At 42.5% G+C, this 72,089-nt stretch overlaps 2 protein-coding genes across 2 annotated transcripts; both read right to left on the reverse strand.

Annotated features, from left to right (window-relative positions):
• Positions 1-5,567: 5,567 nt before the first annotated feature.
• Positions 5,568-46,331, reverse strand: LOC147888706 (putative aldehyde oxidase 2). Its single transcript, XM_087392346.1, has 10 exons — positions 46,139-46,331; positions 44,235-46,058; positions 43,736-43,995; positions 43,256-43,465; positions 42,892-43,110; positions 41,817-42,785; positions 16,063-16,158; positions 15,890-15,988; positions 13,633-13,822; positions 5,568-6,130 (listed from the first exon to the last, which is right to left on the reverse strand). Exons 1-10 carry the CDS (start codon positions 46,329-46,331, stop codon positions 5,916-5,918), a joined length of 4,275 nt encoding a protein of 1,424 aa, XP_087248472.1. The 3' UTR covers positions 5,568-5,915.
• Positions 46,332-47,793: 1,462 nt separating this feature from the next.
• On the reverse strand, positions 47,794-49,507 carry LOC147888707 (uncharacterized). The gene is made up of 4 exons (XM_087392348.1): positions 49,210-49,507; positions 48,568-49,116; positions 48,006-48,466; positions 47,794-47,914 (listed from the first exon to the last, which is right to left on the reverse strand). Exons 2-4 carry the CDS (start codon positions 48,697-48,699, stop codon positions 47,794-47,796), a joined length of 714 nt encoding a protein of 237 aa, XP_087248474.1. The 5' UTR covers positions 48,700-49,116; positions 49,210-49,507.
• Between the last annotated feature and the right edge of the window lie 22,582 nt (positions 49,508-72,089).

Consider the following 72,089-nt stretch of genomic DNA (forward strand, 5'->3'; position numbering starts at 1 on the left):
TCAGAGCATAAGTCATGAGGCAACCAAGTAAAAAGTTATAAGATCAAACTGGAGGAGGATCAAACACAACATCCTCCAGTTTCAGATTGTTGCTTTGTAAAAATTGATGCAATGAAGAAACTGCACCGTCAATAAAAACCACCTATTTTTTGCCCTTGTGATTCTTCTTAATCTAAGCGGGGAGCCTGAATTTTTGAATCACAGGGTCCAAAACCTGTTGCAACATAGGATGAAAAGGCTCCAGAGAAAAAGAAACATCTGCATCCTGAACAGAAAGAGACTCTGGCATAGTCTTCATAGGCATAAGAACTAGATCAATATCTGTACTTTTTGAAGGAGCATTTGACGAAAGAGCTACATCAGATATGTCATGACTCATCATGTCAGCTTCAGTCGGGGTATCAACCAGAGAGAGCATGTGCAACATCCTATAAGATCCCCTCTGCAAGGGGCACATCCATATCCTAAGGAGAAGGAGGCTAATGGTGCTCACGAAGGACGCAATCCTAAGCTTCTTTAGCAAGAGAAAGATTGGCCTGTGATTTATCTACCTTAATCCACTAGTGCTTCAGAGCAGTAGAAGAAGGCTTCTCCAATGAAGCCATAGCAGAACCCGGAGGAAAAGGAATAGTAACCTTGACAGCTGAAGAAGGAGCAGGAGTGGTCCTAGATGCAAAAGGACAATTACATGCAAAATGACCAACCTGGCGGTACTGATAACATGCTGTAGGAAAAGAGGCAGAATGCAACCTGATGTGCATCGGATGAGAAAACCCAAATCAAGATCCAAAGTAGAGGGCACAGGCTGCATCATATCCTATAAAATACAAAGTCGAACATCTCGGGTAGCCTACAAAAACTCCTATCTCGAAACATAAAGAGGCCTCCCTAAAAGCGCTGCAAGAGTAGGAAGATGCTGAAGAAGAGGCACGGGCAACACTTTGAGGGTAATCCAAACCGGACAGTGAGTCAGAAGAGAGGTTGACAGATCAAAAAGCAGATCCCAAGGCATCACATAAGCGAAAAAACCAACCCCATGAATACTAGCACAAGTAACAAGGCTCTCCACCACATCAAACGAAGAGCAGTGGGCATAATAAAAACATTTTCCCAGAAAGACAAAAGAGGAGATGCAATCCTGACCCACTGTAACTTCAACCCAACGACGAAGTTGAGTTGTAGATAAAACCCTACCCATAAAATGGAGACAGAACCCAAACTTCTGAGCCTGTCGAAGACCGAAAACCAGAAGGACAAGATCCAAAGAACAAACCGAAGGGGAAGCCAATGGAGGAATATCTATGCAAGAAGCAGAACACAACTGACGAAGAAGGCCCAGCTGGAGTGAAGGACCATCCGTAACATCGAGCTTCGCAGATTTGACAAAATGCGAGGGAACCAAACTACCGCGCTTCCTCCGAATAAAGACACATGCAAGAGGAGGAGAGGTAGAAGGAGGAACTGATGCAGAGAACACAAAAGATCCATGAAGGACAAATTGATGTAATGGGACCATACCAAGATCTATGGTTGTGAGTGATCATGTGAGTGAGTGTGTGAACACGTGTGTGTGTGTGTAGGTGTGCTTGAGTTAGGTGTGACTGATGATGTGTCAGTCAGTAGGTGTGATTAAGGGAATATAGGAGTGTGGTGTGTGATTGAGAGATTCTAGGAGACATTGGTAGGCTTCCTGATTGAGATGATTGTGGATCTAGATTCCACCTACTCATTGCCAGTTGCCTATATGTACTCCATTCTATGAATGAATCAATTGCTCATTGCCTTCATACTCGGGCCATTGTCTCTACCTCTTGTCTACCTCCATCATGCTTCCATGCTTGCACCAACATGTGGTATCAGAGCCTTTCCACCCTCCTTGAGCCTCCACCCACATCCTAGTGCCACCTCCTCATCATCTTCTTCAACCTTCTTCCATGTCTATCCCATTTTCCTCAATTCTGCCCAAATCTTGCAACATCGATTTCTCCACATCCGACCGTTAACTTTCAAAATCCTTCCGACTCCAGCTTTCACACACTAAGGCACACCTTTCCACTGTTGGGATCAACAAAATTATACTCTGAGCCACCGTGCCGCCCTATTCTTTGATCACTGAAATTCCTCAAATTTTCGCCTCTATAGTCACAATTTCGACCTACCCTATTAGCTGCACTTGGACAACACTTAGGTCTAGCTACTGCCAAAATTTAAGCTCAATGTTACCATAGACGAGGGAGATATCACTATTTCTTTGGCCAACTTTCCTGATGTAATGCCAGATTACTGTGCACACTATTTCACCCATCCTTTGTGTTGCTAGTAGGCCTCAGTAAGGGCTTTCATTTCCACCCAAAAGCCCCTTGGGTGCTGCTCAGGATAGGTCAAATTTGATCCTCCAATCTCTATTTGCTCAATTTGGGGATTTCTCTCAAATCTCCTTCATGGCTGAAGCATTGCAAGTGGTTAGATGCTCAAAAGTTTCAATATTTTAATGGTTTTTCTTGGCATTGATGGGTGTTGGTCATACGAGTAGATGGATGAAGTATTTAATGCTCCAAAGTTGGTCTATCACTATGCAAATCATGTTTTTCAAGACATATGCTTGGATGAAAGGTTATATTGGTCACAAGAATGCATCATTCATGATGTTTCAGACTGGTTCAGTGATGTATGCAACCCCTTTGCTTTTCTATGTGGATGATATGCTCTATGCATACTACAAAAGTTTGACGTTAATTATGTATGGTTTATGTTTCATACACTATGCTATGCAACATTGAAGCATATGATGGATACTCTTCATAAGTTCTCTACCTTGGCTTTGCCTAAAATGCATGTAATGGTGAAAGGTTATATGCTTCACTTGAGTAGTGATTTGATGAGCATAGATCTGAAGATCAAGGAAGACATTATGTGCCTCAATGGTGATATACTAGCTATACTAGCTAGTGATTCTTTTATGAAGAAGAAGGATGCAAGCAAGATCAAAGGGCAAAGGAGTTAACTACAAGAAGGGCTACACCAAGAACCTCTCCAATGACAATGTACCTCACACTATGATAGCTTGGAAGAGAAGGAGGAAAATAACAAGATATGCCATCAAAGGAGAAAATTTCCCGACATCTTCAATTAGAATTTTTTTTTGTGGTCAATAAGGGTTCTCTGCTTTGGGATGTCCCCCTCAAATGATTATTAGTCTTATGTTTTACCTTGTTAGACCTATGGAAACTTCCCATGCATAGTCATTGTCCAATCTTCCAAATTGTAAACCAAGAGACCAAAGTCAGAGTGAGATCATGTTGAGGTGAGAATGCCCAAATGAGTCTACTGCTGATGCAACTAGAGTGAGTACCAGGTTGTGGATCATGTGTGTTGTCACTAAAGGTGGGCAAGCCATGAGGTTTCCCATGGACTACTACAAGGGTTGAGGTCATCAATTTATGGAGGGAATGAAGGACAAATTGATGTAATGGATCATACCAAGGTGTATGGTTGTGAGTAATCATGTCAATGTCAGTACGAGTTGTACAACCCCAGGCTGTACGAACAGGTTAGGAAAAAGCAATTGGATGGTGAAGGTAAGTACAAAAGATACGACTAAAGCAACCTATGTGAACAGAGCAGAAAAGAACAGAGGTACAGACGCGAGGATATCAAGCTGTACGAACAATAGGAAGAAGAGCAAAGGTACAAACGAAAGAGAGAGGAAGCAGCAACAAAAACCTCCATCTCCACTCTCTCTCACACATACTTTATTTTTTTGTGAAATCTTTGATCGATTATATTATATGAGTAGCAATCTCAAAATAAGGTGCTACAATTATATCAAATGAAAATTTTAGTATATGCCAAAAAGACCTCATGATCTATGCAATGAGTCTACAAGCAATCAAAGAAAGATTGCTGCAAAGAACACCTGAAAAAGACAAACAGAGAGAGTAAAATCACAAAAGACTTTACAATTCCTATATGTCCATAAAGTCCATAGTGCCCAATAGCAAACCCAAACGAAGAAACGATAAAACTCCGGTTTGGATGGATGAAAGCCAAAAGAACTTCCCAAACGGAACAGATAGGAATCTCGCTCGCAGGCGCTGTCAAAGCAAATCAAAAAACTCATGAGCACGTACAATGTAAAAACAAGTGAGGAACAGTCTCCGAAGAAGTATAACATATGTAACAAAGTACATGAGCAATGTGTTGATGAGCTAATAGCTGTCCAGATGAAAACACTCCCAAAAAAACTCGGCAAAAGAAAACATGTTACTGAAGCGGTACTTATAGGCCCAAAGTTACTATAATCTTTTCCTCCACTACTTGACTGGGCGATGCATTCGCCAAACAAAATCACCGAAACCCAAGGTTGAGGCAAAAGGATTTTATACAATGCAAGTACAATAATTTGAGATAGTCTCAAAGGACGAGAAGAGAACCCTGAAGAAGTCAAAGTCCAATCTTCCAACCAGTCCTAGAGTTCCAAAGGAGGAATCGAAATAAAGGACGAAAGGATAGAAATAATTTATCGCCACAAAGGACAATAATGAGAGCCCAATCCATATGTAGTGGCTACTAGAGAAAAGGGAAGCACAGTACCAACATCATCTATAACATCAACAACCGAGGTGATGCCTTTAACCGAGACAAAGTAGGAACGTCGAGGTTCCTGTAAAGCCAAGGGAGACTGAAAGACTTTCAACCAGTGAATGCTTTCAGCTCTCAAAGAATTCCCAAGTAAAGATTACCATCCATTCCATTCCAGATGAAAAAGAACATGCTTCCAATCAAGAAGCAAGCGAAAGACAAAAGGGCATCTAGGCAAAGTGCCATCAATGCAACCAAATAAGAAATCCCAATGATCAAGTTGCCAATGACCAAACGCAAAAATACTGATATGAGTGACCTCACACACACATAAAAAACCCTACACACCTCACACACACACACACACTCTCTCTCTCTCTCACACTTAACACTTCTTTTTTTTTTGTGAAACCACTGAAATTATAATAAGAAAAACTTTTTACAATGACAATAGCCTAGAAAACAGAGTATTCTGAAAAATCAAAAGCAGTGGGAATCTCTCTCTCTCTCACACACACACACACACACTTTTTCAATGAAAACCATGATTGTTTATATTACAAGAAAAGCCACATCAAAGCGAGGAGCTAAAAATTACATCAGCTGAAATCTCTGTATATGCTAAATATACATCGTGATCGATGTAGCGAGTCTACAAGCAATCAAAAAAAGATTGCTACAGAGAACGCTTGAAGAAAGCAAATAAAGAAAATGCTGGATCACCAAAGACTTTAAGTTTCCTGTTTATTCACAAAGTCCGAAGTGCCCAATAACGAACCCAAACAAAGAAAAGATAAAACTCCTGAGTGCGTGGATGAAAACCAAAGAGCCAAAAGAATTTCCCAAAAGCAAGAGTCGGGAATCTCCCTCTCTCTCACACACACACACACAAGCATGCGCTTCCAGCACGCAAACAGAGGCACATCCACATGCACTGCACGAGCACATAGAGAGAGAGAGAGAGAGAGAGAGAGAGAGAGAGTCTCATTACAATAAAGTGCATACAATTCAAATTCCACTGCATTTAAAACAGCTCATATTCTGATCTGCTCGAAATGTCCTTCAGAATCAGTAAAATGGGCTTTGCTTATTTACAGATGTTTTCCTCTGTGTCTGAATCAAAGTGTTGAGGGGTACTACCATGTTGCTGCAGTGATGCATAAAATCTAGTACTCCCGTGCACAGCCTGTGCAACACAGAGTTGTGTTGCTGACACGAAGAACCAATTCGTAACATAGGGGCTGCTTCGGGCACAATCCAAGTATGACATGCGACATACATGACCAATATTTTCGAATAGAGTAGATTGAAACCCTTTTAACGAACAATGATACTCAAGCATTGGTTAACTGGTACTTCAGATACTGTTCTACACTGTCCAGGCCACAGAGATTCTTCACCTTCTCCATTGTGGCTGGTGTATCTAGCCTCAAGTACCTCCCTGTAGCGTATCTCTCACCAGTAAAAGGATCTTCCCATGTTGCTTCTATTGCACGTTTTATGGCAGAATGGACTGAACCAGCAAGGAGTAGAGGAGGTTCTCCAGAGGCTACAACATGAAGCAGAGTATTAGAACCAGTGTGCCACAACCTTAACAAAGACGACTAAGAACTTCCCAATTTAGTCCAAAAATAAAAGTCCTTGAAAATTTACAAGAGGTATCTTATGATGAGCATGCAAAGCCTGTAAGAGTTATTGCGAGGAACCTGAGAGTGGTGTAGCTAGCAGTTAATAGTTAGTTAATTGTGTTTGTAGTTAATTAGTTAGTCTATACCTCGCCCTGAGCATGCATTGGCCATCTTAGAACGTTGTGAGTATTTTGAGGTTCTCACCGACCTTCATGGAGCTCCTGCACCATAGACCACTTCTCCAGATACCTTGACGGGCATGGTGGTTCTTCAAAGCTTGGAAGAGCTATGGCAGTGGCAGACTATGGTGACTGGTCACCATGCTTTCAACAGTAATGTGTGTTGTATTTTCTTTAAAGACCATGTAGATGAGAGACAATGCTGAAGACCTTTTGTACATGAGCAACAACAGAGTATTAAGCATGAACTCAAATACTCTATATGTCTCATGCTCAACAACTGTTCTTTTGCATTTGCTTTTTATACATCAATGCTGATATCTGAGTGAGTATATCAACATTTGTGTCATGTATTGGTATAATTCTTGAGAAGTTTTGCTCCACAATTGGTATCAGGGTAAATTGGGTTCTACATCTGCTTGCCTTTGATTGTGTATGAGGCACACTATGGAATCTTCAACAGAGATTTTGGTAAAGAAAATTCAATGGCCATGAATACCCAAGATGGGCTTGTAGTACTCTCATGTCACATCACAATAGAAGCCAAGTAAAATTACACACAAAGAAGAGGAAGCATACTTGACGGGTCAGTGCGGGGATCTCAAGAGTTTCTCCACAAGTTAAAGTATAACCTTTAAAGATCGGGAGAAGAAGCATCCTTGCTTCGCATGTGCTCCATTAATCTGAAAGACACCTGACTACCACATTCTTACAAAGACATTAACTTTCAGTCTCTGTAGAACATAGACGCATAGCACTGCCCGCTCCGCTTCCTCCCTTGCTAGGCTGTCCCCCCCTTCCTGCCTCTCTTCCCCTCCCATGCCCCTCTCTTCCCCACTCCTCCCTCTTCCAGCTCACCCCTTTTCTCCTCTGTCCCCCTCCCCTCCCAGGCTGTGTCAGGCAGGATCTCAGCCCGTTTGTGAGCCCACACCAGTTTGTTTTTGGTCTGGTCTTTTTCCTATACTGCCCCCGCCTTCTCACAAGGGACTGGTCTTGTTCTTATACCACCCTCGCCATCTCACAAGGGGCTCTTGCCTTCTGCCCCTTGGTTTCACTTCCTCGAACCCCTCTTAGGGTTTTCTGGCAGCGAGATGGGCATTCAAAGCCTTTTTTAGGGCTGCAGCAGCTCCTATTTTCACCTGTTTTAGGGCCCTCGTCTGAGATTTTGGTCATTCTGCCATCCCACTCAACCACAAACAGCTTTTGCAAGGAAGCAACTTTTCTTCCTTTCCTCTTTCTTTCTCCCCCTTCGTTTTTCCTTTTGCCTCTTCTTTCTCTTGCTAGGAGATGATGGTTTTGTTAAATAAAGGGGTAAGGATTCAGAAGGTGACCTTTCGAGGGCTCAGATAGCAGCACCTTGAACATTCTCAACCAACCGGATCTCCCTCTCGCTAGGGGACAAACAACATGTACATAAAGTTATTCTCTCCCTTTGTTACGTCAACCATAATTACGGAAGCCCCTTGGCTTGCTTATGGTAAGGTGGGAAACCAGAGGGATCGATAGTGCTTGTAAAGATAGGGCCTTGAGAGCTTGGGTCTAGGGTCACCCTAGGCCTAGGCATTTTCGAAAGAGGTGCAAAGAATTGCTCGAGGGGGCTGAATGGAAGGAGTCCATTAGCGGACACATGGCACCAAGAGGGGAGGACACTTGGCAAGCACTAGGCTAGGGGGAGAGCTCTAGAGAGAATTCTTCAGGGTGCTAGAGAGAGGTAGATATATCTCTATGCAGTCGGGGAGATTCATCATCAGGAACTCGTGACTGGGTGGTAAACAGCCAAGAGATCCCTCTTGTTTAGGAATTTACACATTGGTATCAAAGTGGGTGAAAAGAAGGCTGAGAACTTGTTGATTACGAATGGAAGCTGCTGGTGAAAATAGTCGTTACCTTCTACTCCATCGACAATAACAAAGACACGCCCACTGATGAAGCTGTTCAAAGCGTCGTTTCTGTTGGCTGAAAGGATCGTCTAAACTAATAGCGTGTATTAACCCTCTGAAAATCGTTACAATCAACGGCATATCGGATTCTTAAACCGGGCGACGATTGCAAATTTGATGACCTTTGTAACTGGCAAGTGAGCACCCTGTTGACAAGATCGACTTCCACACAACATTTTATGAAGGCTGCGACCTCATCTGCAACTTGACGTACAAAGATAAATCAGTCGCGTCGTGCAACATGATCTTTGTATAGAAGCAGACCTCGCATGGTTTGCAAGGAGACAAACGCTTTCAAAGGAAAGCAAAGAAGAGGCCATTGATGACCACTTTGCAACCGTGCTCATAGCATGCATCAAAGAGGGATTAGGAGCTATAGTCAGCTCTTAAAAAAAAGCAAAGCGATGCTTTGTAGCAACCGCGACTCGACCTGCACAGAAAAAGATGAACTCCGCGTCACGACAACTCACAGACAATAGAAGATAGATTGCCATGTCATTTAAAGGTTTAAAATGTTTCTTGAGTGTTTCCTTCATGCTTTATGTCCTCTCTTTTTTTCCTTCATCAACACATCATCACTCTTGACATAGCCCACTGGATACAAAGGTTGAGGAGACCACGCCCTCCGCCACAACGAGAGACAACTTGACACACGCAAATCCGAGATGTCTTTGCAGCCCACCGGAGAGCCACCACGGTGTTGGGTTTCGGCTTCTAAGTTTCAATCTTTTTCCAGCTCCAGTTTTGTTTGAGCTCTTAAGCTCTTTAGCCTAGCGTAGCATAGCAGCCAGCAAGCATCCTAGCGTGCCCTTTGCTCCAGCCTATTGAGGCTTGTATCCTTCTCATTGGTGAACTTTGTCCCATAGGCCCGTGAGGACTCCCGCAAACGTTAATACATCTTTCTTTCTTTCTTTCTTTCTCTGTTCAATAAGGCTTCCCCTTAGCCCCCATTTTGTTTCTTTTCGTGGCAAAGATTGGTGAATAATTTTCTTTGGGCAGACTTGGACAGCACACGAAACACTCGGGTTAAGGTAATAGGGAAGACAGTGGATCTTCACCAAGAAGAGGGAGGGTTGGGTATCATCGATCCAGAGATGTAGAGTAGAGCCATATTAGGGAAGCTTATTGTCAAGGGTCTAGCTCCAAGCTCTAACCTTGGAAGCTCTTGCTCTGGCAAGGGCTCATAAGAAACACTCCATACATAGAAGGACAGTGACAACAATCTCACAAATGGATCTTAAAGGCGTCCTCTCTTACAAAGGGTTTCCATTAATGTGGAGCTTCATGAGAATGTGCCAGCATCTCTCAGGTAGCCTCATCCAAGCCACCCCCTAGGGCAAAGATGAGTTCGAGAGACAGCCCCTAATTTGGCACCCAAACTTTCGAGACCAAGAGGCTCATATGCTTGGGCAACGTAGGCACATTAGGTGGGCACAGAGGGACAACCCGGTGGTGCAATCCCTAGGTGCATGGAGTCACCTTTCCAATAAGCCTAAGGAGAGGCTAAGCACACGGCAACTCTAGTGAAGGAAGGAAAGACCCCTGCTGCGCAAGGTATAGTGGGATCCAAGAGAGTGATTCTAGCCATCCAGGATAGGGAACTTGGAGCAAGTGTGGAGGTGATCTTCTTCTCCCACACGACCCACATTGGAAGACAGCTTCAACTGTCTTCAACTGGATGCATCGGCATGTGACATTGGCTAGAGTAATATGTGTGTCATCATGCATGAGGTCCTTGGTTAGTTTTGGACCCACCTTTGACTAGCCTCTACCCGAGGAACATCTATTTCTTCTAGTTGGTAGCTCATGGAGGGCTACTAATGGGACCATGGCTAGAGCAGATGAGAGTAATAGACTTGTCACTACTATGAGGTAGGGGACCTCATCGTTGCATTTGCATTGTTGGTAGTTCATGGAGGTGCTCTTCTTCTCCCACCACCGCCCACATCGGAACACCACATCAGCTAGATGCAACGGCATGGAATCCCTCACGGGAGTGACATTGGCTAGAGTGATAGGTGTGGCATCATGCATGAGGTCCTTACCAAGTTTTGGACCCACCTCTGGAAGGTCTATTTCTTCTAGTTGGTAGCTCATGGAGGGCTACTAATAGAACCATGGCTAGAGTAGATATATCAAGATGAAACCACGAACATTCCCAAACTCATCCTCTAAAATTACCACACATCGTGCAGTTTCAATCTCATGATAGTCACTCATAAGATTGAAAACCATAAACTCCATCATGCATGGAAGTGACTAGCTACTATGACATCCCCACTGACATCATCAGCGCCCAATAGTGGGTGTAAACCATAGTATCAACATATGCTCTCACACACACAAATCCACACACCCACACATACTTGAGCGTCCAAGGTCTTCGTACACAGTTTCTGTTAGCACTCTAGAGTGTTGGGTGTATGTGACCCTCAGAGATCTTTTGTAGAAAGCTGAAATATTCCTTGTGCTTCGATTTGCTCGTAGAGGTAGGTGATGTGGCAGCTCTCCACGCTTACAACAGCTCAATGTGCATATGATTGGGTGGTTTACGTGCTGCATGGTGGTGCTGGGCGGGGACCAATCAAGGTTGCAACATGGGGCAGTGCAAGATTCAGTGGCGGTTCGCGGTTCTTCTACAAAGATCGATGGCGAGGTAGTTTTCCTTCTCTTTGCTGAAACTCTCTCAATGAGAGTTGTTAATATCTGGTATTCATCTATGTATGGAGCAGCTGCTCTTAGGGTCCTTAGAGAGTCTTTTGAGTCATCACGATTGATGTAACTGCCAACAAACTCGGTAGCGTTGAGGCAATCCAGTCTAGTCATGTGTCGTCTTCTTCATACGTTCAATATGACGTCTTTTGTGATATCAACAAAGTTGCAATTCTTTTTTGTGAGTTGATAATTCGAGGGATGGTGTTTTATAGTCGTGCAAAAATTTGGTTTCCCTGCAACTACGTCAATTTATGGATGCATGCACTTGCACTAAAATCCTACAATTGGTATCAAAGCAAACGAGAGGGCTTGTGAGCATATCTGGTTGAGAGGGTCTGAGATGTGCCAAAATTGTTGGTTTCCAAATGGAATCCTGGAAGAAAGACAAAGCATATGCTTCAACTCTCAGATTCGACGGCAAGAACTATGATGCATGGCAGTTGCGGGCACGCGTCTATACCTCATGCAGAAAGGTTTGTGGGGCATCATCTCAGGCACAAACAAGAAACCAAAGGATAGTGAGTCAAACAAGCTCATTCTCTAGAAACAACACAAGGAAAAAGCAATCGGCATCTTAGGTAAGGCACTCGAGCCGGACTATTTTCATCATTTGGATGTCACCAAGAACACCTCTGACAACTCGACCATCTTGGAGAATCTCTTCAGAACAAAAATAAAGCAGGGATTTTCAGTTTTCCAATGCGTGAAAGTAAGAGTATGTTGAATCGTTTGCAATCTATCCTGAAGCAATTGTTTGCTCTGGGATCTAAGGTGGATAATGAGGACGCGAAAACTATACTTGTCTCTGCTATCTCTCAAAGATTTCCTGATCTAGTGCAAATCCTGCGAGTCAGCTCAGACAAAATGGATTTTGTCGACATGGTTGCTCTTTTACTGAGCGAGGAGAGAAGGCTAAGTTTACAATCTCCAATTGGGGAGCCCGCATATATAGCGTCCAGCAACAAAGGACAGAAAAAGAAGGATTATAGGAAAGGGAAAGAGTCTATGGCATGTTCATACTATGGGAAAGGAGGCCATGATGATCGTCACTGCTATAAGAAAGCATATGACCTGAAGTCCAAGAAGAAAAAGGTGTTAGCAGCCGAGGAAACTCCCCCAAGTGAAGATTTTGCAGGACTTACTTATTGCAGCCAACAAGGAACCAGTAGAGGACGGCTGGACCTTCTAGCTTCACCAAAAAGCTTTTATTTATGGGTTGTGCCCTGTGTGGGTAACCTAGTCGATACATTGTGCCCTGTATGGGTGATGTTTCGTCACATTGCCCTGTGTGGGTGGTGACTTTTTTCTTTTTGTGTTCTGGTTCTGAGTTCTCTATGTTACCTCCTCAGCTCACACGGGGGATTGTTGGGTGATGTGGCAGCTCTCCATGCTTATAACAGCTCAATGTGCATATGATTGGGTGCTTTATGTGTTGCATGGCGGTGCTGAGCATGGAACAATCAAGGTCACAGCATGGGGCGGTGCAAGATTCAGTGGCGGTTCACAGTTCTTCTACAAAGATCAATGGCGAGGCAGTTTTCCTTCTCTTTGTCGAAAGTTAATATCTAGTAGTATTCTATGTATGGAGCAGCTTCTCTTAGGGTCCTTAGAGAGTCTTTTGAGTCATCATGATTGATGCAACTGCCAATAAACTCGGTAGAGTTGAGGCTCCAATCTAGGTTTGTGTAGTCTTCTTCATACGTTCAATGTGGAGTCTTTTGTCGTATCAACAATGTTGCAATTCTATTTCTGAGTTGATCATTCAAACATTGAGTTGGAATCCTCAGAAACAGGTAACATAGCAGCCAGCTTCCCCTCTCTCTTGGTCAAACATCCCATGGATTGCTGATCTATGTTGTTTTCTCAATTCTCTAAAATAGAAGACTCTTTTCTTTGGAAAAAACCTTCCCATCTACATATTGGAACTTCAGATTTGGTGTGCTTTTGCTCGTCATGTTTGTCTTCTTCATTATCTATAGGCATGGAGCTTTGGTGTGCTAGGGATTAGTCCCCCTAAATTTATGTCACTTAGTATGACTCTAAATTATGCCTTCATACCTATGCCACAATATGTCCAAGCATGATCATCCAGAGACGTTGGAGACAAAGAGATTCATTAACAATCAGCAATGATTTATCAGGTCCCTTGGCAAAGCGACTCATAGAATTACTAAAACCTGTACACAACTTAGTGTATGCCAAAATGAGCCCAAAAGTAGTAAGGTAGGCAATGTCAATCCTAGTTCATCATAAACTGCAGCCTGAAATCCAGCATGAGTTTTCTCACTTAGACAAAATTACACAAAGAGAATAATGTGCTTGCATGAGTGTGTTCGTTTATGTGTATAATATTGACAAAGACACACCCACCACAAGCACACGCATACACATATACATACATAGATACATATGTATGTATATACACACACATACATATGTATCTATGCATACCATTTTCATATATTACATTTGTGTGCACACGTGGGTGTTGAGTGCATGTGTGTGCATGTGCATGTGCACCCATTGATGCATGTACTTTTGCCTACATGCGTGGTTTTTTTAAAGAGAGGGGGACACACACTCACACACCTTTGGATGAAAGTATACGATTCTGATGAGCAACTCCATTCAAGATCTCCACTGAGAAATGTTGTGGTATATTATCTATTGCTGGAGGCTTGTATGTCCAAGTGCCATTCGTGATAACTTTTCCATCGCTATCCACTTCATGTTCCTCAGTCATGAAAAATCCAATTCCTTGCACAAAGGATCCTTCAATCTACACATAAATTTGTCATTAGTTAATCTACAAGTCTAGCAAACTTGGATGCCACATAAACCTTAAAAAATCCATGACTTGACTAGGAGAAGTGCTTTGTTGCAAACATAAGCCAATTAACGAGCCAAAATACCATTGCATAATTATCCCAAGGAAAGTGATTTTCAATGGAAAAAGAGGAATTTTATGATTTTTTTGGCTAGCCCCCTTCCTCATATACTATCTACTTAGTATATTGTCTATGTTGGTATATTGTGTAAATGCTCTACTTTAAGCAAACAAACTTTTTTTATTGCCCTTATTTAAGAACATGTTATCCATGCTTTTATTTGCTTAATTGTGATTGAGCATATTTACCTATCTCAATTTTCTAGACACTTTATACTATCGTAGATTGTAGATTGAAGGGATGCCATATTCCAATCGGGAATGAAGCTGCTTTATATTTATCAAGAGAAGTGGTGGCATTGGCTACAATCATGACAAGTTAGAAGTTACTTTTTTCAAGGTGCTCACTCCACAACTATTTTTAATCCGCAAAATTGAAGCTTGCAATCTACACTTGTAAATAACATTGATTTCATGAGTTGTTGCCGTTAACAATGCTACTGGAATATGTGATGTGCATTATTGTTCTACTATTGAGTCATGGCCGTGGCTCTCTGTAGAAAACGGAGAGGGCAAATTTAGAGAAGGGGGACAGAATAGTAGCAGATAGGAGTCAGAAGAAGGGGAAAAGGGGGGGGAGGGGGAGAGAGAGAGAGAGAGAGAGAGAGAGAGAGAGAGAGAGATTGCATCATCGTCATGTGTCAAAGACGAAGAAGTCTTTTAGCAAACTTGCTAACCCATAGAGAGCGTTTCTTGTTGTATATCTAGATGAGCATACCCAAAGTCATCCAAACAACACATAGTGATATGATGTATATAATTAATTACATAAAATATACTATATATAAATATATACGTAGCTAAGCATGTAGATATACATATAAACTATATGCACATAAATTAGCATTGTATTGGCAGTACGCACAAGGAAGGTGTGGTCTTGGTAGAAGAGGAGGGAGAGGAATACGAAGAATAGGCCAAGTAAAAGAAGGAGAAGGTGGTCATGGTTAGGTGGGAGCGGCGGCGGTGAAAATGGGGAAAGTGGAGAAGATAGCGGTGATGGTGGAGAAGACAGAGGTGGAGATGGTAATGGTGGTGGTGGTGGTCATGTTGGTGAGAGTGAGAAGGTGGGGTAGTGATGACAAAGAAGGTGGCGATGATGGTGGTAGTGGTGATGGCCTAGAATTGGAAGTGGAGGTGAGGTGGAGAAGGTGATGAGGTGAATCTGGAAGCAAAAGTGGACAAGGAGGAGGACGATGAAGACGACAACAACTAGAAGATAAACACATGATGTATGATATGGCATAGTATATGTCAATAAATGAAGTTGGTGTATTGATATAGACATTGAAACATGAGCACAAGGTCTTGGATTCAAGTCCTCAAAGTGCAATAGACAAGGTGTGCAACTTTGCAAAAAAAGCATGGCTACTTGTAGCTGCCCTTTCCCTCCTACTCAGAATAGGCAGCCTAGAAATGCTCGCATTTTATCGGGAAAGGATAACACTAAACAGTTACCCCATAAAGCAAAGCCGTCTCTAAAGGGCAGCTAGCTAGGCCACCCTACATATCGTCTTAAGGGATGGGTATAATACCATGATTCTTGTAGTAAAACCTACATCAGTCGAGGGCCATCCCGATTCCTCTTGCATGTGGTAGATGTATTTAAAGTATCTAGGTTTCTGAATAAAGCATCCCTCTCATCTGGAAAAATTGGCAGCGCATAGGTGTAATGATAGATAGGGCATCTGCTCAATGGAGCATCTTAATTTGGTAAAATATCTAGAAACTTCTGAAAGACTTTCCATATGTTTATTGCAAGCAATGTTGTAAGGCATATTATGAAATGCATTCCGAAATTCGGGTCATTAAACATCTATTCCTGCTGCAGAAGAACATTTGCACGGAGCCCGAATATAAAACACTGATTCAATGGATGATAAAGAAAAATAAGACAACCTGTCCAATGTCAACTGCAGGATTTAAGCTTTTTCCACAGTCATAAATAAGATCGGTTTGGATTAGCCTTGTTTCTCCTGTAAGAACATTGATTTCAACCTGCAGCAGAAATTCCACATTTATAAACTAATGCAGCATCTTGAATACCATTTTGATAATATCCGACCTTATACCTCACTTGCTGCTGCACCATAGTTAAGATATCTTTTCGTGCTTTCATCTGGAAACCAGTGAATCTGTGCTGACAAATCAATTTGATCGAACTTTGCCTGCAAAATCAAGAAATATAACATCAACAATTTCTTAGGTTCTGTATCAATGAGCTATAAATACAAATAAAAAACAGTGCAGTTTGAATCTGATGATAGTCACTCACAAAGTTGAAAAGAATTAAACTCTTTCACACATAGCAGGGACTAGCAAAACGACAAGATTCCCATCAGCATCATTAGTACCAATGATGTTTCACTTATAGCATTTCAGGAAGGGAAGATAATCCTATCTCGTTGACACATTCAATATCACAAGCCTTTGGCTAAGTGTTTGTGCTCTAAGCCTTTGATTAATCTGTTTCAAATTCTGACCATTTTTAGAAAAGCAATTGAGGATGAACCACTCAGGGAAGAGATATGAGAGACAGGTCAACAATCAATCATGGACATTGTCATTGGTCTGCAATTCGTCTTAGAAAAAACAAAGATATTGTTATGCTCTAGCCGAGATAGCATGACCTCGGATAGATCGGTGGGCATTTTCTCTAAGATGACCAACTTTTGTAATAATTAATGCGCATAATTAAATGGTCAAGAGAAGTAACTGCCAAGGTCCTAGGTGAGGGCGTAATGGCATTGACTAGATAGTTCTAATAGGGCTAGGGCCTAGGTGCATCTAAATGTGCAAATTGCCAAGGGGCAATTGTTTTAAAAGGGAACCCCAAGAGAGGGGTGAAAAAGGATGCATCTAAGTAAGGGCCTAGAATGTGAACATGTGGCCAGGAACTATCTAGGGAGATGTGGGTCTCAAGGATAAGGATGAGGAAAAATAACGAAAATAAAATCGATGTAATGAGACGAATCCTATCCTGAGAGTATGGCTGGGTGGATTAAAGAGTTGCCATCGCCCGTGACTGCACTTGTGTAGAGGAATTAACTAAGAAAGGGGTTTAACATTTGGTATCAGAGCGCAAGGAACAGGAAGAGGTTCGTGAGCTTTGACGGAAGCTACGGACGAACAGCAGAATTCTGGATGGAGGTTATCGACGAGAAGGGAGGCAGCGCACGAATTGGAGTCCTTGACGAGCAGCGATCGACAGACACAGACTAGTGGGAAGGCACGTCGTCGATCATAGCAGGTGACGATTGATATCGAGAAGTCTGAGCGTAGTGGAGCGCAGGAACGTAGGGGGTCTACGAATTGGCGATCTCGCAGCGGCCGTGAGCAGGGACGGGTTGATAGCGTGGTGGTTCGCCGGTCAGACGGGACTTCTGAAATTGTGGCTGGAATTTTCGAAGGGGCACCTTATCGCAGGGCTGCTGACAAGGTCTGCGTATCGTCATCTGTGTGGGAAAACGACGACAAGCAGACAGACAATCACGAGTTGGAGGCGTTTTCTTCAGTCGCGTGATGGCTGATTTGGATCCAGGGAGTGTTTGTGTCTTTCGAAGAAATTTCTAAGTACCTGTTAGTTCGTTTTTTTTTCTAGCAGGGACTGTCGTTTATTTTTCTGTGTATAAGAGAAGGGGGGGGAAAAAAAAAAAAAAACCCTCTTCCATTGTGAACTTATGGAAGCAGAAGGACAGACTTCAAGAATAAATCCTAGCGAGTCTAGAGTACAGTCAACACAACCAATGTCACATCAAGCAGCACCTACATTGATTGGTAGGATTTCAATACTAGAGGATGCTTTACAGCAGATTATGAACCAGCAGCTTCAGGTGAATGCTGGTCAAAATGAGATTAGGGAGATGGTGCAAGCCTTGTCGGCTAGACCGTCTAGGATTGATAAGGGCAAAGCTCTAGCTGAGCCAGAGCCCAGTGTACATTCCTTAGAGCGCGCAAGGGTCAAAGTACCTAATATCGCTAATTATAGACCGGAGAAGTACGCTGGTCGGATGACCGAGCGCAGCTCTGATGTGATCGAGGTTTGGTTGCACAAGTGGGAAGAAGCCTTCGCCATTTGTGAAATTAAATCCGATCTAAAGAAAATCCGCGAGGCCACACACCTGTTTATTGAGGCAGCGGATAGATGGTGGATAAAGCAACAGAAGGATCAAGTTGCTCCAACCACCTGGGAAGGGTTCAAAGCTGAATTCAAGAAACACTTTCTCCCACCTGATGAAGAATCCCGAGCTTGGGATGCTTATAGAAATCTTCGTCAGAGGAGCTTGTCAATGGCAGAGTACACTGACAAATTCAGGGAATGTGTTATGAAAATAACAGACCCTCTCCCTAGGTCGGTTCAGTTAAAAGACTATATCTATGGACTGAACGACAAGATAAAAATGGAAGTTCGGGCTAAATATGTGACCACACTAGATGAATCTATAGCAGTAGCCCTGAACTATGAGGATGCCAGAGGTAGGTCTGGTGGATTTGTGCAGGCAGGGACTCAGTATGAGCACCCGAGGAAAGGGGGATTCCAGAGGAAATGGGTTTCAAAACCAAGTGTCTCGCAGCCAAGTGGCCAAACCAAGCAGGTGAAGCCGGTTGAGGGACCAGTAAAGACAAGTACCACCGTTGGGGTAAAAAGGAAAATAACTCCAATGGCAGCCCGAGCTTGGTCAAAGTCCTCGTTGACCCCTGAACAAAAAGAGAAAGCTAGAAAAGAAGGATTGTGCTTCGGCTGCCTTCAGCGACATCAGTGGAAGGATTGTCCACTGAACAAAGATCGTCGCACGGCTAGTATGATAATATCTGAATGCGACGTGGAAATGCAGGAGAGTCCCAGTGCGGAACATATGCAGATGCAACTGGCGGGACCTTCTCAGAGGTTAGTACCTTGTTTGTTATGTGTATCTGTTGCTAAGTTAGTGACGAGTGCACCTGATAACATCCTATCTAAGCCCGCAGCAACGGGGTATACAGCCTTCAATGATACGGAGTTAATCAAAATGAAAGGGCAAGTGGCCAGTCATGATGTCATTGTGTTGTTTGACTCGGCGTCAACTCACAATGTGATTAACTCCAAGCTCGTGAAGAGGCTGAAACTAAAGACAAGTCCATCTGACTATGCGTATACAGTCAGGATGGCAGATGGAAGTTCAACTGAAGTATGGGACCAAAGGGTTACCCAGTTGGAGCTTCGAATTCAGGACTATGCTGAGAAGCTTGATTTTGAAATGACCAAGCTTGCTCATGCGGATATAGCCCTGGGAATGGCGTGGCATTCTAGTAAGAATCCAGCCATTGATTGGAAAAAGCACGTATATCAATTCAAGATGAATGATGTGCTTTATGTCTTGCGAGGTGAAAAAGATATACCTCAGGGACCGTTGGTTTCCGTGATGGAAATCAAAAAGGCTCAAGTAGAGTTTTTGTACCTTTGCACCGCATCGGTAGAGTCGGTGAATGATTCTTCGACTAGCACTGATGTTACGCAAAGTGGTGAGATGGCCAAGCTGGCTAATCTTATAACAGAGGAGTTCTCTGAATGTTTTAGGGATGAACTACCTTATGGGTTACCTCCAGAGCGGAAAGTTCAGCATAAGATTGAACTGATCCCGAGGACAGAACCTGTAAACAGACCTCCCTATAGAATGAGTTTTACTGAAGAAGCGGAGGTGCATAGGCAACTGGAAGAATACCTCAAGTTGGGGCAGATTCAACCAAGTTTCTCACCTTTTGCTTCACCAGTGATATTGAAGAGAAAAAAGGATGATACGTTTCGCCTCTGTATAGATTACAGAGCATTAAATAATATCACTGTTAAGCACAGGTATCCGATGGCTCGGATTGATGATTTGCTAGATGCATTACATGGAGCCGTGATTTTCAGCAAGATAGATCTTAAGTGCGGCTATCATCAGATCCGGATTAGAGCCGAGGATGTGCATAAAACCGCTTTCAGGAGCAGGTTTGGTCATTATGAGTTTTTGGTAATGCCCTTCGGACTTACCAATGCTCCAGCGACCTTCGTCATGCTTATGAACGATTTACTACGTCCGTATATCGGAAAGTTCGTAGTACATTTTATTGACGATATCCTGATATTCAGTAAAAGTGTTACTGAGCATCGTGAACACTTAAGGATAGTGTTCAGTACTTTGAGGAAAGCCAGTCTTTATGTGAATAAAAAGAAAACTATACTGTGTATGGTTAGGCTTGAGTATCTACTCCACAGGGGGTAGAAATGGATCCGAAGAAAGTGGCTGCGATACTAACTTGGCCAATCCCTCAGAGTCTGACCGCGTTGCGATCATTCTTGGGGTTTGTCCAGTTTTATAGAAGGCATATCAAAGGATATTCCGAAATAGTATCGCCATTGACTGATCTGACCTCAGATAAAGTACCTTTTATTTGGGGACAGAATCAACAAGAAAGTTTTAACACCATAAAACAAGCTGTGGTCACAGGACCGGTGTTAAAAATAGTTGATCCCCAGAAACCGTTGTTCCTAGAAACCGATGCAAGTGGCATTGCGGTAGGAGCAGTCCTCCTTCAAGAGGGAAGGCCAGTCGCCTTTGAAAGCAAGAAGCTTTCTCCCTCTCAAAGGAATTGGCCAACTCATGAATTGGAGTTGTATGCTGTTATCCATGCTTTGAAAACATGGAGGCATTATCTGTATGGTTCAGAGTTTTATGTGGATGTGGATCATGATACTCTGAAACATTTCTGTAAACAGCCTGACTTGAGGGGCCGCCAAGCTAGGTGGGCAGAGCTCATGCAGGAGTTTAATTTAACGATTCGGTACCGAAGAGGAAAAGACAATAAGGTAGCTGATGCGTTGTCTCGCATTATGCACAACCTGAGTTTCACGGTATTAGAGAGTGCTCTAATGACCGAGATCAGAGAAACTCAAAAGGTGGACGAGTTTGTCCAGAGCTTATGGCCTAAGGCTCATGTGTTAAAACCCGGGGAAAATGAAATGGATGACCTGGCATCCAGAAAAGGCCAAACTTATGCAAGATATGCCATAAGGGATGGTATGCTAGTTAGAAATGGCAAGGTTGTAGTACCTGGTCAGAATGATCTCAGGCAGAGAGTCATTCGACAATGCCATGATAGCCCGTGTGCGGGACATCCAGGAGTCGAGAAGACATATGATCTCGTGAAGCGAGATTTCTTTTGGCCAAAGATGAAAAAGCATATTCATGAATATGTGACACGATGTTTCTCGTGTCAGGTAAGTAAGGCCGAGCGGGTGAAGCCACCCGGACTTTTACAACCCTTGGAAGTACCACTAAGTAAGTGGGAGAGCATTTCCATGGATTTTATTGTAGGACTACCTGCAACACAAGGAGGGTATAATTCTATCCTTGTGGTGGTTGATCGTCTAACCAAGATGGCTCACTTCATTCCGACTAGAGAGTCTGTTAGTGCCCCACAAGTAGCGGATTTGTTCATTAGACATATATTTCGTCTGCATGGATTGCCTAGATCCATAGTGTCAGACAGAGATGTCAGATTTACCGGTCACTTTTGGACAGCGGTATTTGAGACACTAAGGACTGAGTTGGGAATGAGTAGTGGGGATCATCCTGAGACGGATGGTCAGACGGAGAGAGTCAACCAGACTTTAGAGGATATGCTGAGGGCATATGTGTCATTGAGGCAGCATACATGGGACAAGTGGTTGCCATTGTTGGAGTTTGCCTACAATGATAGGAAGCATTCATCTACTGGGTTCAGTCCGTTTGAGCTGAACTATGGTTATAGACCAGCCAATCCGACTATAGTTGGAGTACCTCAGAAAGTACCTAGTGCCGCGAACTTTGTAGTTCAGATGCGGGAGATGCTAGCACTTGCGAGAGCTAATATCCGCCAGGCTATGGATAGAGCCAAGGTGTATGCGGATGATAATCGGTCTATAAGAGTATTTGAAGAAGGAGAAAAAGTTTTTCTCAGAATTCCTTCGCACTCGAAGTCGTTGACTTCAGGAGAGTGTGCTAAGTTATCACCTCGATACTGTGGGCCGTGGTTAATTCTGAAAAGAATAGGCAGTGTAGCCTATAAATTAGAATTGCCACAGGGGTGTAAGGTGCACCCGGTTTTTCATGTTTCGCGCTTAAAGAAATTTTTGCATACAGGTGACTCACTAATCGAAGGTGTGGTTTTGTTTCAGGAGATAGAGGATATTGCAAGGCGCAAACCAACAAGAATCCTGGACCGAGGAACAATGCAAATACGAAATCGGAAGATACCCACGGTGTTGGTTGCATGGCATGGTCAGCCTCTATCGGAAGCTACCTGGGAATCCGTGTACCAGTTGCGGAGAGCATTCCCAGATTTCATCATCGAGGACGCTGATGCTTGAAGAGGGAAGGAATGTTATGCTCTAGCCGAGATAGCATGACCTCAGATAGATCGGTGGGCATTTTCTCTAAGATGACCAACTTTTGTAATAATTAATGCGCATAATTAAATGGTCAAGAGAAGTAACTGCCAAGGTCCTAGGTGAGGGCGTAATGGCATTGACTAGATAGTTCTAATAGGGCTAGGGCCTAGGTGCATCTAAATGTGCAAATTGCCAAGGGGCAATTGTTTTAAAAGGGAACCCCAAGAGAGGGGTGAAAAAGGATGCATCTAAGTAAGGGCCTAGAATGTGAACATGTGGCCAGGAACTATCTAGGGAGATGTGGGTCTCAAGGATAAGGATGAGGAAAAATAACGAAAATAAAATGGACGTAATGAGACGAATCCTATCCTGAGAGTATGGCTGGGTGGATTAAAGAGTTGCCATCGCCCGTGACTGCACTTGTGTAGAGGAATTAACTAAGAAAGGGGTTTAACAGATATCCCATAGGATAAAGATGGACATACCTCACAAGTTTGGTCTTTCAAACTCCATATTATTTTCCTCGCCTAAACGCCAGACATTCATCTCGTTTTTATCAAAGCAAAGAACATGGAATATGGTTGCCATTGCTAGTTTTCTTATAGTGATACAAATTCATCCTAAAAGTTGCTCCTGTTTGATTTGAATTATAATTATACACCAACGAATGTGGGCAATAAGCAGGGGGATTGGGAGTGGCATCAAGACACCAGGATGTCCTATATATATAAGCTGACAGAGATTGGAGGGTGCAGCCAGAAGGTAGATGACAGTTTTGAGTGGTCAGGGGTCCACATCTAGGCAGAACCCTATCTGGTAGATGGTGGCACACTAAACGCATTCGTTTGTGTCAGGTTTTGTCTATTTGTTTGAAACATTCTATAATACATGATCTACTATTCAACTCTGTTGTTGTACTGTTCAAAGATGTAAGTCTGCATCTCTCTCTGTCCAATTGTGCACATTAAGGAAAGATTTGAAATAGCTTAGTGTGATTTGTGGGCATACTTTTTCATAATATTCCACTGCTTGATTGTTTGCTGTAGTAGCAAGCAACCTCCACCTCTGTTTTTTTAACAAGTACTTGTTGGATTCAGAATTCACAAATGACAGGGCCCTGTTTTTGGAGGTTCATCCAAGAATCTAGAAAGGATTCGGCTCTCACGAGAGTGCCAAAATCACCTGGAACAAATCAGTGGGCTTTCCCACAAGGACTAAGATGATCCAAGATTGGAGGACAGACCTAGATTTCCATTGGATCCCCCAGGGACAAACCACGTCATACTGTTGTCAAGGTGGGTCTAGACATTTTAGTAGAGCAGCAGATTTCCCTAGTTGTCATGTGCACGGATTGGTCTCTGACGTGTACTGGGTACACAAGACTAGCTCAGGTAGCCTGGGGAGGCTTAGAGCTAGGCAGGCTTGATTCTCGGGTTGAGTGGCAAGGGTACGAACCAGTTAGAGGTCTTCGCTATTTTTGGTGCTTGGGGCTCGAGTCTATAAAAGGGGCCCCGGGGTTCAGTTCTCAGGGAGCCGATGGGAGCAAAGTTTGTTCCCAGGCGCTAGGATTTGGTCTTCACTATTTTTGGCGCTTGGGGCCCGAGTCTATAAAAGGGGCCCAAGGGTTCAATTCTCAGTGGAGCCGATGGGAGCAAGTTTCGTTCCCAGGTGCTAGGTCTGATCCTCGATTGAGTCACGAACGCGCACCTGCATCTTAGCGTAGCCCAAGGCCCAGTAGAAAATCCCAAGCTACACAGCGCCACCTGGTGGTATGGGACACCAGGCTGGTTTGGATCTGGTTGGGAGTTCGTGCCAATAGCTCAGCTTGTGGCTCGGAGGGGACATCTCCTGATTCGGGATCACATCCCATAGATGTCATGGTTGGGTGGTGAGCAGCCTGCTCAGTTTTCTCACGTTGAGTGTGTTCTTGTGTTTGCTTACAGATCAGAGGTTTCAGGAGTGCTGGGACGTGTCAGTTGGTATCAGAGCTACAAAGATGGATCCAGTGACCTTGTTAGGTTTCTTTGTGGATGGTTTGCCTGACTCGTACAAGTTGCAGTTAAGAACAACAAGTGTACCACGTTGCAAGAGGCCATGAATTACGCGCGTATTTATGATGATACCATGGCTAGTGCAAAGGGAACCACAGTTTCTGACACGAGTGGGAAGAACAAACGAAAGTTCTTCCAGTCTACCACTGGTACCGGGGAGACGAAGTCTATAGACAACGCCTCCAAGAAACACTTGACTCATGCGAAGAATGGTCGTGCCCGTTTCCTTCGTACCTTGAAGCTAAAGAAGGAAGGACGTTGCTTCTTCTGCGAGGAGCGAGGCCACACTAAGAATGATTGTCCTAAGCGCAAGAACCAAAAGCAAGCGCTGGGACCGAAGCTCCAAGCGGGTCCGGGTACCAAAGCCAAGGGAGCTAATCAAGCCGCGATGACAGGTATTTCTGTAAATGTCATTACCTGCCCACTTTCTTGTAATTGCACTTTTAATACTTCGTTATTTGGTTCCCATGATCTTTTCCGAGTTTATGGAGAAGTTAGGGACCAAAGAGTTCACATTCTCTTTGACCCGGGCAGCTCTCACAACTTTGTTCATTACAAACTTGTGCAGAAGATGGGGCTGTCCACGATACCTAGCGATCACACCTATGAGGTGCAGCTTCCAGCTGGGAAGCAGTTTTGGGATCGCAAGATTGAAGCGCTTTCTATCCGGATTCAAGAATACACAGCGGCTCTTACGCGCTATGTTATGCACTTGGAGCATGTGGACTTGTTAATCGGAATAGAGTGGTTTAAAACCCATGATATTCAGATTGGATGAAAGGACCATACTCTTTCTTTTTTAGATAAGGACATCCAATTTTGTATTCAGTGTGATAATATTCCCTCTTCTCAGGGACCTATTGTATCTGCGATGCAGCTTCGGAATATATTAAACACTTCTCATTATGATGTCTATCAGTGTGTTTTGATTCCGCTTTCTTCATTTATTGTCTCTGTTAATAACAAGAATGATTTAAGTGTGTTTGAACACCGTGAATTGAGAACGTTGTTAGATGATTTCAAGGATGTATTCCCTGCTCAACTGCCGGAAGATTTACCTCCAGAACGGGCAGTAGATCATCGCATAGACTTAGTACTTGGGGCTCAACCTATTAGTGTTCCACCTTATAGGATGAGCCAGCTTGAGGAGGATGAGTTAGCTTCACAGCTACAAGATTATTTGAATATGGGCTATATTCGCCCAAGTAAATCACCTTGGGGAGCACCTGTCCCCTTAAGGAAGAAGAAAGATTCTACATGGAGAATGTGTGTAGATTATAAATGATTGAATAAAGTGACAATTAAGAATCGATACCCTCTACCTCGTTCCGATGATCTGATAAACCGTTTGGCCGGAGCGAAGTATTTCACTAAGATTGATTTGCGTACGGGTTATCACCATATCCGTATCTATGCTAAACACATAGATAGAACCGCATTCCGAACTAGGTATGGCCACTACGAGTTTCTTATATTACCTTTTGATTTGACCAATGCTCCTGCCACCTTCCAGCAAATGATGAACGATTTGTTCCGAGATTTTCTGGGCAAATTCGTTGTAGTGTTTTTAGATGACATCTTGGTATATAGCCGAACGCTTGAGGATCACATAGGACACCTCCGGATTGTCTTAGTTATTCTAAGACAACATAAGCTCTATGCCAAGATGAGTAAATGTGACTTCTTTATGAAGGAGATCATTTACTTAGGACACAAGATTTCTTCTGAAGGTATTAGCATTGATCTGGATCGTATCCAGAAGGTTTTAGAATGGCCTATCCCTCAGACTGTGAAACAACTTCGTTCTTTCCTAGGATTTACGGTATTTCTACGGAAGTCTGTGCGTGATTATTCACATATCACAGCACCCCTGACAAACATATTGAAAGGTCGTGGACGCAGGTCTACCCAGCCGATCTCTTGGAATGATGCATTGAATAAGGCTTTTGAAACCTTGAAGTTTTCTATCAAGGAAGCACCCGTTCTTGCATTACCCGATCCTACCCGGCCTTATGTTTTAGAAGCCGATGCGAGTGATTTTGCGATTGGGACAGCTCTATTCCAAGAGGGCAGACCTGTAGCTTTCGAGAGTAAGAAGCTAGATGACACCCAATATCGTTGGCCCACCCTAGAAAAGGAACTCTATGCTGTAGTGTATGCCCTTAAGGTTTGGAGACACTACTTGTATGGTTTGAAGTTTCTTGTATTGACTGATCATCAGTCAATTAAGTATGTGTGTGATGGGTCTGAATTGAGGGGACGGAAAGCTAGATGGGTAGAATTAATGCAAGATTTTGATTTTAAAATACGTTATCGAAAGGGTTCGTTGAATAGTGTGGCGGATGCCTTAAGTCGAGTCAAGTTTGTAAATGCTATGTCATTTACGGAAATATCCTCAGACCTATTTCAATCCTTGAGAGGGCTTTACGCAACTGATAGTCATTTCAGTTCTTATTGGAAGAGAGTCCAGGATGGGAGCTCCATGGTTGACTAGGACTCAGGGGTTGTGCCACCTACGGTACAGGCGACGGGAGGTCGGTGGATGATTAGGAACGGCTTGCTGTTCCGGAATGGAAAGATTTGTGTGCCAGATGTTCTGGAACTTAGATCCAAGATTCCCTGGGAGTGTCATGATGCTCCTAGTGCTGGACATCCGGGTATACATCGGACGTTGTCTCTTGTAAAGCATACCTTTTATTGGCCTAAGATGCGTGCATTTATTGAAAACTATGTAGTAGGTTGCCGGGTTTGTCAGGTTACTAAGGCAGAACGCCTTCGAAGCGCGGGTTTATTACAGCCACTGCAGATTCCAGGTAATAAATGGGAAAGTATTTCCATGGATTTTATTACTGGTTTGCCTCGAACGCGCAAGGGTCATGACTCCATTTGGGTCATAGTCGACCGTTTGACAAAAATGGCTAGGTTCTTACCTACTAGAACAACTATTTCAGCTGTTCAGCTGGCTCACGAGTTTGTGGACCACTTGTTTAAGCTGTATGTTTTGCCCTCTGACATAGTCAGTGACGGGGACTCGAAGTTTACAAGTAACTTTTGGACACTTGTTTTTGAGAAGTTAGAAACTACTCTAAGTATGAGTTCCTCAGATCATGCACAATCCGATGGCAGTATAGAGAAGGTCAACCAATTGGTTGAAGATATGCTTCGGGCATATGTTTCTAAGAGACAATCTTCATGGAAAGATTATCTATCTATGATAGAATTTTCTTATAACAGTGCAAAGCATTCGAGTACTGGTTACAATCCTTTTATGCTTATGTACGGGTTTCAACCTAAGTCACCAGTTATGGTTGGGTTAAAGGGAATCCAAAATGATGCTGCAAAGACCTTCTTGCAAGACATGCAGGAAATGTTGCATTTTGCTTAGGAGTCTATTAGAAGTGCCCAAGATCGGGACAGATTTTATGCTAATAGACATCGTTCACCTAGAGAGTTCTCTGAAGGAACGCAGCAAGAGCTATCTGATATATTTGGACTGACTCATCACTATGCCCCCCTCAACATTAGCAAACTGGATGCCCAAATGGTAGTGCAACCTGCCCACATCTGACATTGCAAATGATTTCTGCAAATCTGCCTTGAAATCTGAAATTTTCTGCGTGTCTCTTCCGGACATAAAGAGTGGCCCTTAAAGACTGTTTTGGAACCCAAGAAATATACAAAAAAGTATGCATCTTGGCATACAATGCCTACAGTGCCTGCTGCAAACCATAAAGGGCCTTTTTCAGCCCGCATACCTTAATTTCAGAACCTGCAATTTCAAATCCTGAAGGCTGAGTGACTTACACCTCTTCCAGTAATCCACATGAAGGAAAGCAGTCTTATTATCCAGCTAGTATACCTCCCAATGCCTATGCATGCAAGAGCAATGACACACCGAATGGTCATAATATGTGACATGGGAGTATATGTCTCCTCACAGTCAATGCCATGTTGTTGAGCATAGCCTTTCGCAACAAGGTGGGCTTTGTAGCAGTCAACAATGCCATCAGCATTACGATTCAATTTGTACACCCACTTAGTGCCTATGGCATGCTTGCCTACTAGCAAGTCATACAACTCCCATGTGCCCTTTGTATGAATGGAATCAAGTTCAGCTTTGATGTCATCCATCCATTCTCTGCTATCAAATGCATCCTTATGACAAAGAGGTTCCTCGTTACAAGCAATAGCAATCAAAGCAACATGAAGAAAATTGCCCTGCATTTGTTTTTGTGCACCTCTGTTGCGGGCAGCCAAGGGCTATCCCATTGAGTATCCAAGATCCACCTTGGAACTCTTTTCTGTTGTCTAATGACAGGTTGCTCCTCATCAACTGCCTAATCAATGCCATGATTATCAATTGGCTGCAAAGGAGGCTGTGAGCTGCTAGAAGCATTTGGAGCATCGGCACTTCTGTAGCCATGATGGTAGTCATAAGAGCATAGTTAGTAGTTTCAACCTGAATTGCTTTGCCTTTCTGAGCATATGTCAATCTGGCTGGTGGTCTGCTTTCCCTAGTAGACCGTCTAAGTTGTTGTGGTTCTGCTTGGGGTGCTTTAGGCAATTCTTTCTCTTTTTAATCAACCTTTTCTGTAGATGACTGAGTAATCGGTGCGTCTATCTCCTATGTGTTTGAGGTTTTCCATTTATCCATTGGAAGCACCACTTCAGCAGCAGATTGAGCAGCATACAAACCTTCATCCATGATACTTGGAGGAGCATAGAAGGAGGCTGATTGTTGCAGACAAAGACCTTAGAAGAAGTCTTCATCCTGGGCTAGCATTTAGGGCAACAAGGACGGATCAAAGGGGGAGCTTGGCCGTTACCATTGGGGTGTGGTTCAAAGAAGCAAGGAGGACAAGCAACCAATGTCAAGCACATGCCTTACCAATCCTTGTCCCTCATCTAACCACACCTCAATGTCAGACATCCTGATTGTGACATTGGGGTCTACATACCTTACCTCAGCAACATCTAGAGACGTCACCACGAAAAACTCTCCATTGATTACGACATTAGCCATATCCTCTGAATGTGAGTTGGACCCCTTCTTGTTCTTCTGATCAGCCTTCTTCTTTCTGCAATCCTTCGCAAAATGTCCCGGCGTATCACATTTGAAACAATTCTTCTTCTTTTTTCTTTTTTTCTTGTTTTCCTCATCTGAAGAGTCCCCTCCATCATTGGTCCTTCTTGGGCTTGCAACTGCTAGCCTTACCCTTTCCCTTGTCTTTGCTCCTGTCCTGAGTTGTAAGGGCACCTTCATACTGTTAGGAAATGGAGTCAAGATGAGTGAGTTTGGTGTGTTCTAGGATGAATTCTAGTCTAGTGTGTCCTATGGATGCCAAGTGTCACATTGGGAGTTATCCCATATGCATTGGTGTTCATATGTGTGTGTGTTCTATATAAGAGCTATACTTGTCTAGTGTCAAATCAAGTGAGTATCAAGCCTACAACCTCTCTGGTCTACATGTGAGTACTTTCATTTTGTTCATTGCAAGTCTAGTGTGTCCTATGATGCCACGTGTCACATTGGGAGTTATCCCATATGCATTGGTGTTCGTATGTGTGTGTGTGTTCTATATAAGAGCTGTACTTGTCTAGTGTCAAATCAATCAAGTTTCAAGTCTACAACCTCTCTTTATTTTATTTCCATTGAATTATGTCTCTCTTTGAGTATTATTCTCTCTCTCCCTAGCCCACCCTCTCTCTCTCCCTCTCCACCATGCACCTTCATGTGGTATCAGAGCCTCCTTTCCTACCTTCCCTTATCCATGCTCAATATAGAGAATGAGGGAAGCCCACAAATGGAAGCCATCCTCTCCTCCATGATTGAGCTACCTATGTGAAAAGGAGCAACTCGGTCACCATTCTTGTGGGTATTTCTGGGCGTCTTCGTAGAAGAAAAAGACAACCTGTTTTTCTCTCAAAACCACTCGTTTTTGCCATTTTGGGGGCATTTTTGTAAAGGAAATAGTTACTTACTGTTGTGGAGATGTTTAAACTACTGCTCACCCTAAAAATGATCTCATTTGGAACCCATTTTTGAAGAAACTACCTACTTGAAGAAAGCTATTGCTACATCGACCATTGGCGTCATTATGCGTGCCATTGCTGCTCATTGCCTCTTCTCCTTCACATGAACTGAGCTATTCTCATTTTGCCCACAAATTCCTGCTCCATCTCTCGCATGATGACATCTCTATCCTCCGCCTCTTCTGCTTTCAGTTCCAGCTCTCAGTTTCGTCTCTTTTCCCGCTCCTAAAGTGCTGAAGAATAAAGTTGCCATTTTTCGAGGTACACAATGCGCTATCTCTCTTCAAACTCATTGCTCTTGGATTAGTTCAAGGAGGAAGGATTCTCTACTTGGCAAACTAAGGTTCAATTGCTCCTCATGAAAGAAAATGTATGGAATGCTATTGAGGATGACGCTCCCACAACGGATTCTACACAACTCAAGACATGGAAGCAACACAACACAAAAGCTATTGCTATCGTCAGACTTTGCCTCGATGATACATTGATTCATTACATCGACTTGAAATCAACGGCAAAGGCGATATGGGCGCATCTCGAGAATCTTTTTGGTAACAAAATCACAAACTCCAAGGTTTTCTTGAAGTTTCAATTTTATAATTCGAAAATGAAGGATAGTGATACCTTGAGTGCACATTTAGAAAAAATTAAATCTCTTGTGCAACAACTTTCCAATCTAAAGTATCCCCTAGACGACGAGGACAAAATGGTTGTCCTCATGAAGAGTACAGAAGGAGTCGCTCACTTTGAGCATACTCTTGAAATACTTAGGCTTGCCACGACTACCTTTGATGATATGGTGGCTCTTCTACTCGAATAAGATCGTCGAATAAAGATTCTCCGATCTCTTCTTCAAATACTACAAAGGCTCTTGCCTCCACTATCAGATGGAAAACCAGGCCTACACCAGCACATGGAAAGTCAAAGCCATTCAAGCCTCTCAAGTGCACCTTTTGTAACAAGCTTGGTCATACAAAAGACAGATGCTACCAGAAGCTTGCCAAACAGCAATCTAAGGACCATGCCAGTTGGGTTGCAACTGCCACAAGTGACGATGAAGATGACGAGCCTCCAATACAAGGTCATGCTCTTACTGCTGAAAACCCACATCTCTCTTTCCCTCTAGAGGAGAACGATGGAGATGATGATCCATATATTTTCTAAGCATGGTCTATTTTGGGTACTCTGCCTTAAGTTGTTTCAAAAAATGAATGGAATAAATGATGTGTGTTGAGTCAATAAGGTGTTTGGCACCATGTCCCGAATTAGTCCCTAGAGTCAAGACGGGGATGTATTATGGGAGCCAGGTATTGGCTTTGATAGGTCTATTTATCAAGCCCGGCATGTAAGTTCCAAGAAGTTGGAGCATTAGTCTCCTAGACCTCCAAGTTAGCCATGCATCCATGCATGATGAACGTCTGAGCCATGTTAGTTAAGCCTCTGAGTCTATACCATGCTCACTAGCCTCTGAGCCATGCTCACTTGCCTCTGAGCTAGCATGGGATCCATGTCCAGTTCTAGACCGTCATTGCACAGTTTGATGACCGTCATTGCCATGCTCTGTTCTTGGTTCCATTCCAATAGTCATTCACCTTTCCTCCATTGGGAGGTGTTATGAAATGGAGTCAAGATGAGTCAGTTTGGTGTATTCTAGTGTGAGTTCTAGTCTAAGGTGTCCTATGGTTGCCACATGTCACATTGGGAGTTAACCCATATGCATTGGTGTTCATATGTGTGGCTGCGCTCTATATAACAGCAGTACTTGTTTAGTGTCAAATCAATCAAGTATCAAGGCTACAAGCCCTTTGGTCTACAAGTGAGTACTTTCATTTTGTTCATTGCTCTTGCTATTTCATTTCCATTTCATTATGTCTCTCTTTGAGTATTATTCTCTCTCCCTCGCCTACCCTCTCTCTCTCTCCCTCTCCACCATGCACCTTCATGTGGTATCAGAGCCTCCTTTCCTACCTTTCCCTTCTCCATGCTCAATCTAGAAAATGAGGAAAGCCCACAAATGGAAGCCATCGTATCCTCCATGATTGAGCTCCCTTCCACTCCTTTCTCCCCATCTTGTTCTGTTGTCCTACCTTGGCCTCATCTTCGGAAGCTATGGAGCCTGGTTTGTTGCCCACATGAAAAGGAGCGACTCGATCACCCTTGTGGGCATTTGTGGGCGTCTTCATAGAGGAAAAAGACAATCCATTTTTTGCTAAAAACACTCGTTTTTGCCGTTTTGGGGGCATTTTTGTGAAGGAAATAGTTGCGTACTATTGTGGAGATGTTTCTACTACTGGTCGCCCTAAAAACGACCTCATTTGGAATCCGTTTTTGAAGAAACGACCTACTTGAAGAGAGTTGTTGCTACATCGACCATTCGCGTCACTATGCGTGCCATTGCTGCTCATTGCCTCTTCTCCTTCACATGATTTGAGCTATTCTCATTTTGCCCACAAATTGTTGCTCCATCTCCCACATGATGAAATCTCTATCCTCAGTTCTAGTCCTCAATTTCATCTTTTTCCCGCTCCTAAAGTGCTGAACACTGAAGTTGCATTTTGCCAAGGTAAACAATGAGATCTCTCTCTTCAAACTCATTGCTCGTGGAGAAGTTCAAGGGGGAAGGATTCCCTACTTGGCAAACTAAGGTTCGGTTGCTCCTCATGAAAGAAAATGTATGGAATGCTATTGAGCATGACGCTCCCACAAGAGATCCTCAACAACTCAAGACATGGAAGCAACAACACTCAAACATTATTGCTATCATCAGAGTTTGCCTCGATGATACTTTGATTCATCACATCGACTTGAAATCAACAGCCAAGGCGATATGGGCGCATCTCGAGAATCTTTTTGGTAACAAAATCACAAACTCCAAGGTTTTCTTAAAGTTCCAATTTTATAATTTGAAAACAGACAATAGTCATACCTTGAGTGCACATTTAGCAAAAATGCAATCTCTTGTGCAACAACTTTCCTGCCTGAAGTGTCCCCCAGACGACGAGGACAAAATGGTTGTCCTCATGAAGAGTATAGAAGGAGTCACTCGCCTTGAGCATACTCTTGAAATACTTAGAATTGCCACAACTACGTTTGATGATATGGTGACTCCTCTTCTTGAAAAAGATTGTTGGAACAAAGATTCTCCGATCTCTTCTTTAGATAATACAGAGGCTCTTGCCTCCACTAGCAGATGGAAACCCAAGCCTGCACCAGCACATGGAAAGTCATAGCCATTCAAGCCTCTCAAGTGCACCTTTTGTAACACGCTTGGTCATACGAAGGATAGATGCTACTAGAAGCTTGCCAAACAGCAAACTAAGGACCATGCCAGTTGGGTTGCAGCCGCCACAAAGTGACAATGAAGATGATGACCCTCCAACACAAGTTCATGCTCTTACTGCTGAAATCCAACATCTCTCTTTCCCTCCGGAGGAGGACGATGGAGATGATGATCCATATATTTTCTTAGCATGTTCTATTTTGGGTACTCTGCCCTGGGTTGTTTCCAAAAATGAATGGAATAAATTACGTGTGTTGAGTCAATAAGGTTCTCTGCCTTGGATAGTCATCCTAAAATTATATATTGCTTTTATATTTATAGAGTTGGCTCCATGTCCCTAATTAGTCCCTCGAGCCAAGAGGGGGATGTATTGTGGGAGCTAGGCATTGACTTTGATAGGTCTATCTATTAGGCCCGGCATGTGAGTTCCAAGATGTTGCAACGTACATTAGTCTCCTAGACCTCTAAGTTGGCCATGCATCCCTGCATGATGAACCTCTAAGCCATGTTAGCTAAGCCTCTAAATCTATGCCATGCTCACTTGCCTCTGAGTTAGCATGGTATCCATGTCTAGTTCTACACCGTCATTGCACAGTTTGATGACCGTCATTGCCATGTTTTGTTCTTGGTTCCATTCCAGTAGTCACTCACCTTTCCTCCATGAGGGGGTGTTAGGGAATGGAGTCAAGATGAGTCAGTTCGGTGTGTTCTAGTGTGAGTTCTAGTCTAGTGTGTCTTATGGATGCCACGTGTCACATTGGGAGTTATCCCATATGCATTGGTGTTTAAATGTCTGTGTGTGCTCTATATAAGAGCTGTACTTGTCTAATCAAGTATCAAGCCTACAAGGCTTTTTTTTCTTTCTTTCTTTTTTTTGGCAAAGAAAGGAACCTTCTATTAACGCTTGAAAGACTTCATACAAAACAGCAGCCCCAAAGGTGCTGAGCATGGAAAAAACGATAAAAGGCTTAAACAAAGACCGGCCTATTCCAGAGAAACCCAGCTCACTGCCTAGGGGATCTCTAGTATTAGGGCTAATAGCCAGGTAGCGAGAATATACAACTAGCGAATCCCTCGCGGAGTGTCATCAAATCTTGAGCTACAGTCTCCTGCACAGTGTCGTGACCTGCCTGCGGATGGTCCTCCATCTCCCCTTTCCGGGATCTCCTACACAAGTGTCTCAACTCCCTGGGCTACCGTCTCCTACACAGTGTCATGACCTGCCTGCATATGGTCCTCTACATCTCCCCTTTCCAGGGTCTCCTGCACATGTGTCTCAACTCTCTGCCATCTCTGAGCTCGTACCTAGGGCTGCTCGTGCTGCTAGCTCTCCCTCTGTCTCCGTCTCCTCCGAGCTCTCCGTGAAAGCTGTACCACTTGGGGCACCTCCAAGTCCTCTGAGTCCACTGGAGACTCTCCCAGAGGAGTCTCCTCTCGCTCTGCAGAATGAGTCGAAGCAGGCTCAGGGACCCCTAAAGGCTGAACTGTAGGCTCTGGGTCACCCGTAGGATGAGATGGATCCGGAGTCCCTGAACGAGGCCGACGACTAGGGCAATCCATAATAAAGTGACCTCTCTTCTGACTGAAAAGACACTGATCAGGAAGACCCTCGTACAAAACCCTCTGCTGAATCTGGATCCCATCTCCCGTGGAGTACGAAATCAAAGTAGGCAAAGGTCGAGGAGGGGGGAACTCTGAAGTGAGTCTGACTCTCGTAACACCTGTACCAGCAAGTGACTGAGCATAGGAAAGTCTAGCACCTAATGGGATGATTGTACCTACCACACTAGCCATATGCTCCACAACTCTGCGACAAGAGCTGACCTCATCAGGAAGTCCAGGGAAAAGCATCCAAAAAGAGACCTGTCGCGGTCTCGAGGAAGTAGTACTGAAGTGCTTCCGCCAAGGCCACAAATGGATGACTCTGCTCTGAAACTGAATCGGAGAGCTCATAAGTACTCTTTGGGCCTGCTCTGCAAACTGAAGGCCAAAAGAAAAGTACCCTCTGCCAAGCAATCGGAAAACCGTAACTGAGACACCCAATGAGGCCATGTTGGTGTACACCCAATCACGTAACTATTGGCCTCTACCGGGTAGAAAGCCAATGATATGCGTCCAACGAAAACCCTCCTCTTCTGCCTCAATCATCTGCACATGTCGGGAGGAAAAGAAACTGTGACTTCGATCTCCTCAGGTTCGGCGACGGGAGTGGCATTAGTGCCCTCCATTGTCTCAGCTTGCGCTGTCCTGAGGGGAGGAGCTACCTCTGCAGAAAATACCCACCAAGAACTCGCAACCAACCACTAGTCAAACCCCAAGAACTTGGTTGAATGCCCCAAACTTCAGCCTGCGTGGGATAGCAAAATGAGGATCAAACCCAAGCCTGAAAACAGTCCGTTCAATGCTGAAGCAGAAACTCCGCCAATGCCCTGGAACCACGAGCAGCAACAGCCCCGGAGAGGGCCCTGATGCAGCCCAGCCTGAAGCGCAAAAGGAAAGGGGGCGGACAGCAGCAACAGCCTGAATGGCGGCGACGGGCTGGCGGCCTGGCTGGCGACCTGAAGGCAGCCTGGATGGCGGCATGAAGAGGGGCGACCTGAAGGGCAAGGGGCGACCTGAAGGGCCGGGGGGGCACGGCCAGACGGGCTGGCTGATTGCAACGGGGTGGTGGCGGGCAGCTGCAGACGGGAACTCTCACATTCTATCGGTAGGGAGATGTTGGTACATTAGTCTCCTAGACGTCTGAGTTGGCCATGCATCCATGCATGATGAACATCTAAGCCATGTTAGTTAAGCCTCTGAGTCTATACCATGCTCACTAGCCTCTAAGCCATGCTCACTTGCATCTGAGTTAGCATGGGATCCATGTCTAGTTCTACACCGTACCTCCATGGGGGGGTGTTAGGAAATGGAGTCAAGATGAGTCAGTTTGGTGTGTTCTAGTGTGAGTTCTAGTCTAGTGTGTCCTATGGATGCCACGTGTCACATTGGGAGTTATCCCATATGCATTGGTGTTCATACGTGTGTGTGTGCTCTATATAAGAGCTATACTTGTCTAGTGTCAAATCAATCAAGTATCAAGCCTACAAGCTCTTTGGTCTACCTATGAGTACTCTCATTTTGTTCATTGCTCTTGCTATTTCATTTTCATTTCATTATGTCTCTCTTTGAGTATTATTATCTCTCTCCGTAGCCTACTCTCTCTCTCTCCCTCTCCACCATGCACCTTCGCATACTTCTTCTCTTGAGCCTCCTGCTGCTGCAGAAGCAATGAAACTAGCTCCTCAAAACGTTATTGGTGCCATCCTCTGGCCTGCAGTTATTGTGGTAACGAGACTATTATAGCTCTTTGGAAGCATGCCAAGAAATAGGCTAGCCATCCTGGTTGAATCCATCCTTTGACCAACTGCTGCCAACTGATCCCTCACCACCTTCATCTTGGTGATGTGGTTTCGTACTAAACCTGCCTCATCCATGCTCACACCATAGAGCTCTATCTTTGAGGTTAAGAATCCTTGCATTTTTGTTTAGCTCTTACATGTCCTCAGTGTGGTCCACGCGGCAAAGAAAGTGTCCGATGTATGAATGTAAGAAGTACCACATCCATCGTGATGCCAATTATAATTGCCAAGGCCTCCGCATCACGTACATGTCATGCTCTCGCAAAGGGGGATTCTTCAACAGGACCTAAAGACTCAAACTCAGATGGTGACTGTGACTTAAAGGGGGACAACACAAAAAACCACAGTTGGAGCTTGACGGTCCAGGTAATTGGATTTGTGCCTGGGATATGATGTTTCGGGTATGGTGTTTGGTTGCAGACCTAGCCAGATGGAGGACGGGTTGAAACAGACCCTGAGAGCTTGGTGTCTGGAGGACTTCACGCTGTTCACACATCATGAGGGGGACAAGTGGAGGAGGTTGGCACCTGCAGAGTTCAAGTTCAAAGGCGGGTTCCTGATTGAAGGTGGTGGTGCCATCAGGTGCTGCCAAAGACGGAACTGTGTGCCAAACAGGTGTGCGAAAGCAAAATGGGACCTGGTGGAGCAAGAGCCACTGGTTGAAAAGCCAGAGAAGGACTATTTTAACATTGGACTTTTCCCGAGGGCTACGACACGGGAGCTACTGGAGTATCATCATGGATGTGTTGGTGTTGGGCCAAGATGGATCGGTGAGAGGGGTGTTGGAAATGGATAGGTCACCTCCCCGTTTGTAAGCTCTCAAATGAGGAGAACATTGGGGGGGGTGAACCTAGGGTCTAAGTGATGGCCACATGGGCAGCATCATGGCTGCCATGGGGGCAGGGATCAGATAAAGAAAATGGTAAGCAAGGGGCTGCCACATGGACAGCAGCAAGGCTGTCATGTGGGGAGCACAAGAGAGGTATACCTGGCACCAAGGCTGATGCAGATTGCGCTAACATCAAGAGATGTATGGACTGGGTACAGGTGCTTGGAGCATTCTATACGGAGTTCCACATGGCCTGACAAGAAGCGCATCAAGAGCTGGTAGATGGAGCAGATATGCTGCGGGTACGAAGGTGCCTAGGGGATGCATTGTGCACGAGATAGGCCTGCAATAGGGCATGAAAGAGGGCTGAAACTGGCCATTGGCGCAATTCCATGTGGCAGGTCAGCCCAGCAAATGGCCCTGGGGGGCCTGGTTTTGTGTGCCCCTTTGGGACGGTTTTGTGGCAGACCAAGTCCACCAGCAAGGGGGTCAGTTCAGCCCCCTGCTGGGTCCGTTATTTCTGGACAGGCCTTGGGGCCTATTTAGGTGGCCCTTGTGGCCTCATTTGACATCATCTGGAGCAGCCCTCTGAGAGCAGACAGGAGCTGCAAGAAGGCGAGCTTTGGGCCTATCCACAGGAGGTGAAGGTGACCCCGAAGGAGCTGCAGAGTGAGTTTGAGTGGCAACCCACCTGGGCTGAGCTTCCAGACAGCAAGGTGGAGAGATCCTTTGGACAGAGAGTCTACATACACTCAGTGGAGCACACGGGCTCAGAGATCTAGAGGTGCTAGGCATTTATTAGAAGAACCTTTTGGTATTGTATCTTGTCCAGTTTGTGGACGGACAGAAATCTAAAGTGTTGCTTCTATATTGTCTATGAGCACAGCCTATTTGCTAGTCTGCACATACACATGAATGTTGTGAAGTAGACACACTTGATGAAGCATTGATTCCATAGTGAACACTTCCACGTGTAATTCCTGGGCTAACTATCAGTCTTCCGCTGCGGGATACCCTCTGTGAGAAAGGTCATTTCTCTAGCAGACCGGTCAAAGGCTGACTGATCAACAAAAGCTGACCGGTCAAAGGCTGATTGATCAAAAGCTAAATAATCAAAGGCTGACTGGTCGAACCGACCAGATCAGGTCGGTTGGCTAGCTGTTCAACCGACTAACGAGCCTGACCCAACCCTACATAAAGGGCTCCTTGGGCACTTTGTAGGCATTTAGTCCTGCACCTACTCAGCCCTGCTCCTGCCCTCTGTGCGTGCCAAATCGCTCCAAGGACAACCATACACGCAGTGTATTTCAGTTTCAGTTCAGCACATTCTCTCCCACACTGCTCTTAGCTCTCTCAGTCACTTTCATCTCAGTTCATCTGTCTCACTCACGCAGTAACTCTGCATGCACGTGGACAGCACTAGCCTCGCAGACGTGTCCATCATCAGTGGGAGCAGCATTGAGGTCTTGCTATTGATTGGAGCTACCTCTCAGGTCTTTTCATGTTCACAGCGTTCTCTTCAGAGTTGCATTCCGTGCGCTCTAGAAGAGTGTCTTTTGTATTTCCAGTTTTCCAAGTTAAAAGCCAATTCTCCCTTACATTGGGAGGGGGCCCTGAGTGGGTGAGGGGCTCAATCAATTGTCAGCTCTCTTTCGCTTACCCTTATCTCCTACTCTCCCTCTCTCTTTCTCTGTGGTGCATAAGTGAAAGACACCTCACTAAAGGTTTAAAGAAGGTCTTGCTGCAATTACACGATCATTAACCATAGCATGTTATAGTTCTTGATTTCCCCGAGTCTCCACTTTTTTCAATAGTGATTTACAAGAGGCCTCTTACAACAAGATGACTTTGGACCTTCATTTTCTATAGTTGATAGTTGGATTTGTTCAGCTTGTCGGTCTCCTCAAGATCTAGCCACCTTGAGGTAAACCTTTAGTGAGTTGACGAGCTTTGTGACTTAACTCAACATCAAACTTCCTCAACTCGAGATGAACTCCTTCATTTAGTGTTGATGTAGACTTAGAAGATTTCAGCAACATGTCTATGAGACCATGTTTGCAACTAGGCTATGATATCATGCCAGAAACCATGATATATTCTGATACCATGGAGATACCATGTCAAAAATCTGGACTTGGCTTGTTGTCCTCGAACAGACATAGCGAAAACTCGTTATCACTTGAGGGACAACTGACAAGGCAAAAGCTTCTCGAATCATAGCCCTTTTTCGACCAGTCTGGAAGAGGAGGTCTATATGGATAAGCCACATTGCTTTGAGGTTAAAGATAAGGAGAAGGATGTTGGCAAATTACAAAATCTTTTATGGATTGAGATAAGGACCTCCTCCTTCGTACTGTAGATGAACATTTTCAAGAAAAGGGATTCAATAATATTCTTTTTATTATAATCTCTACACATAGGCTGATGGCAAAGGCAATATAATCCTTGCGGTGTTATACATGTCATCTCTTTTATGGATTGAGATAAGCACCTCCTCCTTCGTACTGTAAATGAACATTTTCAAGAAAAGGGATTCAATAAAATTCTTTTATTATAATCTCTACACAAAGGCTGATGGCAAAGGCAATATAATCCTTGTGGTGTTATACATTGATGACATAGTCATCAATACCAATAACAAGCACCTGATGAAACTTACCAAAGAGGACCTGAATAAAGCTTTTGAACATGAAACACCTTAGCTATATGCATTATTTTTTGGAATAGAAGTCTCAAGAGTCAAGGATAAAACATTCATATCCGAAACAAAGTATGCAAATGAAATCCTCAAAAGATTCAGCATGGAGGCTTACAAGCCAATACATACACTGATGAATCTTGGTGAGAAGTTATCGAAGAATCAGATAGTCCTAGAGTGGATAGAACTTTATATAGGAAACTCCTAGGTAGCCTAATATATTCGACCACCAACATACTGGACATAGCTTTTTTAGCTATTGCAGTGTCCCAATATACAGCTGATCCAAAGAAATGCCATTGGAAGGCAGCCAAGATTCTTCGGTATGTCAAGGGAAGACCGACTTTTCTAATAGAACATAAAAGAAGCAATGATTTAAAACTATCATGATTAACTCATATTGATAGGGCAGGATGTCCAAATGACCAAAGGACATGACCGGTGTAAAACCGAATCCATTGTTCATCAAGGGAGAGTATTGGAAAACCTTGTGACAGACTTGGATATAATTCATTAAATCACTACTGGGCTGGTTTTGGGTTAGGATTATTTAAAGGTCAAAAGACTGCTCATTAGACCTTGTGACCCATATTATGTCATTGACTGGTGGTTAGAGATGTCATCGACTGGTGGTTAGAGTTTTAAGGGGCCACATGATATGGTGTACCCGCAACATGGAGGGGATGGGTGCCACATGGTACTAAATCAATGATCTAGCTCATTGCTTTGCAAAGTGTCACACAGCATCTATGCATGCCTGTTAGTGCATTCTGAATGAAAAAACTCACATATGAGGGGGCTGAAGCCCTAGCCTCGGGGAGAAGTGGCTGAGGCCCTAGCCTCGGGGAGAAGCCTCCGGGTGGCTTCACCCTCACACATCCTCACTTCCTCAATAGGGTTTGCTATGTATTGGGTTCATTGTTTCATTTTGCAGTTAGTTGCTGCGTTTCAGTTTTGGTACTTTCATTGTAGGCAGCGTTGGCATTTTTCATTTCAGTAATTCAGATTGGTATGTGCGTGGAGGGCATCACAATCTGGGCCACCACTCTGTTTTCTTTCAAGAACATGTATTGCGGAAATATGACACAAGATGGTTGATAGTGTAGAAGTTTACTAGGTTTATCAAGAGCTTTCAAACATACCGCCTTTATCAGCGCGTTCCAAGCAATCCCACCCAAGGACTCCTGTTCTTTCTTTGACTTCAGTGGCATAAGCCTGCTGACAAGTATTTGACATGCGCGACTCACAGCTTCGCAACTTCCTTCAGAGGCAGTGCTGCCTCCTGTTATTCCACCATGCGGCAGGCTAATGCTATCTGCCTGCACAATGCGTACCTTCAAAGATTCTGAGAATGCTCTATCTGCTGGAAACAGCTGACAAAGTCCATATATAGCTGCCTGCTTCACTTTGGTCCATAAGCCTTGCCCTATCTCGATTCCTCCAACCTCAACCACCACAGAACCATCCGCAAAGATACTAACTCTTGCAGGTCTGGACATTTGCTCTACATTGTATATACATGGTATCATTGATAATCCCCTTTTTAACCACTTATTGGTTAGATTGAAATTACGAACAGCTTTTTCTGTTGCCTCCATACGCTTTGACAGTGTACTCCAAATTGAAGGTAGAGTGTATCCTTCAGAACTATCAATATTAGAATCACTGTGGAAAACTTTGAGACTGTCAAGCGTGTGCATGTTCCTTTCAATCACTGTGTGCACATCTAAACCCAAGGCGGCCGCAATGTGCTCAAGCACAGTATCAGCAATGAATGATCCCTGAACATGACCTGGTGCTCGCATGGATGATTTACTAGATAGATTTGTTTTGCATACTTTGTACTCAACATTCAGGGATCCCCAGTTGTATTTTTTTAGCCCCCCATGAACCAAAAAGGGAATAAGTGGACTGAAGTCTTCTGACCAGCCGGCATCAATAAAAACCTTTGCTTGAAGACCAGTCACCTTGCCACTAGATGTGAAGCCAACCGAATAAATTGTCTTAGTTGGATGTCGTCCACCCATCATGCTCATGTCAGCGTTACGGTCCATATACATTCGCACAGGACATCTGAGCTTATATGCTGCGACCGCGCATGCTGCTGCCACCTGAGACTCCAAAAGTCAAATAAGAGGGAAGACTGTTGGAGTGTGTCTTGAAAATTAATACTAAGATTGAATGGCTTATTTAACAAAGATGAAAATACATCATTACCGTAATGTTCCTGAATCCTTTCCCTCCAAAACCACCCCCTACTCTTCTTGTTATTACCCTGATGTTATGAGCTGGAAGACCAAGACAAGCAGAGATACATCCTTGTAAAAAATCAGGGCTTTGACAAGAGCTATAGAGCTGCATGCAGTCATCTTCATCTGGAATGGCTAGAGCTGTTTGGGTTTCCATGTAGAAAAAATATTGTGACCCTGTCCTCACCTATAAAAATCAAGTGTTAGTTGCATGTGCCCCAACCAATGAACGCTTTCCTCCTGAGCGGTGAGCATTTCCAAAAGAGATCAATGTGGACACTTTCTTCTGAGGAAATGCAAATTCATAATGTTACTTATTACAAAACAATTACCTCAGCCTCTTCGATTCTGTGGTCTGCTTCAGAAAATCCCTTATCAATGTCTCCTACTTGTTTTGGGTCAAAGTAAGGTGGAGCTGGAAAGAATGCATTATTTTCCACTGCATCTTCAATAGACAGCACAGGTGATCCCAAGCTATCCAAATCATACTCCACTTTCACTCTTTCTGCAGCATCTTTTGCATGTTGTGGAGAATCTGCAATCTGGATAACCAAATGCACAGAAATTCTATACTTTGGATATAGAGAACTTAGGTCGAACAAGATTGTTCTTTCTTCTTAAAATTCACAGCACAGAAAATGTTTTCCTCCGACTTTGTATTTTTGCCTGTGCTTTCAACTCCTTTCAGAATTTGTTTTCGTTCTAGTTTTATACAGGGCAGAGAAGCTCAAAATGCATATTCATACTTCCATTAGACGCTGTGAAATTCTACCATACGTATTGAAAACCCAGAAGATGGATTGAATGTATACCACAACACCTAGGGGATGGCCGACGTACTCTGCCAGATCTGTTGCGAAAAGGTTTTCTGGCGCACCAAAACGTGTAGCTCCAACGTTTGCCCCAGATTTGGGAATGTCATCAGCAGATATATATGCTACTACACCAGGAGATGCAAGTGCGAGTTTTGGATCAACAATTTTGATCTTGGCATAAGCTTTTTCACTTGAAACAAATGCTGCAAAGAGACAATGATCTGGAGAAGGGATGTCATCCACGTAGACTGCCTCTCCTGTAACCACAAGAACCGTCAATCCCACGACCTATCGTTGAACAAATGCGCAAACAAATTATAGTGTCCGGATAATCTGCTTCACAAGTCCCGCGTCAAAGATGCTGATAAGCGATCCAAATACCAGGGTGGCTACGTTGGAGTAAAAGGAATCGAATCGCTTATTTGTTTGAAGGAACAGACAAGCCATCAAAGCCCGAGGAGAGTCTAGAATAAAGAAAACATAGGGCGCTATCTACCTGCTGCTTGAATTTTAGCTTCGAACTTTTGTATCGGTTTGCCAACTGAATAGTTCTCCTCACAAGGTGGTACAGTTTGTTTCCCAGATATGTGAATCCCATCAGTGCATGTTTTTGAATGGTTGGACTCTATGGAGGCGTTCTGCTTTCCGTTGGAAAGCCTTACTTCATCTCCGTTGGAAACATTGAGTGAACCATTGGCCAAAGGGTGCCTCAGCTTTTCCGGCAACATTGGTCGGAAAAAATCAAATAAGAAGCCAACGGCGATACTAGACCTGAAACTGGCTTTCCTTGTTCCTTTCAAAGGAGCTGCTATCTCAGTCTTTAACATCTCGATGGCTTCAAGGAGAACCTCCGAACTCATCGTTTTGCCGATAAGGAAACTTTCTACTGTAAGTGCTCGAATCGCGTGCTTCTGTCCAAATGCACCAAACGCCAGTTTTACGTCGATGATCGTATGCTTTTCACCGGATGGATTTGTTTCGGATGAGGCCGAGACGTCTGCAAGGAAAGCAGCGTTGAGAAGTGCCAAAGAATTTCCCAGATGACGTGGGGCGGCCCTGTAGCTCTTGAAACAGCGCGTCGTGCAGGAATTATCGTGAGGATTTCTGTCACCAAGAACTTCTGCCAATTCTTCACGTTCATCACGCGATAAAGGTATAGAAATCGACTCCAATATTACACCAGGCTCTAGCGAACCCTTCTGTAAGAAGTCATCCATGCGCAAAACGGAGACCTTTCCATTGGCACTTCTCAGCTTGAGAGTCACACCTATAGCTAAGAACAGAGTCGCCAGATCCGAGTCGAACGACAACTGTTGAGCCATGATCAAGTTACCGCCGATGCTGGCGCGATTGCGCACATGAGGATTGGCCACTCTTTCCAGGTGGGAAGCGATCCCTCGAAACACCGAAGCATTGGCAGATTGTGCAGTCCGCGACTTGTCCTCCAGTGCATCGATCAGCTTCGTGATACTCACAGCAGATCCAACCTCTATCGAATCGCTCGTCTCTGCAAGTGTTAGCAACTCGGGAACATGGCTAATGTCGATGTACACCTTCGGCTTCTGATCCTTGTAGTAGCCGGAGCTCGTGTTTCCCACGACCAGTTTCACTCCAGTTCTGCCGTGATCGAGCCCCTGATGCAGTCGCAAAGCTTCGAAAACGGCTTCTAAAGTAGGAGTCTCAATCCAGAGCCTCTCTTCGCCGCCGTTTGGAGCTGCGTCTAGATACTTGATATTCAGAGCAGCCAGTCCACGGTCGCAGGAAGCCGATTGTGCTCTCGAATTCAGCTCGTCGATCAGAAATTGCGGGAAGACAGGATCTCTCCCCGGAGAGTACGCAGGCAGAAGATTAACATCGGCCTCTTTAGCAGATGTCCAGAACGTGTTTATGCCCAGGTCTTCTACGTCGACGTCTGCAGCGAAGCTCTTACAAGCGTCGAGTATAGGTCTGTAGCCCGTGCATCTGCACAAGTTTCCAACAATTGCCTTCTGTGCGTCTGCCACGGAAAGGTTCGGCAGCGTGCGCAGGTCCTTGTGAGGTTGGCCATCGGATTTCTTCGATTGAGCACGGCGCAAGCAGCCGTACATGGACATGCACATTCCAGGAGTGCAGAAACCGCACTGAGAGCCATGGAAGCCGGCGATTCTCTCCTGCACTGCATGGAATCCCTTCTGCGTGCTGCCGAGCCCTTCGATGGTGGTGACGGCGCAGCCATCTAGGGAGCAAAGCAAGGTGAGGCAAGAATTGACGGTGAACTCTTCAACCCGGCGAGAGGAAACGTCGTAGGTGGAGAGGAGGACGAGGCAAGCGGCGCAGCCACCTGTGAGGGGTAAAGGAAAGAGGAATGTCTCAAAAGAAAGATTTGGAGCTGGATGGAAAGGAGATGGAAGGGGGAATTACCTTCAGAGCAGGAGAGTTTGGTGCCGGAGAAGCGAGTGTGGAGGCGGAGGAAAGAGAGCAAGGTGAGGGAGGGATCGGGGGAGGGGAGGAGGAAGGGGGAGCCATTGACGGAGAAGAGGAGGGGGCGGGATGACGAAGAAGAAGAAGAAGAAGAAGAAGAAGGAGGAGGAGGAGGAGGAGGTGGGAGCGCCATAGCCAGAGCTTGAGGTTGGCTATGGCGATTGCTGCTCGTGGTTGACTAAGATTGAGCACAGTAGCGGAGCCTGGAAGAGAGAACCTTTATACAAAACTTGGCCCAACATGGACGTCGGCCATGGTGATTGTTGCTAAGCGCGGCTATTTTTTCCTTATGGCTATGGCTATGGAGATGCTTACACAGAAAGTAGGAGCATGAGGCAATGAAAGTGGTGTCCCGTGCTTTTATGTGTATGAAGGAAACCTCCCATTGAAAATGCATACGTGATAACACAATTTAATAAAATTATTGATCACATGCATCACAATTTAAGGCAAAACATATTAGATCTTGAACCATCCTAATTTAAGAAGGAAGGTCCCTCTTTTTTTCTCATAGTCTATGCTATTTTAGGAGACTAGTACATACCTTTCATGCATTCCAAGATCATATGAAAATTTGAGAGAGGAGGGGGGGCGGGGGAGATCTTGGGAGATCTTTAAACAAGGCGTCATATTTAAAAAATCAAAGATCTTTAATCAAAAGTATCTATTGGATTTCCTACGAGGCATGCTCCAACTAATGACTTGAGTTTTATGTTTGTAAAGTTTGGAGTGCCCATTCAAAGTTCACTTTTTTAAATGTATTTATATATATATATATATATATATATATTCCAAAATTGGGCCTTACATTGACTTATGGCTCCTACATTTTGGGCATTGGGCCTTACATTGGCCAATGGATGCAACAAGGAAAGGTTTAAGTGGAACTCTTTTATTGACTTATGTGCTACTAGAACGAAAAGCTTAACTGCAAATCTTTACATATTGATCTTAACCTACCTACCTCCCTCTCTGTCTCTCTGTCTCTCTCTCTCTCTCTCTCTCTCAAATCCATTTCCAATCTCTCTCATCCGTGTCCCTTGATGGTGAAGCAAGTGTGGAGGCGGAGGTAAGAGGGATAGTGATTACTACCACTAGGAAGTAGCTCTTACTAAGATAGCTGTATAGCAGGCAGGCACATTCTGCAGATATACTAGATAACATAATTTAATAAAATTATTGATCACCTGCAACCAAAAGAAGAAGTCAAAAGTTGGGGCCAAAAATGATAAATTGCAATTTATCATGCAAGGTCCTCCTTTTCTACTCATAGTCTAGGCTATTTTGAAAAATGAGATATTTTCAATGCATTGCAACTATGCATCATTTTAAAAGTTTTTTAAAATCTACAAGACAAGCCTTCTTCCCCTTCTCTATCAAATCCCTATGAGGCATGCTCCAATTAATGATTTGAATTTTAATTTTACAAAGTTTGGCATACCTATTCAAACTCTTTTTTAATACATTTATGTATAAATTTGTTATTTTATTTTTTTGAAATGGTCTTACAAAAAAATTAAGTGGGACTCTTCTCTCTCTCTCTCTCTCTCAACCATACATAAATCAGAGTACGTCTTTTCTCTGCGCGTCTTGGTCTAAGCACTGATGTCATCCACATAGATATTGCAATGATGCCTCCTCTCTCTGATGGGGGCATTGAGTGCAATGTCATTACACATCATCTCAGCCATAGCACCTGCATAAGAAGGCAAAATAAAATAGATCAATCAATATCAATGCCTCATTGATAATAATATTCTCCAACAAATAGGTTTAAAAAGATAAAACAAGAGAGTAGCATACTTACTAGTCATCTGGAAGATTAACAACCATTTCCACATCTTTGGAATCATTTAGAGTCCCATAGTTGCTTAACACATTTCCCTTTCCTTTCTGTCCATCCAAAAATGGTTGCAATATAGAATTGCAAATGTCAGGATCATTCTCAATAGATATGCATGCTCTCCCAGAATGCACGCATGCTTTTTGCATAGAACCAGTCCCAGCACCTAAGTCCACCACATGTCTAGAAATTGGACACAACAACTCCAAGAAGTACAACATCATGCATGGAGCCTTCTCCAATGCACCTCTCCATGGAATACTCTCTCCATGCTTTATAGTATGCTCACTTGTTGGTAAATAATGATGAAACAAACTACTTCCAAAAGCAATGCCCAATTTGGTACCAACCATAGAAGCATTTCCAAGATTACAAACACAAGACATACTAGCCCGATGAAGAAGGCATAAAACCACAACATCCACCTAAAGACAAGAAAAGAATAAAACTTATGCTTAGTACAAGCCATTTTATTATACAAGAGCATAAATTCTTTCAACAGGTCATTGTAAGACAATTGTCTCACATTATGATCAATACCACCAACTTTGATTATGCAATATGCATCCAAGCATTGCATGTACATTCGATATGCAAACTCCAATCTATTGATCCTAGCATAACGCTCAGCCAAATGAAGAACATGAGGAGCACACATAACTAGGATCCAGCCAGAATCTGAAACAATTGTGGCCGCTACTAGCAAGGAGTAGCGTACATGGTCCTCTGCTAATAAATTCCAAGATGGAGATGTGGAATCCTCTACTCCAAGAGCTTCTAGCTATGTAGGCAGATCAAGAATGACAAAATCTGTAGCCCAAGCAACACTCTTACCGTTTCTTGTTTTTCTTTCACCTCCAAGACCCACAAAGTATTCCTTCATGTCTATATAGGCTTGTGTGAAGTTTGAGACAGACAATTGTTTCCCAAACTCACTAAAACGTGCAATGTGAAGCATCACATGTGCCACTCAGATTTAAAGTTAGAGAGGTCAATGGAATGTACAAAAAGCAGATAGACCTATCTTTCCATTTACATCCTTTCAAAATGGGTGTAGATTGCAGTACCTGCACATCTGTATCCACACCACATATGCAAAGACACAAAGTGATAACAACATATGTTACACAAACAAATAACAGCTTGAAAAAAGATCAAGAGAACTTACCATTATTAGTACCAGGATCTTTTGGTGGCCTATCACCCTTCTTTAGTTCCATACTTAAATCCTTGTCCTTTTTAGTCATCTTCTCAAGTGTTTTTTGAACCTCAATGACTGCATCATCCTCGTGGACTAAATTTAAGCTTGATGAACCCATCTCTCCCTTTTTATGCTGTGTGTAGAGCTCTACCTCCTCCTCGATGCAACATCCTTTTTTCATATCGAGCCACCACGGGCAGTTCTTTCTCTCCCACTCAGAGAACACTTGCTTCCCTTCTTTTTCTATCATGTTTGGAAAGTACATAGAGAATTTTATGTCCTGAATTTTTGTCCATACTCGACATATGGGCAACAATTTTTCAATTTTACCAACAGCTTTTAAGGATTGCAAGAATTTGCATATAATAAGAGTCTTAGTACAAAAGCGAAATACTTAAGGATGGATTTTTAATTGAAAAGGAAAAAACATGTATTGCTTACCTAAATACTAATAATCAAGATGCCCTCGTCATCTCCATTTGTCCTGTTGTAGCTGTAGCAACAGTCATTGAATCCTTTAGATCTTGATAAAGTTCATGTCTGTTCATTGCTTGTATTTCCCCAAAATACTCTCTCAACGTAGGATCTTGAGGAAGCACAAAGCTAGCTTGTTGACTAGCAACCAAGACCTGAGAGAGTAACCTCTCAGATTCACAAAGCAACTGATCCATCCATGCCTCTTTCACCATCCACTTTATGAATTCTCTATTAGCTTTTAGCATTCCATAACTTGTTCTCAAATTTGAATCTGACCCTAAGATTCTGAGGGTTGCTAGTTGTGTCTCCTTTGAGACTTTTGCAATGGAGACATTATACAACTTTTCCAATGTGACAATGGATGATTTATCATGAAATGGGAGGCTCCACAAGATATTAAACCAATCTTCACCATTTGTTGGTTTGACAATAAACAGAATCTACATATAAACAATACATGCAATCGTCACACTCAACCGTATTTTCTAATCATACAATACATGCATATCCCATACCTTGATCATTCTCTAAACAAACATCTTATTCACATCCTTTTTTAATATTATGAGTTCTTTCTCAATCTCAAAAAACATTTGAACACTTTAAAAAATCAACTTTATGTTAAGAATCATTAAATAAACCATACCTTGATCATTTTTCAACCATACTTGAGATTCACATCCTTTCGAATACTTTTAAGTGCTTTCTCCATATTAGCAACACTCAAATTTGGCTGAAGTTCCTTTAGCTTTGCCTCATAATCTTGCTTGTATAGTGGCTAAAATATATTCCAAAGAAATGAATGAGTACAATGAATTAGTTAGTTCTAACTCAAAAGACATCCATGACAAATGGTATGAAACTTACTGCAAATACCATTCTCCCTAGCATCAGAGATGTCAAAGGATACCAAGTACTTGATCCTTTACTGGCTTCATTTGCCCTATGCTTTTCAAGTGTCTTTTTTTCTTCCTCAGAAAAAAGTGATAAGTTCTCATTCTCATCACATGAACACATTGTCTTCGTGTTGTACAAATAATCCTTGAGATTTATTTTCATAATTGCTGTTTCATTGAGGCTGAAAAATAAAAAATATATAGCTTCAAACATATTGAGAATTGTTCACAAAACCCTTAAAAGCTCGAAAAAAGGTAACACATATAAGCAAGAAACCTCTTCTAACTCGCACTTACAAATTGAACCTTTGAAGAGCAGCTATTAGCTTCATTTCTGTTTCTTTCTCTGGAGTAATAAAACTTGCTAAAACTCGAATATGCCATGCCTTTGATGTCTTCAATTTCTCTTCAATTAGAGACATCCATGCAATAGTACGGTGATTCCCCTCCCACACAAAAAACATCTTTCGAGATAAAAATGACCAATCAGCATCATCAACAATCTGTGCCTCAAATTTTGCATCTACATCCCTCCAAACAGGAATCCTAGATTGTTCAATTTGTTTTTTTTTCCTGAAATTGGGCCTTACATTGACTTATGGCTCTTACATTTTGGGCATTAGGCCTTACATTGGCCTATGGATGCAACAAGGAAAGGTTTAAGTGGAACTCTTTTATTGACTTATGTGCTACTACAACGAAAAGCTTAAGTGCAACTCTTTACATATTGACCTGAACCTACCTACCTCCCTCTCTCTCTCTCTCTCTCTCTCTCTCTCTCAAATCCATTTCCAATCCCTCTCATTTGTGTCCCTTTATGGTGAAGTGAGTGTGGAGGCAGAGGTAAGAGAGACAATATTGATTCCTACCACTAGGAAGTAACTCTTACTAGATAGCTGTATAGCAGGCAGGCACATTCTGCAGATATACTAGATAACATAATTTAATAAAATTATTGATCACCTACAACCAGAAGAAGAAGTCAAAAGTTGGGGCAAAAAATGATAAATTGCAATTTATCATGCAAGGTCCTTCTTTTATACTCATAGTCTAGGCTATTTTGAAAAATGAGATATTTTTAATGCATTGCAACGATGCATCATTTTAAAAGTTTTTTAAAATCTACAAGACAAGCCTTCTTCCCCTATGAGGCATGCTCCAATTAATGATTTGAATTTTAATTTTACAAGGTTTGGCAAACCTATTCAAACTCTTTTTTAATACATTTATGTATAAATTTGTTATTTTATTTTTTTGAAATGGTCTTACAAAAAATTTGAGTGGGACTCCTCTCTCTCTCTCTCTCTCTCTCTCTCTCTCTCTCTCTCTCTCAACCATACATAAATCATCTTACTATGGTTCTTCAATGTGACGTTTTCATAAATATAACATTCCATTCACATGTTCCTGTCATCATTTTCCCTTTCTCTCTACAATCCCCTTTCTCTCTCCCCCTCTCACATCCCCCTTCCCTCTCTCATCAGACACATCCCTCAAAATACCCCTTACACTCACACATTGCTTAGAACCAACGATTACCAAAACAAAAGGCGTCGCTAAAAGAATTAGAATATGGTTATGGAGTTTCTCTAAAATATACATAAGCATTTGTATAAAAGGTTAGTAAAAACACTGAGGAAAGAAAGGCCAAAAAGGTGAGGTAGGAGGGTAGTGCATGCTTGAGTTTGTTGTGGGAAGAGATTGTCATGACCCCACTCTAGCTTTCATAGTGACAGCCAAGGGACCCCATTGTGAGTGATGAAGATGGTGGCTTGGAGCTAGAGGTGTGCTTTTCAACGAGCTGGATCTCTAAAGGTCCTGAGAGGAATGGCAGGGGTGAGCCTGTTCTGGTTGCATCCCTTGACAAGAAGGAGACTGCTCAGGTGGGGTAGTCCTCCTATCCAAAAAAGGCTAATTGGCTCTTGTGTGGAGGATTTTGTGACAAGGAGGTGCACATTTATTGTATGGAGACATGCATAAAGATCACAATTAAGTTGGAGATGTTAGTTGTAAAATCTATGATATCGTAGCAATACGGGTTATGATAATTCATACATAAAGGATCGGAGAGAACAATGAATCTTTTCATATTTTCATCCTTTTCTAAAAGTTGCAAACCATTTCTCCTCTCGTTCTCAAGCTTAGCCCTACAATATGAGTCAAAAAGTTACATCGGACAAGGGAATTCCTAGCTATTGTATTTTTCTCTTGTTTTCTACAAAAGGAGAAACATAGAATTATTCATATACATCTTATAGAATGATAAAAACATACATAATATCAAAATTACTTATATATAGACTATAAGAACTTACTCTTCAAATAACTGAGACATTTTTACAAGGCTATACTCTAGTTCCTTAACACGATTCAATGCATAAAGAATTAATTTCTTTAATCCCTTGCATTGATCTCTAGACTATGATCTTGATCTCTTTCAATAGTGCCTTTAAAGAAACATCACAACTTTTGCTCTTGCCTTTCAAGAGGATGTTGGCTTCATCCTTTGTCTCCAATTGCTTATGTTCCTTAACTTTGCCTCATTCCACATCCCAAAATTTTCTTCCTATAAATCCTATATATAGGGCTAGATCTGAATGCTGGTTGAAAGGATTGATCATATTGTCTCATGACATCCGAGCACTTTGATTCATAAAAAATCAATCCAATTTCTTTGCAGCATTAGATTCTAAACTATAAACTTACCTTGTCATTTTTCCTCATGATATCAAGGTACTCATTATGAAAGAAATGGATCCTTTGAATAAATGATATACCTTGGGATTAGTCATTATCATTGTTGTGATCCCATAAAAAAGAGTGTTTTCCTTTTTGGTCAGGCTTGCATATATCTTGCACATCGCTATTTTGAAATGCTCAGAGTCATAATAATTTGTGCATAATTGCCTCTTAGCAATCACCAAATATAAAATAACTATATGAGTTTGTCTTTGTAAAGTCAAAACTGCTCATATAGATAAAATGAAGGATCCACCATAACGAGGAAGGGAAACACATTAGCAAATGGATTGATTTTCATTCTTGACCATAAATTGGCCTCATGTAAATGATGTAGCTCTTTGCCTCAAGTGGTATCCTTCTTGTGTCTGGGTCCAGTGTTTGCATCCACAGGAGGCTTGTGGACTTCTTCACCTGAAGCAAAAAGATTTTGACATCCACTAACTTTGTCTAAGGAATCTCTTCCCTCAAGGCATTCTATTGAGTTTTGATTATACTTGAAGTTTTCAGGAAACTTAATATCAACCTTCTCCACATCTTTAGAGCTTGGATATGACCCAATCTCTCCCTAGGGCTTTTTCTTCTTCTTTGACCTCTTAGTTTCCCTTGCTTAAGACTCTATAATTGTCCTCTTCTTTCCTTCTAGATTTTTAGGCTTCTTGCTGCTACTACGAGTTGATTGTTGTAGTCTTTGATCCTGAGTATATAAGCATGATTGGTTTCACTGCTATTGCGAAAACTCTGGATGATTTGATTTCTCAGTGTGAGAATCCTGGAAGTGTTCTTGGACTTGTAGAGAGCTGTGAACATATCCCATGCTTCTTTTGATGTCTTGATGGTGTTGAGCTGTCCTAGCATGACATCTTGCAGATTCTTATTGATTAGATGATATGCATACTTGTATTTCTTGTCCCATTCTGCCTATGCTCAAACAATGGCAGGATCTGCTATAGGTGTGGAAACTATTGGTGTAGCTAGAGATCCCACTGCTAGTGTTGTGACAACAGGTGGAGTAGAGCTACTGATGGTTGGATTGTCCAATGGTCTAGGTGTAGATCCATCGACATACTCCCATTTGTCATGAGGTACAAGAATGGTCTCCATTCGGTATTTCCATGCGCCATAATTGGAGTTGTCTAGCTTAGTAGATGCCTCTAGATTGAGGTTGCTAGTCATAGACATGGTGCAAGAAATGTACTCAAAGTGTCGTGAAAATCACTATCTAAATCAAATGCAAAACACTGATTGTGCCAAGTGAATTCTGAACTGTCGGTGAAGGTAGAACTGCAATATATAATCCAATCTAAATTATAAGGTTTGTGGAAAATGATGCTGGGAATAGCCAAGAGGCTTTACAAGGCTGGAATAAAGTGCACAATGCCATGAAATAGCCAAATAGTCTTTACAATGACGGCATGTGTGTGTGAAATCAAACTCTGCCCACTGATCAATCAATCAATGATGGCATGTGTGTGTGAAATCAAATCATGTGCTATCTGCCCGCCACTAATCAATTATTCAATGCCTTTGAACACTTTGAAGTCTACTCAAACTGAACTGATGAATGTCAAGTTTCAGGTAATGTGATGATGTGAAACCGTATGTGAGTGTAGGGACTGACTCCGAGTAGGAACTAGTCGGGAATTTTGGGCATGGCTTAAATTGGTAACTTGGAGAAATATAAATTGTCTCCTCTATGGCGATCTAGTCTACTTTGATCTAAATCTATACCAACCATCGATCGATGAAAAGAACATCAAATAATTTCTTTTTCTTTGGTTCTTTTTATGTGCTGGGTCAGATGCGTCGATGTATAGGCTGATGTGCATGAAAGGAGTGGATTTGTTGGTGCGAGGCTAAAAAAGGAGTGATACTTGCACCAAAATGTGTGCATGATGTGACGAGCACATAGAGCACAAAAAATTGAGCGATTTTCCTTTTTAGAACTCCCTAAAATTCTTCCTGGATCAAGATATACGACTTGATCTAGATGGAGGGGCAAAAAAGGGTGAAAATGCATAGTGATGATGATGTGGCAATTGTGTGTCACATGCAAGGTGAAAAGTTGTGCCTATGAAGAGACTGTGCTTAGGGAGCATTGTGAGGTGTCAAGTGGGTGCACATGAAGAAACTGTGTATGCCTAGCAGGGGGTCATAGTGCTTAGCAGGCACAGTGGAGGTGGCACTAGGGTGTTGACATGACACTACTTATGTGGCATGTGCTGAGGTGGTATCACACGTGGCAATGATGTGGCTTATTGAGGTGGCATGTACCACATGTCATGATGACATGGTAGTACAATCAGCTATGCTGACGTGGTAGGCGGATAGTGTTGATGATGTGGTAGCTAATCCCGTGGGCTGATGTGGCACTACGGGCCAAAGTTGACATGGTAGTCTTACCCAATCTGCCACGTGTTAAGTGCTTGACCACACCTCTGTGTGGTGAGACTGAGGATAAGATGGAGGCCAAGTGGCGCGTGTGTGGTCAACCATCGGAATCTTAAGGGATACTAACAAAGATTTTGATTCCGTTGACGGAGACGTTGATTCCGTCGATATGCAGTGTCGTTTGAGAGGCAGCTCGGAGAGTGCTTTGCTATGGTGAGGAGTTGTTGAAGCAGGTCTTCGGTGTTTCTAGGAGTTGCTAACGGAGTGTCTAAGCATCCAAAGGGATTGCAAGAGGTGTCAGGGCTGGTTGAGAGCCTTAGAAGCCCGTGTAATGGCACTGCAAATCATCGAGGCATTGGGATTTAGCTCAGATGGTAGGCTTGGAGAGGTGCTTGAAGCAGTCAAGGATGACATGCAAGCTAGTTGTGTGTCGAGGGAGCCCGTGAGCTCTGGTGAGGTCTTTGACGGAGGCAGCAATAGCTCGTATGCAGCCTATTGGACGAGCGGTGCTTTGGAGTAGTGTAGTTGGAGAGTCAAAAGCAGTTTGCTGCTTGTGGAGGCATTTGGAGGTCATGGTGTAGTGGAGTGTGGCTATGGTGAAGGAGCTATGGTGAATGAGATAGTTGGAGGTGTACCATATGCTACAAGGTTGCTGCTCATTGTGTGAAGATGGAAGGAGGCCTGTTGTATGGTTGGGTGAGCAGTCACTGCCATTGGAGTCTAGAGAGGTTGTTGGGTCAACTATGAGGGGGATCACTGAGTTACTATGTAGGTTTGCATTGCTGTAGACTTCTAGGTTGAGAGTTGAGGAGTCATCTCATGGAGGAGAGAGCTATGGTAGTCATTTCAGCATAGGTGGCTGGCGAGTCGATGGTGCTTACCCGCCGGTAGAGGCTAGAGGCAAAGACTTTGCAGTGAGGTGGTTGTTTGCCTGTTGTAGCTTAGAAGCTCATATGGTTGGAGCCATCTCAGAGTCGACTCTGCTATGGAGCTATTGTTGATGGTTGTAGTTTCCTTTGCCAAGCTCTGCTTTGAGTTAGGGCTCTAACTCCTCTCAAAGGACTCTTAGAAGATCTCTCTCTTTCTATTTCTCCATTGAAACTAAGAAAGGAAGGGACCATTCTCTCTCTCTCTCTCTCAGAATCAATTGCCTTCTAAGCTCAAAAGGATGGAGATATAAATCTTGTCGCACAATAATACCAAAGAGACTCTCTCTCACAATAGAAGAGTGCAATGAACAGAATCTCTCGAATAATGAAATATCTCAAGCAAGAAGAGGATTCTCTCTCTCTTTCTCACAAAAGGAATGAACACCTCTCTTTCTCTCATGGAGGAAAGAACTCTCAATGAATGAAAATGGACAGAATTTCCTCTCAAATGGACGGGAATTTTCTATCAAAGAATGGATTGAGATCTCTCACCGAAAGTGGACTCTCATGGAGAACAATCAAGAGAACTCTCAATCTCTCTCACGTGGATTGCAATGCCTTAGCAGAAGGTAGGGATGCTCTGATATCATGACAAAATATGAAGAGGGGAGAGGAGAAGAGTGGAGATGAGGAGAGAGGGCATAGCTAGAGAGCATACCACAAATGACTAACTGTACACTAGATTTAGTTGAAAATGTAGAATATATACAAACCCATTTAGGGTTAGGGTTAGGGCATCCAACCCTTTCCTTTATAGCACTCTATATGTGTCAGTGCTATGCACATGTAATCACATGATGTTGAGCATGGTCTCTCAACACATGAGATGTAAGTATCATCGCAACCTTATTTTTCATCTTCTACTAGCAACATTGTGTTAAATAATAATGATTCTTAATTATTCATGTAGTGCACATTGGAGTTTGGTGGTTTGGGACCTTGAAGACAACCATGGACCAAAAATGCAGAAGGTTATTTACTCGCTTTGCAAAGATAGCAATGCGGCTTGCATTCTTTCTGGGGATATCGTTATGTATCTCATGTACTATACACACTAAGTTTTTTAAATATGTAATGAGTAGTAGGTCAGTTGAAAAGTTGGTATCTACTATCAGAGAAATAGGGCAGTACGAAGACTTGCCATACTTCCAAAGGCATTTAGTAGTAGAGCAGGAAGATGGGCATAGCTGTGGGTGGAGAGTTTGCCTATAATTGCATGTTGACCTTCAATGAAATGTATTTATATATATATATATATATATATATATATATTCCAAAATTGGGCCTTACATTGACTTATGGCTCCTACATTTTGGGCATTGGGCCTTACATTGGCCAATGGATGCAACAAGGAAAGGTTTAAGTGGAACTCTTTTATTGACTTATGTGCTACTACAACGAAAAGCTTAACTGCAAATCTTTACATATTGATCTTAACCTACCTACCTCCCTCTCTGTCTCTGTCTCTCTCTCTCTCTCTCTCTCTCTCTCTCTCAAATCCATTTCCAATCTCTCTCATCCGTGTCCCTTGATGGTGAAGCGAGTGTGGAGGCGGAGGTAAGGGGGATCGGGGGAGGGGAGGAGGAAGGGGGAGCCATTGATAGAGAAGAGGAGGGGGCGGGAAGAAGAAGAAGAAGAAGAAGAAGAAGAAGGAGGAGGAGGAGGAGGAGGTGGGAGCGCCATAGCCAGAGCTTGAGGTTGGCTATGGCGATTGCTGCTGTGAAGAAGAGCTTGGGTTACGGCCACCAGCCCAGCCAAGCAGCTGAGCCCGAAAGAGATAAACTTTATACAAAACTTGGCCCAACATGGACAGGTGTCCCCCTCTTTAAGAGGATACGGGATATACCCATTTCCTGTCGGCCATGGTGATTGTTGCTAAGCTCGGCTATTTTTTCCTTATGGCTATGGCTATGAGGAGCATTAGCCAATTATAGCCCAGTGCTTTTATGTGTATTAAGGCATCCTCCATTGAAAATGCATCCCTTATAACACAATTTATTAAAATTATTCATCACACGCATCAAAATTTACGGCAAAAATTAATAGATCTTTACACATCCTAATTTAAGAAGCAAGGTCCCTCTTTTATAGGAGACAAGTACATACCTTTAATGCATTCCAAGATCGTATGAAAATTTGAGAGATGAGGGGGGGCAGGGGAGATCTTTGGAGATCTTTAAACATCATGGGAGACAAGTACATACCTTCAGCACATTCCAACAAGGCGTCATATTTAAAAAATCTCCCAAACAAAGCTCCTTCCCCTTCTGTATTGGAATCAAAAGTATTTATTGGATTTCCTACGAGGCATGCTCCAACTAATGACTTGAGTTTTATGTTTGTAAAGTTTGGAGTGCCCATTCAAAGTTCACTTTTTTAAATGTATTTATATATATATATATATATTATTATTTTTTTCCCAAATTGGGCCTTACATTGACTTATGGCTCCTACATTTTGGGCATTGGGCCTTACATTGGCCAATGGATGCAACAAGGAAAGGTTTAAGTCGAACTCTTTCATTGACTTATGTGCTACTACAACGAAAAGTGCAACTCTTTACATATTGACCTTAACCTACCTACCTCCCTCTCTCTCTCTCTCTCTCTCTCTCTCAAATCCATTTCCAATCCCTCTCATCCGTGTCCCTTTATGGTGAAGCGAGTGTGGAGGCGGAGGTAAGAGGGATAGTGATTACTACCACTAGGAAGTAGCTCTTACTAAGATAGCTGTATAGCAGGCAGGCACATTCTGCAGATATACTGGATAACATAATTTAATAAAATTATTGATCACCTGCAACCAAAAGAAGAAGTCAAAAGTTGGGGCCAAAAATGATAAATTGCAATTTATCATGCAAGGTCCTTCTTTTCTACTCATAGTCTAGGCTATTTTGAAAAATGAGATATTTTCAATGCATTGCAACGATGCATCATTTTAAAAGTTTTTTAAAATCTACAAGACCAAGCCTTCTTCCCCTTCTCTATCAAATCCCTATGAGGCATGCTCCAATTAATGATTTGAATTTTAATTTTACAAAGTTTGGCATACCTATTCAAACTCTTTTTTAATACATTTATGTATAAATTTGTTATTTTATTTTTTTGAAATGGTCTTACAAAAAATTTGAGTGGGACTCCTCTCTCTCTCTCTCTCTCTCTCTCTCTCAACCATACATAAATCATCTTACTATGGTTCTTCAATGTGACGTTTTCATAAATATAACATTCCATTCGCATGTTCGTGTCATCATTTTCCCTTTCTCTCTACAATCCCCTTTCTCTCTCCCCCTCTCACATCCCCCCTCCCTCTCTCATCAGACACATCCCTCAAAATACCCCCCTTACACTCACACATTGCTTAGAACCAATGATTACCAAAACAAAAGGCATCGCTAAAAGAATTAGAATATGGTTATGGAGTTTCTCTAAAATCTACATAAGCATTTGTATAAAAGGTTAGTAAAAACACTGAGGAAAGAAAGGCCAAAAAGGTAAGGTAGGAGGGTAGTGCATGCTTGAGTTTGTTGTGGGAAGAGATTGTCATGACCCCACTCAAGCTTTCATAGTGACGGCCAAGGGACCCCATTGTGAGTGACGAAGATGGTGGCTTGGAGCTAGAGGTGTGCTTTTCAACGAGCTCGATCTCTAAAGGTCCTAAGAGGAATGGCAGGGGTGAGCCTCTTCTGGTTGCATCCCTTGACAAGAAGGAGACTACTCAGGTGGGGTAGTCCTCCTATCCAAAAAAGGCTAATTGGCTCTTGTGTGGAGGATTTTGTGACAAGGAGGTGCACATTTCATTGTATGGAGACATGCATAAAGATCACAATTAAGTTGGAGATGTTAGTTGTAAAATCTATGATATCATAGCAATACGGGTTATGATAATTAATACATAAAGGATCGGAGAGAACAATGAATCTTTTCATATTTCATCCTTTTCTAAAAGTTGCAAACCATTTCTCCTCTCGTTCTCAAGCTTAGCCCTACAATATGAGTCAAAAAGTTACATTGGACAAGGGAATTCCTAGCTATTGTATTTTTCTCTTGTTTTCTACAAAACAAATAAAATAAAATTTAGACAATGCATAGATTCAATTAAACAATATTTTTTAAAAAGATATTTGATTATATACTTACAATTTTTTAAAGAAAGCAATACGAATGGCCTCAAAGACTCAAATGAGCTAGAGATTGAATAATCTGCTACTCTTTATTCCAATGATTGTACATTCAATCAAACCATTATCTATTCTTGCATATGTCTTGTGATTGCATACAAAAGGAGAAACATAGAATTATTCATATACATCTTATAGAATGATAAAAAGATACATAATATCAAAATTACTTATATATAGACTATAAGAACTTACTCTTCAAATAATTGAGACATTTTTCTAGACTATGATCTTGATCTCTTTCAATAGTGCCTTTAAAGAAACATCACAACTTTTGCTCTTGCCTTTCAAGAGGATGTTGGTTTCATCCTTTGTCTCCAATTGCTTATGTCCCTTAACTTTGCCTCATTCCACATCCCAAAATTTTATTCCTATAAATCCTATATATAGGGCTAGATCTGAATGCTGGTTGAAAGGATTGATCATATTGTCTCATGACATCCGAGCACTTTGATTCATAAAAAATCAATCCAATTTCTTTGCAGCATTAGATTCTAAACTATAAACTTACCTTGTCATTTTTCCTCATGATATCAAGGTACTCATTATGAAAGAAATGGATCCTTTGAATAAATGACATACCTTGGGATTAGTCATTATCATTGTTGTGATCCCATAAAAAAGAGTGTTTTCCTTTTTGGTCAGGCTTACATATATCTTGCACATCGCTATTTTGAAATGCTCAGAGTCATAATAATTTGTGCATAATTGCCTCTTGGCAATCACCAAATATAAAATAACTGTATGAGTTTGTCTTTGTAAAGTCAAAACTGCTCATATAGATAAAATGAAGGATCCACCATAACGAGGAAGGGAAACACATTAGTAAATGGATTGATTTTCATTCTTGACCATAAATTGGCCTCATGTAAATGATGTAGCTCTTTGCCTCAAGTGGTATTCTTCTTGTGTCTGGGTCCAGTGTTTGCATCCACATGTTTGCATCCACAGGAGGCTTGTGGACTTCTTCACCTGAAGCAAAAAGATTTTGACATCCACTAACTTTGTCTAAGGAATCTCTTCCCTCAAGGCATTCTGTTGAGTTTTGATTATACTTGAAGTTTTCAAGAAACTTAATATCAACCTTCTCCACATCTTTAGAGCTTGGATATGACCCAATCTCTCCCTAGGGCTTTTTCTTCTTCTTTGGCCCCTTAGTTTCCCTTGCTTAAGACTCTATAATTGTCCTCTTCTTTCCTTCTAGATTTTTAGGCTTCTTGCTTTTAGCTTCAACTGAAACTCCCTTGGAAAAATATAAGGAACCAATTTTGACAATGTTTCTTACTGCCTCCTCTAATTCTGGTTTCAAAGAACTGGGCTTCCTTTTACTAGTCACAATTGATCTCTATAACTGGGATCTACTTCATTGGAGAGTCCACATCCTTAGATACTGAAAAGGTGGCAAAGACCACTTCATTTTATTACAAGTGAGAGGCACAACACTTGTGATTTCTTTCATTCAATATATGTACGCAACTCTAAACTCATTTGAAGGAAAAAATGACAGCTTTTGAAAGACTCTTATGAGAAAACTCAACAACACCTGATCCATGCTTTCGAAGAAGTTGGTTGCACTATTGTCTATCACATTGTTGTCACCCTTTTGCATCCCCATTAGGCCGGAGCTATGGGGATGAATGCTTGAGTATACAATCACCTGCATTAAGGGGGAACAAAGGTTTGGAACGAGAATCAACGCCCTGCCAAGAAATGTCTTGTCATTCTTTTAGTTTCTTGGTAGTGGCGCAGCACCTAACTATGGAACAAACTCTTTATATCAAATTGCAAAACATTACAACCATTTTTTCCCCCTTCGTCTACTATGTATATTGCTATATTTTCATGCTATGTAGTTGAAAATGCATTTCACCTTATCATTCTTTCCCCTTCTCATCATGGTCAATGTCAAAAAGAGAAACACCTAGCTATATTGGGTACTGTTTTTCATCACTGGGTTTCCCAAACATAAAGAAATCTTCCATCACATCAATTTGAAGAAGAAGAAGAAGAAGGCACCATAGCTAGAGCATTGGCTCGTATGAAGAGCTTGGCTTGGGCTTGGGCTTGCATTGACTAGTCAACACATATTGCCAATATCTTGTTATTCAAAACTCTATTACCATAATAAAAAAGGAACATTAGCCATAAACCAAAACCCAGTTTCTCACAGTTGACTTTTCTACTCCATATGATCCAAGAGTGAGCTCTCAAAGCCATAGCTACCAGCCGAGAGGCTGAGTGCCAGTTTCACTGATTTTCGATTGGTGTCCACCGCCAACTCCCATCCCTCAAGGTGTAGGGAATTGCTAGCCAGAGGCGATTATGGGGAGGAAACCGATGGCACCGGTGACCGATCGTAGGTCGGAGGCTAATCGCACCGGTTTTCGATTGGGAATCGGCAACCGCCAACGACTCTCGATCGTCGACAGATGCGGTGAGGTAGATGGCATGACACATGGAGGTAGGTGAGTGGATGGTTCGTGTGGGGAGGCGGATGGTGTAACATGTGGTAGATGCGGGGAGGCAGATGGGGTGATGCGTGGCATGCATTTGGGAGGTTCTCTTACACACCGCCTGGGTGGCTAGCATGGGTGCTCCTTTCACACACAAAGTGCACCCATGCTATCCAGCTATTAGTCACATTTTTTACGGGTCTCCCCAACACGGGGAGCTTGAAGGAAACAAAAGTAGGAGCCACATGATGACTGTGATAATTGGCTACTAGTAGCAGCTTTGCTACACATGGAAGTGTTGACAGAAGGACATTTATAAATTATATTTTTAACATAAATATACTTATAAAAAGGCATCATAAATAAACTTAGAAACAAGTGTCATAAATATACTTATATTTTTAAATCATATTTTAACATAAATTTACATTTTGAAAAGAAGTTACAAATACCTGAAGAAAAATGGTGTCTTTTAATCGTACAATATTCATAGGTAAGGAATTTTTAAAAAGCCCTTGAATGCTTGTGATATACGTACGGGTTTCATTTAGTGACAATGAACACCCATCCCCCCCAAAAAAAGCTCTTTAATAGATAGAGAAGGACTAGTTAAGTATTTAATTCCAGTTTTCCATTGAGATTCGGATACACATTAAAATATAGAAATACAGGTTTAACATATCTATTTCACTAGGAATGCTACTTTATTTATTCTCAAGGGTGAAGAATAATCAAAGCTATACAAGATGCATATTATTATAAGCTTAGAGAATGGATATCATAGTGTAAAGACATCTATTTTTTGCCAAAGAATTCTAAAATTTCCAATTTACTCATAATACAAAGGGTACTAATGGAGATACAAGTGTTGTTAAGGTTCCACATTGAATGAAAACATAATCATTTTTTCATTCTATTAACTTGTGCACATACTTAGTATTTTTTGCAAGTACACAATGGAATACCAATCATAACTCAACGTGTATAACTTAGAATATAGCATGGTTTGTAATGAAAACACCATTGTTAATATTGGGGAACCACCTGAAAATACGACTACATTGCAGCAGGTATGAAACTTTAACTTTATACTTCTATCCTTGTTTTTAACAAAGCCTTTATTTTGGATGTGTAAATCTCATAAAATTTTATATAGCAGAAGGAGGATGTAGAAGACATAGCAAGCGAAGAAGGATACGTTGTAGACCACTCTCTCAGTAAGATGAGTCATGAAAATATGACTCTATTGCAGTAAATTGGAAGTTCATTTAATGCTGTGTTGCTAATTCGACAACAACCTCATACTTTTGAATTTGGTGAAGAGGAGATTTTAATCCTCTTGAATCCTAAGAAAGAGGTTAATGTCAAAGTCATTACAGCCATCCTTAAGTTTGATGCAAACTTTTTCTTGGCATTATACTTTCGTATTTTGATTAAACCCAACAAGCTAATACTCGTTTGTATTTTTTGTAGTAATGTTATAGCAAATTTTCCTCAAAATATACAAAGAGATTCATATATGCTCGATCCTCTTATTTGTGAAGTGCTTAGCGACAAACCTAGAATTTTCTCAAACACAATAATTATTCTTTATTGATGATACAGCTCACATTGGAGTTTGGTGGTCGTGGACATCTTTTTCAAGAAGTGTTTCTTTGCCAACTCAATGGCATCTGTCCATGGCATTGTGTTAGAGGAGTAAGTATAGCCAACATGTGTTGTCACTTCCATGTGATGCAGATTCATATGCAATGCACACATTCACTCTTGTTATATGTTTTGATGTGCATATCGGCTCAAAAGTTGGTAGGTGCTATCGACACAGTAATGTGGTAAGGTGACTTGGCACAGCAAATAGAGTATATAACATGTCAGGTATCACATCAAAAGGATAGCCACATCTACAATTGTGGGTGGAGTGTGGCCCACATATTTTTTTGGGTACTTGGTCAAATTTTTGAGATACAGAATGACACCACACTATCAACATATACGGACTTGCATCTACATGCATTTATAACATGTACCATTCGAGCAATTATTATGGGCAACATTATGGACCCTACCCCAAGTCAAATAGATAATGGCTCAAAGGAGTGTGAAATGAATGCCTCAAAGAGACAAAGCGGATAGAAGAGCTCAACTCTACAAATGTGGCTGCATTGGAAGAAATGGAAGCTCTTTCAATGTTAGGGTTATGATTCAAGATAGACCTCAGTATCTCGAATTTGGTGGAGAGGAGATTTCAATCCTCTCTATTCCTTCAAAAGAGGTCAATGACAATGTCATGATGGCCATTCTCAAATTTGATAAAAACTTTTCCTTGGCTTGATAATTCAATATTTTGATTAAATCTAATAAGCTAATATTCATTAATTTGTTGGTGCAATAGAGTTATCTCACGATTTTCTAGATCAGTACAAAACGGTGTGTAGATGTTGGATTTCCTCCTTTCTCCTATACTTAGCGATAGCAAAAAGATGACAGCTGATGTTTGCAAATGGTTATAGCCTCTACATTTAGATGGCGTGCGAGTCCTATTTATGGCATATCACAATGACAAAATATGAAGAGGGGAGAGGACAAGAGTGGAGATGAGGAGAGAGGGCACAGTTAGAGAGCACACCGCAAATGACTAACTGTACACTAGATTTAGTTAAAAATGTAGAATATATACAAACCCATTTAGGGTTAGGGTTAGGGCATCTAACCCTTTCCTTTATAGCACTCTATATGTGTTAGTGCTATGCACATGTAATCACGTGATGTTGAGTGTGGTCTCTCAACACCTTCCCTCAAGATCAACATCATGAAGTAGGCCTTCCCTCAAGATGATGATTCTGGGGAATCAAAGAAGGGCTGGACATTACATTCGATCACACCCCTTTAATGGGAATGTCCTTCCTCTACATCAAATCAAGAGCTTGTCAGTGTTTCTCAAAAAGCTCTTTACCAAGTGGTTTGGTAAAGATGTCTGCAACATTCTCTTTGCTATCACTATGCTACAGTGTGATGTCACCAAGTAACACTCTTTCTCTGATGAAGTGCTCTCTCACATCAATGTGCTTTGTCCTGGAGTGATATACTGAATTCTTGGCCAATGCTTGAGCCGAGATTGTTTATCACAGTATATTATTGTTGGCTTTGATTCATCAAAGTAGTCTGTTTCTGACAATAGTCTTTTGAGCCATATAGCCTCACATGCACCTATAGTGAGTGCCCTATATTCAGCTTTAGTCGAAGACAAAGAAACCGTTGGCTGTTTGTTTGACAACCATGATATAGTACCTTGACCAAGGAAAAATGCATATCCCTATGTGGATCTCATAGTCTCATGATCTCCGGCATAGTCACTGTCTCACAGTATCCATGCAACCTTGGATGACTTCCTCTGTATGCTATCCCAAACTATCTTGTATCTCTGATGTATCTCAAGACTCTTTTGGTTGCATTCTAATGATAATGTTTTGGATTTGCCATAAACTGTGCAAGTGAGCTTATTGCCTGGTGGTGTGATAGTCAGATATATAAGAGTGTAGTACCTTTCATTGACTGTAGGCTTTTCTGAATATTTTGTAAGTTTCAAACTGTATTCCATGGGAGTGGCTGCAATCTTGCAATTTGCCATATGAAACTTCTTCAGAAGACTGTCAAGATATTTCAACTGACTCATAAAGGTGCTGCTTGAATCTCTCCAAAACTCAATTTCAAGACAATAGTGCATAAGTCCAAGATCTTTCATGTTGAACTCTACAGATAAGTCTTGTTTTAGCTTTTTGATGAAGCTATCCTTGCTTCTGGTAACAATCAAATCATCTACGTACAAAAGTGCAATAGTAATGTCTTCCCCTTGAACTTTATAGTAGAGAGTATGATCTACATTGGGGATTTCATGTATCCCAGATCAACAAAATACTTGTCAATTCTGTTGTACCAACTTCTGGGTGCTTGTGTCAAGCCGTAGAGACTTTTCTTGAGATGGAAAACTTGATTCTCTTTTCTTGGTTCAACATAAGCTACTAGTTGTTGCATGTAGACTTACTAGTCTAGGTAACCATTGAGAAATGCATTCTTGACATCGAGCTGGTACACATTCCATCTGTTGAGTGTCACTAGTGATATCAAGAACTGTATGGAATCCTTCTTTGCTATTGGAGCATAAGTCTCATCATAGTATTGACCATATTGCAGTGCAAATCCTTTTGCAACTAGTATGGCTTTGTATCTTTGAATGCTTCCATCTGGATTGTACTTAACTTTGTATACCCATTTGTTTGCTATGGCCTTCTTTCCTAGTGGAAGGTTGCATAATACCCAAGTATTGTTCTTGTATAAAGCATCCATTTCTTCATTCATAGCAGTTTGCCATTTTGGCTTGTCTACTGCATCTTCGTAGTACACTGGCTCTTCTGTAGCCATGATGGTAGTCATAAGAGCATAGTTGGTGGTTTCAACCTGAATTGCTTTGCCTTTCTGAGCATATGTCAATCTGGTTGGAGGTCTGCTTTCCCTAGTAAACCATTGGAGTTGTTGTGGTTCATCTTGAGGCGTTTCTAGCAATTCTTGCTCTTCTTCATCAACCTTTTTTGTAGATGACTATGAAATCGGTAAGTCTATCTCCTGTGTATTTAAGGTTTTCCATTTTGATTCCTCATCAAAGATTACGTCTTTGGAGATAATGACCTTGCGGTTGATGGGTTCATACAACTTGTATGCTTTGCTTTCTTCACTATAACCAACCATGATGCATTTGCGTGACTTTGCATCCAATTTCCTATGATGATTGTCATGTATGTGGGCATATGCTATGCAGCCAAATATGCAGAGATGCCCAATGCGTGGCTTGTGTCTAGTGAATGCTTCACAAGGTGTCATACCTTGAATCGGTTTTGTTGGAAGCCGATTAAGCAAGTAGTTTGCAGTGGCTATTACTTTTGTCCAATACTAATTCAGAAGATGCTTCTCACTAAGCATTACTCTAGCACTGTCTGCTAAAGTACCATTCTTCCTTTTAGCTCTTGCATTCTATTGAGGAGTATTTGCACAAGTGAATTGTCTTTGAATGCCATGACTTCTACAAAAGTTCATGAATGCAAAAGACATGTACTCACCTCCTCTGTCTGATCTCATGACTTTGATCTTTCTGCCTGTTTGGTTTTCTACCATGGCTTTGAACTCTTGAAATCTGGAAAATACTTCAGATTAGTCTTTCAAAAAGTAGACCCAACAATATCTGCTGTAGTTGTTGATGAAAGTCAAGTAGTAAAGTGAACCATTGATGCTGCGGGTCTAGGCATAACCCCATACATCTGTATGTATCAAATCAAGAATACCTCGTGCTCGAGAGGTGCTTCTGCCAAAGTTGGTGCTTTTTTGTTTGCTGAAGCAGCATGCTTTGCAAACTTTTCCAAGAAAGTGTAGCTTAGGAATCCCAATTGCCATATTCTTTTTCTTGAGATCTATCAAGCTCTTGAAATTGACATGACCATATCTCTTGTGCCGTTTTGCGGATAGTGGCATCTGTTGGGGTTGAGCTGACATGGCATGCGAATCTAGTACTGGAGCTAGCATTCTGAACAAGCGTCCTTCCTTGACTGCTTTTCCTATTAGCTGAAATCCTCTGGATTTATCTCTGATAGTGCATTCATCTCCATCAAAGATGACTCGATAGTTGTGTTCTGTCATTTGACCTACTGAGACAAGAGGTTCTTGTGGTGAGATTCGAAACATAGAGTACACCTTTCACCAATCCTTTCGTGCCAGTGAAATTGTTCATAGGGATAATGCCTGTCACTTGAACTAGATTTGGTGGATTATCTACCGTGTAGATGACATTCTTCTGACCTTCTAATGGTTTCATCTCTGTGAACCATTCCTAATGATTTGTCATATGAGATGATGCACTGCTATTGATGTACCAAGGATCTCAAGGAGGAGGTATACGTGGAACAACCACTAGGTTTTGTGATCCCCGGTTCAGAAGGTAAAGTCTGTAAACTGAAGAAGGTACTTTATGGGCTAAAACAAGCCCCACGAGCGTGGTACCAGTGAATTGATGCCTACTTTCTGCAAAACGGGTTCAGGAGGAGCCCATCAGATGCAAATTTGTAATTCTTCAAAGGAGGCACGTGTATGATCGTGGTCCTTTATGTGGACGACCTTGTCATAACAGGGAACTATGAAGAGAAGATCTCGCAGACAAAGTATTTTCTAGGAAGAGAGTTTGAAATGACAGACCTCGGACTGATGCATTTCTGTTTGGGGATTGAAGTTTGGCAAGAGCCGAAACAGATCTTCATTTCATAGCTGAAGTATGCTAGAGAGATACTGAAGGCATTTGGCATGGCTGAGTGCAAAACAGTTGGTACCCCTATGGAGGTTGATGTGAAGCTCTCAAACGAGGATTCATCACCACTGGTGGACAAAGCGAAGTACATAAGGCTTGTGGGTAGCTTGATTTACTTGTGCAACACGCGGCCGGACATCAGCTTTGCGACTGGTGTACTAAGCAGGTTTTCCAATAAGCCTCAGGAGAACCATTGGAGGGCAGGGATGCAAATGCTGAAATACATCAAAGGCACACTTGATTATGGCATCACCTATACCAAGGGCAACATCTTGACCGGATTCTGTGACTCAGATTGGGCAGGAGACGTGGACAGTAGGAGATCAGTGACAGGTTACTGTTTCTCACTTGGATCTGGAGCTATGTCATGGGTTAGCAAGAAGCAACCCACAGTTGCTCTTTCTTCTACAGAGGCTGAGTACAAATCACCATGCTTTGCTTCTTGCGAGCCAGTGTGGTTAAGGAGGATTCTGGGGGACATGGGTGCAGTGCAGAACAAGCCTACACAGTTATCATGTGACAATCAGAATTGCATGGTGATTGCAAAGAACCCTGTGTTCCACGCTTGCACAAAACACATTGAGATTCAATATCACTTTGTACGCGATCTCATCATGGATAAAGAGGTCGACTTGGTGTACTGTCCGACTATAGAGAATGCTGTGGACATCTTCACAAAGGCTCTTGGAAGAGACTTGCTGGAGAGGCATCTTCATCGACTTGGCATTGGACCGAAAAGTTAAGTTCACTTGCGGGTGGACATTGAGGGGGGGTGTTAGATATCAATGCTCCACTCTCATGTAACTACGTGGGAACCAACTAACTCTACTTGTAAGCCCCCCATATGAGGAGAAGGCATTTGAGTAGCTCGGTTATCCAGTAGGTCTTGGTTTGGACACCAGATGGGGGCCATGTGTGGCCTGATGGCTGGACGGAGTTGGCACACTGCCAACTAGGCTACATGCAAGTGCAGGAAGGCATCCCATGATTGACCGCATTGAGGGTAGATGGCGCATTTCTTGAGGTAGCCCACTCTCGAGTTACAGGGCCCGTTTGGAGTTCCAGATGATCTCAGATGGTTGTGGGCGGAATGGAGACCTTAGGTTAGTTGCTCTATTTTGCGCACCGGTTCTATCGTGTGGTCGGTGGCCTATTTCGAGACCGACCCCTAGTCTACCATTTTGGGCGGACTGGGTCGGTCACCCAATTGAGCCCAACCAACTAGGATTGGTGGCTATATAAGAGCAAGCCTGTGAAGCCCATTTAATCACTGGCTATAGCAACCCTGATTCCTTAGCATCCAGCCTCTGTCCTCTACTATTTCTAGCATGCCATCGAAGCTTCTCTCATAGGAGCGCATGGTTAGGAGGCAGCCCCATCTATTGTATCAGTTCTACAGTAATCAAAATTTTGATTCTCCATACTATCTGTTTTCTCTCTTGCGTACGAGATCCTATTATCTGTTAAGCACAGACGTCGTATTATTTTCTTACATAAACATCCTGCCCTTCTTCTTTCCTTTTGCTATAAAGTGACCTTTATTTTTCATATCCTCAAAAAAGCATCCATGAGGATAAAACCTGACCTGCAAGCCCTGCTCAACCATTTGACCAATAGAAACCAGGTTCTTGGTGATATTCGAGACATGAAATACATCAGACATGTATTTCTTTTTCCCATCCTGCATAGACAAGGGAATTTTACCAATCTGCACACTAGGATGTGGAGTATCATCACCAGTCTCCACAAATCCTAGTCTTTCCATTTTCCTTGCATCCTGCATCCATTCTGCATGACCTGTCATGTGGTTTGATGCACCTAAATCAACATACCACACATCATTACTTTCTTCTACACTTGTCATAGAATTGGTCATGTGCTGCACCATAAACAAATGCTCATTTCTGTCATCACCCTGTCTACTAGAGGATGCATAATTGCCTTGCTGCAATTTTCCAGTCATGATGTCATTCTTCTTTTTATAGCAATCTTTAACCATATGACCCATTTTACCACAGTAGTAGCATTCAACATTGCTGTTTGCATTTTGGCCTCTCTGCCATCCACCACGACCTCTTTGGCTCCCCTTGCCTCTAAAGTTACCACGTCCTCCTCCATAGGACTGGTTTTCTTGAACTTGCTGCATATTCTGATTTCTGCCATGGCCTCCAGATCGGCCTGCTCTTCCTCTACCTCTACCTCTACCTCTTCCAGCATTTGAGTAGAAGACAGTTTCTTTTGAAGTTCCTCCTGAAGAAAATGCACCACCATTTCTCTGCTCTTCAGAAATTAGAAGAGAAATCAACTCCCCAAAATCAGGAAAATTCTCATGGATGGCAATGGATGTCCGGAACTGTGCATAATCCTTTCCTAGACCATTCAAGGTCATAGAAACTAAATCATCATCTTCCACTCACGACCCAATGGAAGCAAGTG

This window comes from Dipteris shenzhenensis, chromosome 21 (genome assembly GCF_047967505.1).
Source record: "Dipteris shenzhenensis isolate YYH24624 ecotype China chromosome 21, Dip_SZ_1.0, whole genome shotgun sequence".
In the NCBI taxonomy this organism is placed as follows: domain Eukaryota; kingdom Viridiplantae; phylum Streptophyta; class Polypodiopsida; order Gleicheniales; family Dipteridaceae; genus Dipteris; species Dipteris shenzhenensis.

What these genes read in the sequence shown, in the direction of transcription:
- LOC147888706 (XM_087392346.1), bottom strand. Translation starts at nt 46,331, where the DNA reads ATGGCGCTCCCACCTCCTCCTCCTCCTCCTCCTTCTTCTTCTTCTTCT. An exon ending in CAAACTCTCCTGCTCTGAAG is followed by an intron (nt 46,059 to 46,138) that starts GTAATTCCCCCT and finishes TACCCCTCACAG; the next exon opens with GTGGCTGCGCCGCTTGCCTC. An exon ending in GGAACGCGCTGATAAAGGCG is followed by an intron (nt 16,159 to 41,816) that starts GTATGTTTGAAA and finishes TTGATTTTGCAG; the next exon opens with GCAAAGTTCGATCAAATTGA.
- LOC147888707 (XM_087392348.1), bottom strand. Translation starts at nt 48,699, where the DNA reads ATGTGTGCTCCTCATGTTCTTCATTTGGCTGAGCGTTATGCTAGGATC. An exon ending in TTGGTGGTATTGATCATAAT is followed by an intron (nt 48,467 to 48,567) that starts GTGAGACAATTG and finishes TCTTGTCTTTAG; the next exon opens with GTGGATGTTGTGGTTTTATG. An exon ending in GTTAATCTTCCAGATGACTA is followed by an intron (nt 47,915 to 48,005) that starts GTAAGTATGCTA and finishes ATTGATCTATTT; the next exon opens with TATTTTGCCTTCTTATGCAG.